The sequence below is a fragment of the Aegilops tauschii genome, chromosome 3 (genome assembly GCF_002575655.3).
Source record: "Aegilops tauschii subsp. strangulata cultivar AL8/78 chromosome 3, Aet v6.0, whole genome shotgun sequence".
Classification (NCBI taxonomy): domain Eukaryota; kingdom Viridiplantae; phylum Streptophyta; class Magnoliopsida; order Poales; family Poaceae; genus Aegilops; species Aegilops tauschii.
This window is the reverse complement of record NC_053037.3, coordinates 552,329,111-552,401,199: the sequence shown is the minus strand read 5'-3', so window position 1 is coordinate 552,401,199 and position 72,089 is coordinate 552,329,111. Positions and strand designations below refer to the sequence as shown.

The 72,089-nt window shown below is 44.1% G+C and overlaps 1 protein-coding gene across 9 annotated transcripts; it reads left to right on the top strand.

Annotated features, from left to right (window-relative positions):
- The first annotated feature begins 15,708 nt into the window (after positions 1 to 15,708).
- LOC109747189 (pre-mRNA-processing-splicing factor 8A-like) lies at positions 15,709 to 39,499 on the top strand. 9 transcript variants are annotated; one of them, XR_012205590.1, is made up of 7 exons: positions 15,709 to 16,324; positions 17,548 to 34,119; positions 34,230 to 34,488; positions 34,601 to 34,652; positions 34,751 to 34,832; positions 35,320 to 35,446; positions 35,613 to 36,509. XR_012205590.1 is itself a non-coding variant. In XM_073511055.1 (7 exons), the coding sequence occupies exons 2-5, from the start codon at positions 34,102 to 34,104 to the stop codon at positions 34,739 to 34,741; spliced, it is 318 nt and encodes a 105-aa protein (XP_073367156.1). In that variant the 5' UTR covers positions 15,878 to 16,324; positions 17,548 to 34,101; the 3' UTR covers positions 34,742 to 34,832; positions 35,320 to 35,446; positions 35,613 to 36,509. The 9 variants fall into 9 exon arrangements, 2 of the variants coding, with proteins under 2 accessions (XP_073367156.1, XP_073367155.1); XR_006672522.2 differs by lacking the exon at positions 35,613 to 36,509 and adding exons at positions 36,708 to 37,391; positions 38,471 to 39,499 and having other exon boundaries at positions 15,711 to 16,324; positions 34,601 to 34,832; XM_073511055.1 differs by having other exon boundaries at positions 15,878 to 16,324; positions 34,601 to 34,615; positions 34,716 to 34,832.
- Positions 39,500 to 72,089: the final 32,590 nt, after the last annotated feature.

The window sequence follows — 72,089 nt, the reverse complement described above, 5'->3', positions numbered from 1 at the left end:
AAATGCAGTTCGTCCAAGCAGCGCGTGATAGCCACTGCGGAAAGGGACGATGTCGAAGATCAAGTCTTCGCTTCGGAAGTTATCCGGTGAGCCGAAGACTACTTCCAGCGTTATGGACCCTGTGCAGCATGCCTCTACGCCGGGTATTACTCCTTTAAAGGTAGTTTTAGTGGGCTTGATTCTTGATGGATCAATACCCATTTTACGGACAGTGTCCTGATAGAGCAGGTTAAGACTGCTACTGCCGTCCATAAGGACTCGCGTGAGATGGAATCCATCGATAATTGGATCGAGGACCAATGCTGCCGAACCTCCGTGACGGATACTGGTCGGATGGTCTCTGCGATCAAAAGTGATCGGGCAAGCCGGCCATGGGTTGAATTTTGGGGTGACTAGCTCTATGGCTTAAACGTCCCTTAGTGCGCGCTTGCGCTCCCACTTGGGGATATGAGTGGCGTAGATCATATTCACTGGTTTTACCTCGGGGAGGAACTTCTTTTGCCCCTCTGTGTTTGATGGGCGAGGCTCATCATCATCCTCGCTAGGTGGCCCTTTCCCCTTATGTTAGGTGTTTATCTTACCGGCCTGTTTAAAGACCCAACAATTTCTGTTGGTATGATTGGCAGGCTTGTCCGGGGTGCCATGGATCTGACAAGGCCGATCTAGTATTCAGTCCAAACTAGATGGACCATCTTTGTTTCCTTTGAATGGCTTCTTCCGCTGACCGGGTTTGGAGCCAGTGAATCCGGCGTTGACCGCCGTGTCTTCGGTATCGTCATTGTTGTTTTGACGCTTATGTTTGTTGCGTCGTGGCCTGCCGTTGCCATCTCTGGCTTCGGAGGTGCCAGGGTCGCTGGTACTGTTGCTTCTACGAGCTAAGCAGCTATCCTCTCCCACGCAAAAGTGGGTCATGAGTGCGGTGAGGGCTGCCATGGACTTCGGCTTTTCTTGGCCGAGGTGTCGGGCGAGCCACTCGTCGTGGACGTTGTGTTTAAAGGCCACGAGGGCTTCGGCATCCGGACAATCCACAATTTGGTTCTTTTTAATTAAGAACCTGGTCTAGAGCTTCCGGCTGAATCTCCGGGTTGCTGGACTATGTGACTAAGGTCATCGGTGTCTGGAGGCCGGACATAGGTGCCTTGGAAGTTGTCTCTAAAGGCATCCTCCAAATCTTCCCAGCTACCAATAGAGTTTTCTGGGAAGCTGTTTAACCAGTGCCGTGCTGGTCCCTTGAGTTTTAGGGGGAGGTACTTGATGGCATGGAGATCGTCACCACGAGCCATGTGGATGTGGAGAAGAAAATCTTCGATCCAAACTGCGGGATCTGTCATTCCATCGTATGATTCAATGTTCACAGGTTTAAACCCTTCTGGGAACTGGTGCTCCATTACCTCATCTGTGAAGCATAAGGGGTGTGCAGCGCCTCTGTATCGGGCGACGTCACGACGTAGTTCAGATGACGTCCATATGTGGTTTTCAGCCTGGGTGATATTATGCTTGTCGCGCCGGGCCTGGGGGCCGTCCTCTCGCGTTGGAGCACGCCCCCTTGATCTAGTCTGACCGGCTCTATTATCCAGGTCCTTGTGTATGTCGTAGGTGTAGCCCGGAGCCGCTACCTCCTTGCCTCTACGTCGGGGTGGTGCGAGCTGGTGTTTGGCGTGGGTAGCCGCCCTGTCCCGCCCACGTGGTGGTCGGTCAGGTTCGTCAGCAACTTTGTACTTTGGCGGTACTGGCTCAAGGGCCTCGTTGTCAAATTGTGGTAATAGCTTGCGCTACGGGCAGCTCTTTGTTGAGCGTTCAAGGTCGTACTCTTCGGCTGCCAAGACTTTAGCCATCTATCGTTGAGCGTATCCTGTTCGGCTTGAAGTTGTTGCTGCTTCTTTTTTAGGCTTCTCACTGTTGCGATTAGCTGGCGCTTAAAGCGCTCTTGCTCGAGGGGTTCCTCTGGCATGATAAAGTCTTCATCGCCGAGGCTAACGTCATCCTCGGAGATTGGTAGATAGTTACTATCCTTCGAGTCCTCGTTCCCGACAGGATCGTCGGGGTTAACCTGCCCCTCCTCCCAGTCATCCTATTCGGATGTTGGCTCGACGGGGGCTTCGGGGTCTTCGGCGTTCTCTGAAGTGTTATTGTCTCCGGTGCCAGTATTGCTGTCTTTTTCGCGATGTGATTTTGAGCGGCGCCGCTGGCGTCGATGCTTCGGTGGTGCCTCAGCAGGCTTGTCCTCAACCGGATCCTTCCTGCCTTCGTCGTCATCCTCTTTGGGTGTATCTATCATATACACGTCGTATGTGGAGGTGGCCGTCCAACATCCGGTAAACGGCGGGTCTTGGCCTTGTTCGTCTCCAGCATCGTCATCCATGCGTCGATGTCTTCGGAGGCGTAATCCAGCATGTCGGTTAAGTCTTCGACAGTGGCTATGAAGTGGGTGGTGGGTGGGACGTAAAATTCCCCGCTCTCAGCCCCTAGTCCGGGCTGGGCGTAGTTCGGCAGTGATTCCTCTGTAATGGCGAGGGGTCACATTAAGTCCAGAGCCTTGTTTAAGAGCGAGGTTTGGACGGGAAAACGAGAGTCCGCGGGGCTGGCCGGGGCGAAGGCCTCCTAGCCATACTTGCTTGGCGCAGACTTCGAGAATTCGGGTCTGGAGTCCGGGGGCGAGTCCGACCTTTCAATGATAGGGGGAACCCGGTCTGGTTCCGAGTTTGCCGTGGACACAATCGCCTCCGGACCCTCGATAATGCGGTCTGCAGCGGAGAGTCCGGAGGGCTTCAAACTCCCATCTTCGGACCTGATGGTTTGCTCTGGATCTAAGGCCATAGCGGTGGTCGGGGCTGCGAACCCTTCGAAGATCAAGTCTCCTCGGATATCGGCGACATAGTTTAGGTTCCCGAAACTGATCTGATGACCAGGGGCATAGCTGTCGATCTGTTCGAGGTGGCCAATTGAGTTGGTACGCAGAACGAAGCCACCAAACACAAAAATCTGATCGGGGAGGAAAGTTTCCCCGGAAACGGCATCATTGTTGATCGAACGAGCCATCGATCCTTCTATCGATGGCACAGCGGAACTCTCAACAAAAGCACCAATGTCGGTGTCAAAACCGGCCGATCTCGGGTAGGGGGTCCCGAACTGTGCGTTTGAGGATCGAAGGTAACAGGAGACAAGGGACACAATGTTTACCCAGGTTCGGGCCCTCTTAATGGAGGTAATACCCTACTTCCTGCTTGATTGACTTTGATGAGTATAGGGGTTACAAGAGTCGATCTTCCCCGAGATCGTAATGGATAAACCCTAGATGTCTAGCCTACGTGATTTGTGATAGCCTCTACGGACTAAACCCTCCTGTTTATATAGACACCGGAGGGGCCTAGGGTTGTACAGAGTCGGTTTACAGAGAAAGGAGATTACACATCCGGCCGCCAAACTTGCCATCCACGCAAAGGAGAGTCCCATCCGGACACGGGGGAAGGCCTTCTATCTTGTATCTTCACGGCCCATCAGTCCGGCCCATGTCACATAGCACGGACGCCCGGGGACCCCATAATCCAGGACTCCCTCACCGGGAGTTGCATAATCTCATAGTCAAAGGAATATGTATAAGTCGTGAAGAAAGCAATAGCAATAGAACTTAACGATCATTATGCTAAGCTAACGGATGGGTCTTGTCCATCACATCATTCTCCTAATGATGTGATCCCGTTTATCAAATGACAACACATGTCTATGGCTAGGAAACTTAACCATCTTTGATTAACGAGCTAGTCTAGTAGAGGCTTACTAGGGACACTGTATTTTGTCTATGTATCCACACATGTATTAAGTTTCTGGTTAATACAATTCTAGCATGAATAATAAACATTTATAATGATATAAGGAAATATAAATAACAACTTTATTATTGCCTCTAGGGCATATTTCCTTCAGTTAATTAGACCAGGCTGTGGTGCACGCACTAGAATTTTATTGCCAGCTTTCAGTTCATAACACTTCAACATTTTTCTCCAAAAGTCCGCATTAAAATAGGAGTGACCATCTTTATCAAGTTTTACGCTAACCGTCATTGTAAATCCATGTTGTGTTGTCAATATGACATCCTGGGAGTCATCAACAAAGTAAAGCCCAACATTTCATTCTACTCCTGTTCTTGCAAAGCAAGGGATGTACTGCTTGAAATGAAAATTATGATCGTAAATTAGATATATTGAAATAATAGAGCAAGATGCAAATATGGGAGTAACTGATAGAACAGATCAATATATAGATGAAAGCAAAGTACAAAAATATATAATTAAACATAGATAATGTAACAAAGATTTGATGCAAATATATAGATAATGTAGCAGCAAACGGTATATGTTCACAAATTTAGGCCATGCCGACCGTGGTAGGTTGAGATTGAACATATCGAGCGCTCCCTGAAGTCATCCGGAATGGTGAGATAGAACTTCGTTTCCGACTGGCCGTGACCACACTTGCCCGATTTGTTCTCGCACTGTGGACACATGAATGAACACCCACGAATCAACTAGAACAAAAATGATTCCACGGCAATTTCCGCCGGTTGATTAACAGCGACGGACGGACTGCGACAAGAGATGAGTGAATATTTTGCTAAGTTGATTACCTTCTCCATGAGAAAAATCCTCGGCCCAATCCCGCAGAAAACCCAAGTCGACCAGAGTCTAGAATGTCGGTGCAGATAGGCGGCAGAAAGCGGTTGGTGCGAAATCCCGTGCCGTTTGGAGTGCGACCTCCGCCCGCTGACAACAACTGTCGAGCTTAGGGTGGCTGCGGCGATTGAAGTTGATGAGGTGCAGAGTTGCAGAGGAGTCCGCGGCGAGTGGGTGGGGACGAAGTGGGTGAGGGTTTTCTTTTTTTCCTTTTACATGTGTGAGTGAACACACACGATTCACAGAGGTGACGGAGATGAATCGTGTGCGATAGTAAATCACCGAGATTGAATGGGAATCCAAATTTCCTTCGTCCTTTGTCCATGAGTTTTTTTCTACGATGAACATAAACCCTGCTAATCACTGTGTTCAAATTTGACACTTTTCCGGGTTCATTTACAATATTTAGGGGATTATGTGCATTTTCTAGGCATTAATGCACATAATTCAAATTCAAACAATTGATGCTTGAAAAGGTGCACGAGAACGGTCTGGAAAACCATGATCGTGCTATTTAGTAAATTCTCATGCCTTTTACAAGGAATGGGTAGATATTTCAAGGAAATGTGTTTACTGGGTACTATACAAAAATGAAATACATGCTTGGAAAACATGACGCCTGGCGTGGTGCCATGGTATGGCCTCACCATGCCCTGGTAAAATTTGAGAATGTTTGTCTTACTAGCACATATGTCCATGTGTTGCAACGGGAAAATTGATGTTTTGTGCAAGCATAATGTCCGACAGCACCGGATTCACTATGAAGAACATGCTACAACGAAGCATCCTTCTACAAAATGTACACACACAAAAATGATGCAATTTAGCCGTGTTCATATTTTCTTTGCCGGGCATAATCTCCCACTGGATCCATTTAAGTATAATCCTTCCTTTGATTGACATGACGTCCTCACCCGTTTTAGCCGGGAATTAAATCCTTCCTTTTCTAGTTTAGTAGCCCCAACACATTGAAGCCTACAGATCCTTCCTTTTAATTATTCAAAGTTTTTACCTCAAATCCTGCCTTTAATTAGCCTCATCTATTTGAATGTTCTATTTATTAAGACCACAATCTTTCTTTTAATTATTCCATCGATTTACCCATAATCCTTTCTTTAATTAGTCACGCCCGTTTAAATATTTAATTTAAGCCCACAATCCTTCCTTTAATTAGCTCATTTGCTTAATTAGCTCGCCCTAAACATGAGGACTGCCATATTTAGAGCTAGTTGGGATTAGTAAATGTGAAAGGCGCATAGGTCCTGTGTATAATTCCCACAATGTTGATTTATTTTGACCCAATTATTTTTCGCACAGCTAGACAGGAGGTCATGTGTACAATTCCCACAATGTTAATTTATTATGACCCAATTAGTACGAGCCAACAGTGCGAAACTTTAGCGTGCACTCAAAGCAAACGAAAATGACCAAACCAAACCAAGAATACCTATTCCCTTTAATAGTTGGTATAGATGTCATCATGCACGCCATTCATAAATCAAACCATCCCCGAGGAAATTTCATGGTTTCGAGGGGGAAATCGGCAAGCTTGAAGGGGCCGGGAATCCAAATTTCCTTCCTAGCTTGTCATTCAGTTTTTTCTACAATCAACATACCCCCTCGAATGCAACGTGTTCAAATTTGGCATTTTTTCGGGCTCATTTACCATATTAGGGGATTATGTGCATTTTCTAGGCATTAATCCACATAATTCAAATTTGAACAATCGGTGCATGAAAAGGTGCACAAGAACGGTCTGGAAAAACCATACTCATGGTATTTAGTAAATTCTTGAGCCTTTTACAAGGAATGGGCAGAGATTTCAAGGGAATGCATGGCAATAGTCAACCACAAACGCGTCATTTACTGGGTTATCAACTATAGAAAAATGAAATACGTGCTTGAAAAACATGACGCCTGGCATGGTGCCATGGTATGGCCTCACCGTGCCCTGGTTAAAAGCTGAGAAGGTTTGATTTATGTCGTCATGCACGCCCTTCATAAATCGAACCATCACCGAGGAAGTGCCATGCTTTCGAGAGGGAAATCATCAAGATTGAAGGGGAATCCAAATTTCCGTCCTAGTTTGTCACTCAATTTTTTTTCCAACGATCAACATATCGCCTCAAATGCAACGTGTTCAAATTGACATTTTTCCAGGCTCATTTACCATATTTAGGGGATTATTTGCATTTTATAGGCATTAATGCACATGATTCAAATTCGAACAATCGGTGCATGAAAAGGTGCACAAGAACGGTCTGGAAAACCATGCTCGTGCTATTTAGTACATTCTCATGCCTTTTACAAGGAATGGGCAGATATTTCAAGGAAATGTGTGGCAATAGTCAACCATAAACGCGTCGTTTACTGGGTTAACAACTATACAAAAATGAAATACATGCTTGGAAAACATGATGCCTAGTGTGGTGCCATGGTATGGCCTCACCGTGCCCTGGTAAAAATTTGAGAATTTTTTCCTTATGTCATCATGCACGCCTTTCATAAATCGGACCATCACCAAGGAAGTTTCATGGTTTCGAGGGGGAAATCACCAAGATTGAAGGGGGATCCAAATTTCTTTGTCCTTTGTCCATGAGTTTTTTCTACAATGAACATACACGCTGCAAATCACCGTGTTCAAATTTGGCACTTTTCCGGGTTCATTTACCATATTTAGGGGATTATGTGCATTTTCTAGGCATTAATGCACATAATTCAAGTTCAAACAACCGGTGCATGAAAGGGTGCATAAGAACGGCCTGGAAAACCATGCTCGTGCCATTTAGTAAATTCTCATGCCTTTTACAAGGAATGGACAGATATTTCGATGAAATGTGTGGCAATAGTCAACCACAAACGTTTGTTTATTGGGTTTTCAACTATAGAAAAAATGAAATAAATGCTTGAAAAGCATGACGCCTGGCATGGTGTCATGGTATGACCTCACCATGCGCTGGTAAAAATTTGAGAAGGTTTGGCTTATGTCGTCATGCACGCCCTTCATAAATCGAACCATCACCGAGGAAGTTCCATGCTTTCGAGAGGAAAATCACCAAGATTGAAGGGGAATCCAAATTTTCTTCGTTCTTTGCCCTGGAGTTTTTTTCTACGACGAACATACACCCTGCAAATCACCATGTTCAAATTTGGCATTTTTTTCGGGCTCATTTACCATATTTAGGGGATTGTGTGCATTTTCTAGGCATTTAGCACATATAAATCCAATCCAGCTACAGCTGAACGGGTGTGATGTGAGGGATGTGGATTGTCGTTCGATCGCGGCGCATCCTACGGTGCACAAGCGCGATCCGCGTGGTTGGGGTTCCGGCCAATCATAACGCAACACACAATAAGCTCAGCGCACACTGTTTTCGGAAGCAACGAAGATGAACTGTGTGCGATAATGAACGAGCAAAACTGTAAGGGAAGCCAAATTTCCTTTGTCGTTTGTCGTTGAGCTCTTAAAAACCACCAAACCGTACGGCTACCCGGCCCCTTCGTCCCAAAGCTCTCTCCAAGCGTCGTTCATGGCACCGCGGCGCACAGTAACTGGTAAGGAAGCGATGGCATCCCGCCGCGCCGCGTTCCTCGCCACCCGCGACCGCACACATGTTAAGGAAGCGATGGCATCTCGCCGCGCCGAGTTCATCGCCGCAGGCGGCCACACAGTTACGTGGGCGGACTTTGAGGCTGCCATGGCCGAATGGGCAGTGGATCTAGAGGCGGCCAAAGCCACACAGAAGGAGCGGAAAAGGCAGAAAGCAGTCAAGAAAAGAGAGTCCCGCCGCCGCAAGAAAGAAGAGGCCGCACGCCATGGTGAGGAGAGCTTGGCGGAGATCGAAGCACGGTGGGCTGCCGCCTACAAGACCGGGAAGGAGAACGCCAGCGTCTGGCCAGCATGCCCCAATGGCAGCATGTGAGAAGTAGTTTAAGTTTGTAGTATTAGAGCAAATTACCAGTAGTACTTTAAGTTTGTAGTATTAACGTACAATGTCGGTAAGAGCATCCTTTGAGGGCTTTGAGCGTAGCATGTGTGCCCGTGTGCGTTTTTTGCGTTAATCATTAGAAGATCACAAAACACACGGTTTCTATGTTGTACCCGTATGCGTTTTTTTGCGTTAATGATCCATAAGTCAGTTACCTGTGCGATGTTTCCTAACAAACCAGGCGTACCATTGACCAAAAAATCAACTACACGTGTGCATTACAGGATCTGCCAATTTTCTGTTTTCTCGCACACGAGTATTTTACGCGCTTCGTCTGCGTTGTGTGTTTCCCCCGCCCAAGTTTCAAGTTTGGCAGCGAAATTTTCATTAGGCGCGCGATTTCAGAATTTATACCTCCAACCACATCCCCACCCATCAATTTTCCTCAGTACCTCCCCCCCCCCCCCGCGCGCCTCCCCCTACCGGCAGCTCAAACCGCCGCCACCACAACCAGAGCTTCAACCACATCTACGTTCTGCTCGGATCCAGTCAAGTAACCCACCGATCTCTATCATGGCCCCGGCCTGATTGCTTAAATGGCGCATGCGAAACATCCTCATGCCTCCAAATCCCCACTGCCCCTACCTCCAGAGCATCGCCGCGCAAGCCCAACCACATATCACGTGGAGGTCGACGAGCTGATGGCGGTCCATGGCGCGATGGCCGCTGTGTGTGTTGACCCGGAGGAACACCTCGCCTCCGACGCCGCCGACATGGTGCAGGCTCTGGCCCAGATGAAGTGCCCCAGCGACTATCCCCCAGGACTTAACAGGTATGATCTGACCAACTAAATCTTACCAATACCACTTGCAATGGCTATGTTTTGTACGGTTGATGTATTAAGCATGTCTGTGCCTTGTTTATTTTAGTACTGCACACTATGTGATGTTCAAGTATTAACTGTCTAGCTCAATTTCACTAAGACACTAACACCAGCAACAAACTTACAATACATGACTCAGGATATCACTAGAGATGTTGCCCATTTTCTATTTTTGGTGGATGCTAACCCTGTTGTACTTAACATGCCTGTCCATGTACTTACGCGGGGTCATAACGGCCGATGCTATTGTTTGCCGTCGAGGTTAGCTGCATCCCATGTCTTACAGTATTTCACATCATTTGTGCAATTGCAGTTTAACTTCTACCATTTACTGGTTGCCTGTAGGTACACATGTCAGTGGCACTGATCCACACTTCGACCCGGAGGAACAGCTCGCCTCCGCCGCCGCTGACTTTGGGCAGGCTCTGTCCAAGATGAAGTGCCCCAGCAACTACCTCTCAGGACTTACCAAGTATGTACTCACCAGTTCAATCTTACCAATACCAGTTGCAATTAATGGCTATGTTCTGTACGGTCGATGTATTAAGCATGTTCTAGTAAACATGCCTAACACGTTTTAGCTACTTTCCCTACCTTTTTATAGACAACTGGGTCATTCTCTACTCTGGCAGCACCTGCCTTGTGATGTTTAACTCTGATAATTGCATTTTTATCAGTACCGGTTTCAATGGCTATTAAGCCTGTTGCAATTAACAGTCGAATCCATTTTTAAACAGTTGTATTTCAATGGCTACAAACTTACAAAACATGGCTTAGGATGCTGTTAAGCCTGTTGCAATTAATAGTTGTATCCATTTTTTAATCTGTCCCTTTGCTACCATGCTACTCCCCGCAATGAAGATATACTAGAGATGCTGTCCATCTGCTATTTTTGGTGGATGCTAACCCTGTTGTACTTAACATGCATGTCCATGTACTTACGCGGGGTCATAAGGGCCGACGCTGTTGTTTGCCGTCAAGGTTAGCTGCATCCCATGTCTTTCAATATTTCACATCATTTGTGAGATTGCAGTTTAACTTCTACTATTTACTAGTTGCCTGCAGGTACACATGTCAGTGGCACTGATCCACGCTTCGACCCGGAGGAACAGCTCGCCTCCGCCGCCCCTGACTTTGGGCGGGCTCTGTCCAAGATGAAGTGCCCCAGCAACTACCTCTCAGGACTTACCAAGTATGTACTCACCAGTTCAATCTTACCAATACCAGTTGCAATTAATGGCTATGTTTTGTACGGTCGATGTATTAAGCATGTTGTAGTAAACATGCCTAACACGTTTTAGCTATTTTCCCTACCTTTTTATAGACAACTGGGCCATTATCTGCTCTGGTAGCACCTGCCTTGTGATGTTTAACTCTGTCAATTGCATTTTTATCAGTACCGATTTCAATGGCCATTAAGCCTGTTGCAATTAACAGTTGTATCTATTTTTAAACAGTTGTATTTCAATGGCTACAAATTACAAAACATGAATTAGGATGTTGTTAAGCCTATTGCAATTAACAGTTGTATCCATTTTTTAATCCGTCCCTTTGCTTCCGTGCTACTCTTTCGCAATGAAGATATCACTACAGATGCTGCCGTTTTATTACCATATGCTATTTTTGGTGGATGTTAACCCTGTTGTAATTAACATTGGCTTTCCATGTACTTACACAGGGTTACAATGGGCGATGCTGTTGTTTGCCGTCGAGGTTAGCTGCATCCCATGTCTTATACACCATATATTCCTAAATATAAGTATTTTTTAGAGATTCCAATATAGACTACATAAGGAGCAAAATGAGTGAATCTAGATTCTAATCTAAACTATATCTATAATTCTATATACATCCGTATATAGTTCATATTGAAATCTCTAAAAATACTTGTACTTAGGAACGTAAGTAGTTGTATTTTACATCATTTGTGCAATCTCAGTTTAGCTTTTAACATTTACTGGTTGCTTGTAGGTACATATATGAGCGGTACTGATCCATGCTTCGATCCCTTTTGCGTATGGGGCAATGATATATTCATGAACAAGCGTCAAGTGAGGAAAATAAGAAAGATTGTTAGGCGAAAGAAAAGGGTGATGGGAATTAAGCTCTTTATTAACACTTTGTCCAAGACAATAGTGAACTTTAGGATGGTAAGTAATGTGTTGCTTTTCCCCCCTGCCCACAACAAGTTACTCTATTAGACCTCAGTATCTGATATTTTTCTCTTTTCAGTGGTTTTTGAAGCTATTTACTAATGATTACCTTGCAAACTACATGACCGGAGTGGAGGCAACTAAGGTTAAAGTATATAATTCATGCTACCATGATAATGCTTTAGAAGTCTTCCTGAAGGCGGTGAAGGATGGACGGGCGATCATCACAAGGGGTTGGACAAAAGTTGTTCGTGCCTATGGCATGCAGGAAGGCACATTATGGGCATTCCACTTCTTCAACACCATCGACAGTCAAAATGATTTACACTTGTCTCTTCACCTTTACCGCCTGTAAATATTGTGGTTCATCATAGTTAATTGATGTCTAATCCTGTAATTACTAAACATATTGTACTGACAAGTTTATTTATGGATTTGTTGTTGAACCAGTGTGCTGAGAATTTGAATTGCATGTTTCATATTTCAAAATTTCCAATTCAAATAATATATTATAGGCAAAAATAAAAATATACAGGAGCGAATAAAATAATGTGCACACGGTTAGAAAGAAAACAGCGTGTGCGATGAAAAAAAGAGAACAGACGGTTCTTTGACGTGAAACGTTTGTGATGCCCGACGGACGCACACACGGTTTCGCCTCATATGCGTGTGCGATTCATGGTAATACGGCAAACGTTTCAAACCAGTGTGCGTGTGTGATAGGAATACCAATCGCACACAGTTATGAAAATGGACACGTTGGCGTTAGTAGAGGCACCGCACACATTTTACATTCTTGAACCGTGTGCGATAACGTACCTATCACAAACATATCGGGAAATTAAATGTTGATGTCCACCTTTTTCCCACGACTATAGTGGCATAATCGTTTGTGATGTCTCTCTGATCAGAAACGTAACGTCGAGATGTAACGCGTCGGACTGGGGCGGCTTCTCATATGTTTATTCTATGGCGATCGTCGGTAGCCGCTCGCCCATCCCCGACGGTTTCTGCGTCGTGTGGGAAGGACCCCCTATCGCCCATACTCACTTGGTGACGGTTCCAAATGCCGTCGCGGAAAGGGGTTAAAACCCATTTGTATAGCACCTTACGGTACTAGTGTCCCGGTTTGCTTAGCGAAGCGCTGCGGGTGCTCCACCACGCCATCGTGCTGGTTTTGATCCCATCTACTTCTTCCCATTCGCTTGCTGGATTAAGGAGGAGGAGATGTCACCGAGCCTCACGTGTGCTAAACTCGAAGATGTTGTCCGTTCAACACTAGATTAGTAGGATCGTGATTGGATCGCGAAGAGTACGTCTACATCAACCGTGTTTTATATGCTTCCGCTTTCGGTCTACAAGGGTTCGTAGACCCACTCCCCCCTCGTTGCTATGCATCTCCTAGATTAGATCTTGAATGTTTTGTAGGAATTTTTTTGGTTTTCATGCAACGCTCCCCATCAGTTCAATGGATATATACAAGCATGTCAGGGTTAAAAATAAAAGAATGTCCTATTTCACACTATCAATCCTTGACATCACACTCTCCTTGATACTAGTGTTAGCAGTTGTGAGGTGAAAAGTGTTCTTGAAATCCTGCTTGCATGCATCAATGGACATTGCTTATTCTCAAATATTCTGCTATTTCTCTGCTTCCATATGGACCAACATCCAATAATTAGGATTTCCATGAAGAATTCCCATTGATATAAGTGTCTAGCATCAATGATGACGGAATATATGTTCCATTAGTGTTCCATTCCATATCAATACTTCGCCAGAAGCCTTGACTGAAGCTGAAGAATAAATGTATTATATCTTCCACATTCTAGTCATAGCAAAGGGCACATTCCACTAAAAAAGCAAAGGGCACATTGTGTGCTACCAAGTTCAGAAATGTTAATCATGCATTTAGAAAATGTTAAATGTGTATTAAAAAATGTTTTTGACGTATACAAAAAATGTACAATGTGTATGGAAAAAAGTAGAAATAAAAGATACAAGTTTTCAATTTTTTGAAAAATGATAACCATTCATTTAAAAAAGTTAAATGTGCATCGAAAAAAATGCTTTTTATGTATACAAAAAATTTATAGTGTGTATGGAAAGAAATAGACATAAAAAATATAAGTTTTAAATAGTTTTAATCATGTATCTGGACAATGTTAAATGTGTATATAAAAACGTTCCCGATGTATAAAAAAATGTAGAATGCGTATGGCAAAAGCATACATAAAACATATATGTTTATGAAAAATGTTAATCATGTATTTGGAAAAATTTAAACGTGTATATATAAAATGTTCCTGATGTATATAAAAAATATTCAATGTTTATGGAAAAAGCAGACATGAAAAAATATATGTTTAGAAAAAAGGTTAATCCTGCATTTCCAAAATAATAATGTGTATATATAAAATGTTCCTGGTGTATACTAATGTGTATAGAAAATGTATACATCAAAAATATAAGTTGTAAAAAATGTTAGTCAAGTATTAAAAAATATTAATATCTATATAAAATGTTTTTGGTGTGTACGAAAAATGTACAAATGTGTATAAAAAAGACATAAAAATGTTGAAATATTTTTAGTCATGTATTTAATTTGTTTACGTAGTTTACAAAAATGCTTATTAAAATAAAGTTGTGTTCAGTGTGTATTAGAAAAATTGTTCACCACTTATTTTAAGAAGTGTTCATAACATGTTTTTTAACAAAAAAAATACACATCAGGTATTTGAGAAATGTAGAATGCGTATCCAGAAAATGTGCCACATGTACACCAGAAATGTACACTGTGTTAGATATGTGTTGAAGAGAGAGCAAAAATGACGAAAAGTGGCGAAGAAACATAAGAAAGCAAAGAAAACAGAGAAAAAACCAGAGGAAATAGAAGTATAATAAAAAAAACCCGAGAAAGAAACAAAAGAAAATCAAAGAAAACCCACTGCAAAAAAGAAAAAAGAAGCAAACAAAAGGGAGAATAAGGAAAAATGAAGAAAAAAGGAAAAGAAAGAAAAAACCAGGAAAGAAACTAAGAAAACTAAAGAAAACAAAGGAAAGAGAAAAACCAGGGTAATGAATAAAGAAATGAAAAAATTGTTGAAATCAATAAACAGGAGAAACACAGATAACCGAAAACAATAAAAGAAATAGAGAAAACTGAAAGAAAAAGAAAAAAAAGGGAAAAACCCGAAGTGAACGCATCAAACTTAGCGGGCGGAGGAACAGGCTTCAGACGAGATCGTTGATACTCTTGCCATAAGCGAGATATAGTTGTCGCGGTTCAGACCAATGCCCTCACACCTTCGCATTGTGCTCACTATATTTCGGCGAATCCTATTTGGCGCTGCAAGCACTGGTTAGTAGAAAGAGTAATAACCGCTCTATATTTCGGCGAATCCTATTTGGCGCTGCAGGCACCGGTTAGCAGAAAGAGAAATGTAAAAAGGCGCAGGCACACGTGTTCGAACCCGTGACGCCTTCGTTGCGAGGGCTACTCTCGAACCATCAGGCTATCTCCTCACTCGTGCAAACGTACTTCGCTTCTTTCTTTTATTTAGTTCTTCAGTTTTTGTTTTTGTATCCTTTTCTGTTCATTCTTTTTGTTTTCTTTAATGCATGGTTTTTTCAATTTTCGTGAATCTTTTCTCTAAATTTCTAAAATTTTAAATTAGATTATTTTATAAAAAATTGATGATTTTTTTTCAAATTTTATGATTTTTTCCAAATTTGATGAACTTTTTTTCAAAAACAATGAACTTTTTTTAAGTTTGATGATTTTTTTTCCAAATTTGATGATTTTTTTTCCAAATTTGATGATCTTTTTCAAATTGGATGAACTTTTTTTCTAATTGGATGATCTTTTTTTCAAATTGGATGAACTTTTTAAAAGTTCGATGACCTTTTTCCTGATTCATGATTTCTATAAATTTTGTTCGATTTTTTCTCCAAAAAAATCACTTTTTATTCTGAAATGTATGTGCAAGAAATAGCATGGCTATGTTTTGAACATTTCGCGCGGTAATCATTCAATAGTTCCTTGTAGCTCGAGTTGTAAGGCATTGTGCACTGTAACTAATCGGTGCGATCTCGAATCCTTATCGGAGCAAAAAATTTGGAGGTTTGTCGCGCTACAATTCCCCTGCGTGTGCCTGGGAAAATATGAGATGGATGTACGTGGATTAGGCCACAGAAAATATGACCTAGTCCCTCTCGTGGACGGCCCAGGTTATATGAGTTTCGGCCCGCTCCATGTGTACCCATCGCGCTCCGGTGAACGAGACGGACCCGGCGAAACGCGACGGCTGCCAAGATCCGCGCCGCGCCGCCTCGCCGCCGCGTTCGACGAGGGAGCTCGGGCACGCAAGATCCGGGCCGCGCAGCCTCGCCGCCTCGCCGCCTATCGTGAGTCTGATTCAGAGATGTGCGGGATGCGGGCCAGCGGCGCGGCAGCGTCGTGGGCAGTGGGGCGGACGCGCACCTGACGCGCACCTCTAGGACGACCCGGACGGCGCCGCCATCCCGGCGCTCCTCGACTCCCGCTTCGACGGCGACAAGCTCGACGCGCTCAAGCACGCTCTCATCTCTCGGGGCGTCGACGTCGCCCACATCGTGGATTCAGGCGACGGAATTGCGTATGTGCTTGTTGCGCAGGCGGCCACGAACTTGTCGGCTTAGTCGCTTGAGGTGAAAAAGAAGCTCGTCTACCTGCTCCATTAGGCCGCCCTCATCTTCACTTCTCCCTGCAATGCGACAAATCAGAGCCAAATCCTAAGTAGATTTGTTTGCAATTTTGTTTTCCTGCCTGTGATTAGTTGAGACAGATCGGAGCAGTTGTATACTCCGCATATGCCCCTCTGCCTCCCCTCTTGTTCCAAGTCCCTCTCCTTACAGTTTTTTCCGGCCCCTCCCGTAGCGTAGCTTAGATTTAGTATAGTTTGTTTGCGTCCTTCATGGCCTGGTTTGGGTGTTCCTCGTCGGGGTGGAGAGGCCGACGGGCCCTGGTGCCTTTCTTTCTCAGGTGGCCAGCAAATAAACTCTCTATGGTGTACTCTGGATCGGATCCTAGTTTCTTGTTTTCTTTGAGTCCAATAAATTCCTGCTTTCTTGCTCTTTTCTTGCCGGATCAGTGCACCAATATTTGTTCTCTTTGGCAGATATCCTCTTTAGGCGCTTCACTTTCCTCCACTAGCCAATCTGAGCGAGATGGTGTTGAGATGACGCATGCCTTTTCTCCTTCCTCTTGACATATTCTCTCTTTTTCTCCAGTGCTGTCCTCCCTTTCAATCACAAGCACCAGCTTTCAAGCTGTCCCAAGTCATGGATGATCTTGTGTGGTTGCTTTTCGCTCTCTTCAACCTCCCATGTGGAGGCCTGCTGTGCGGTCTTAGGTCTTGATTCTAGCTGTGAGTAATCCTAGTCGAACATGATCTTGATTCTAGCTGTGAGTAATCCTAGCTGAACAGACATGACACGTTTGCGTTCAGGCAAACTATTTTGTGAGGAAGTCTGAAACCTGTACAATGCTTCTCTAGTGAAAAACTTCTGTCTGCGTCCAGCATAGTGCACGGAGTGAAAAAAATCCACAAAATTAAAACATGTCTGTGGGTAATACTAGTCATATTCCAACCTCTACAGACTTGATGTTTTGCACTCGGGAGGTCAGAAATTAGAATGTGATGTTGCAATTTAGCTGTCTGAAAAAGTCTGAACCATATGCATTGTTTCTCTAGTGAAGAAACTGCACCTGTCCTAGTATAGTGCAGCGAGTGAAAGCGTCGAGCTTTGCTTTGTGTGTGTGGTCGCATGGATGCTGATGGTATTTTTCCATTAATACTACTTTTCTAAATTTTGGAGCCATTTGCATGTACTGTCTATTGATTGTGTGCTATTTTTTTTTATTTTTTCAGCGAGTAGAAAATGTTATTTTTTGGAAGATTCAAGGATGTTCGAGGAGTGACCAAAAGCATTGAAGACTTTGCCGAGCGAGGCAAGCAACCTACTCTAATCATGTTGAACCCATATTTGCATTGCACACTTCGAATTATTTTTCATGCATAAAGTATTGTTTTACTAGTATTGCTATGCTAAGTAAGTTAGCTAGGGTTAAACTATGCCTTATCTGCTCGATATTGACACCCCCTTTGACATTCTTAATACCCCTCCTTTCTAGCCCTCTTGGGAAATAAAGAAGCCATCAGAGGTAGAATAAACCTCAATCCCAAGGAAGTAGGAAATAAGACCAAGACGAGACATAGAAACTATTCACTAAGACGAGTATTCACAAAGGCAATCTACTCAGCGTCATCGCCGGTGATGATCATGTATCGACATATAGCATAAGAGTTGGACCACGAGATAAAGGTGGACATAAAGTGCAGGATCATGAGCACTCGCCAAGACTAGCCGTGGTCACCACTAAGACAAAACAGTCAGACCAGACACGAGGGGCTTTCTCAAGCAACTCACCATTAAGAAATGCATTCTTAGCATCAAGCTTAGAGACAGACCAGTGGCGAACAAATATCACATTGAGAAGTGTGCGAAGAGTGGTCAGGCGTGCCATACGAGCAAATGTCTCATCGTAGTCACATCCATGTTCCTGTTGAAAGCCGCATGTCACAAGACGAGCTTTGTAACGCTCAAGAGAACCATCAGAGTCTAAACCTTTGTAGATCCACTTACAAGTTACACGTGATGGGATAAGCACGGGGAGGGGGAGGGGGAGGGAAATGTGATCCCACATGTCGGTGCGCTCAAGAGCAACAATCTCCTATGCCATCACATGTCGTCGTTCGGGAAGAACATGACGACTTGGTAAGAAGTTGTCTTTAGAAGAGTAGCGTCAGAACACCCATAGCGGACAATAGGCGGAAGCGGGCGAGCACGGAAGCCATAAGCAGGTTGAGCTCGAGGAGGTGTGTTGCCAACAGAAGGAGACATAATAGTCGAGGATGGCGCATCTAAAGAATCCACGACATGCTGGCGACCAATGTAGTAAAGAAGAGTACGAGGGAGAATCACCGGGAAAGCCGCAGGTGACGGTGACGTGCGGTCTATAACGTATGGGAAGACACGGTGGGTTGGGTAGATGAGGGCAATACATGGGTGATAGCTATGTTTTTAAGGCGGTAAGGCGAGGCAATGCGCTGGGGGGGCGCCTCACTGCCTAAGCGCTAAGGCATAAGGCAAGGCGACGCCTTAGAGAGTTCTAAGAAGTAGAATTGAGCAGAATTTGGTAGGCAACTGCAGGAGAGGTCATGGTTGCTTTGCTGCTGCCTGCTGTCCTGGAGAGGAGGAACTGCAGGAGAGGAGGGGGAGGAGGATCTGCTGGAGAGGAGGGGGAGAAGCAGCCGGAGAGGAGGGGAGAAGCAGCCGGAGAGGAGGGGGAGAAGTTGCTGGAGAGGAGGGGGAGAAGCTCAAATCCAGCCGCCAGAGGTGGGGTTGGGGGAAAACTGAAACTGGTTAGGGCTCTCTCTCACCCTGCTAGTAACTGTTGGCGCCCAGACTCTGTTTCCCGCCCTTCTCTTCCCGCCCAGAGCTCTGTTTCCCGCCTGAACTCCCTGCCCTGTCTAAGGCGTCTTCATTTGCCTAAGGCGGGAAGAATGGCGCCTAGGCGGACGCCTTGGACGCCCTATGGACTAAGGCGGACGCCTTAGGCATGCACGTAAGGCAAGGCCGACGCCTTGTAACCTGGGGGCGCCTTGACGCCTAGGCGTCGCTTAGGCGACGCCTTAGGGACGCCTTAAAAACAGAGGGTGATAGGTTTATTAGGAAAAAGTTAGGAAATAAATATCCTTGATGGGGGAGGCCGAACGAGAGGATAATCATGGATAGAAAGAACGAGACTCATCAAAAGTCACATCCCGAGAAATGCGCATCCATTGACCGACAGGATCCCAACACCGATAGCCCTTGTGCTCATCACTATAACCCATAGTTCAAAAAAGTGCTAGGCGTTAATTGTGTGTTTTGCCACCGCCTTGCGCTTTTCTGATCAAAGCGCATGCTTATGCACAATTATGCGCAGATTAAGTGCAGTTATGCGCTAGGCGTTTTGCTATCGCGTAGAGCCTAGGCGAACTTAAGCGCTCGCTTAGGCACACCTTTTTTAACTATGTTGTAACCCAGGAGACACATTCAACAGACCGAGTAGTTAGTTGGGTGTGTTCACGGGGGTGGAGGGGAGCAACAAGAGTGTAGCAAACACAACCAAACAAACGAAGCGATGACTAGTCACGGGAACGACCAGAAATACGCTCGAGATGAATGTCATCCTACAAAGCAAGGAAGGCTGAATGTTGATGAGGTAGGTGGAAGTAGAAACAACCTCAACCCAAAAGTGTGGTGGAAGAGAGGCAACGATCTTCAACGTATGAGCCGCCTCAAGAAGGTGACGATGCTTGCTCTCAACAACAACATTCTGAGCATCATGTCCACGCTAAGAGAACCGAGCAAGTGTGCCCTGCTCAGCAAGGAATCCGCGCAACAAACGGTAGATAAAATCACGAGTAAAATCTGCATGAAAGACACAGATAGGAGTGGAAAACAGGGTATGAGGCATTGCTGCAAACTTCTTCCAAATAGACAAGACCTCACTACAAGAAGGCATAAAATATATCCACATGTGTCGAGAGATAATATAGTAGCAATAGCCTCCTTTCGAGGCAAAGGGAGCTGGACCCCAAACATCAAGTGAACAAGATCAAAAGGATTTTGAAGTAACACAACTTGTGTTTCCTTTAGGCTAGAATGAGACTTAGCAACATCAATCATGATTAGGGAAATGGTGGATTATTGGAGCATCTGGGATTGGATTAGTAGTAAGGAAACAAGGAACTTGGAGTAGCACAACTTGTGTTTCCTTTAGGTTAAAAGATATAGCTACTTGGATTCTAGGATGGAGATAACTTTGGCACTCGGATTTATGATGTTTGGATCTAAGCTTAGTAGCTTGCATGTGCCCCATATGAATATAATCATTAATACGATACATGTGGATCTGAGTTCATTTTGGTGTCCCTCCCCAAGAATGTTATGAGTACAAGATAATCATGGGAGGATGGTTTGGATTAATTCGAAGGAAAGGTAAACAAACCTAACAGTCTAAAGACACACCTTTAGAGACATATCCAAGAAGGCCACATCGAACTAAGGATGACAAACGAGAGCCACATGAGTGACCAAGACGATGATGCCACAAAGAGTCGGTAGACGAGGAGAGGCGGAGAGACTAGGGACGGTGTCATCAGAGGTAAGGTGAAGCCAGTCAAGCTCCTAGAGGGCTTGGGAGGTATAGCGTCGAGGGCCAACAACAAGTAGAGCATTTGTGTGAGGATCCTAATCAGAACAAGAGTAAAGTCAAGAAAGACCCTAGAACCAGAATCAACAATCTAACCACCTGAAATGAGCTGCATGGCTTGAGGAACATGAGCAAAACTAGGAACATGAAAAGATGAAGTGCTAAGAGTGCCTCGACTATCGATTGTGAGGGCAGTTCCTAAGAACATGAACATGAGAATTTGGAGGTCGAATGATCGACAAACTAGAAGAATCAGACGAAGAAGCACCAGGCGGTGAAGAAGTCGGTGTCGAAGTCGTGCAATTTTTGTTCCTCGTCAATCTGGCTTGGCGTCCTTCCCTTGTATGAGGGTTATGTGTCACGGACTTGACGTCGCATCCTATGTTGCCTTGTTGCGGGCCCTTGGCCCCGGCGACAGGTAGCGTCGTGCACACATCCTGTGGGTTAGACATTGCGGTGCCGATTGCCCCTGCTCCTGCTCCGCCGATAGGTGGTGCTCGAGCGTTTGGCTATGGCGGTTCCTAGCAGGGGAAGACATGTTGTGGGATCAAGGCAGCACACAAAGCAACCTATAGCCAAGCAAATAATGCCCAACCGGACTGGCATGAAGCGGAGAGTGCACGAGGGTTGTAGGGTAAGCAGTGAAAATGTCGTCAGGAGCAGACTTCTGCCGCCGTGAGATTTTGAACCTGGAGTCGAGGGTTGAGGGGATGATGATAGGGGAAGCGAGGAAGGTAGGAAGAGGGCACTTGGACGAGAAAGGCATCATCCACCCTATGCCTGTGCGTCAGCCGCGATGGTGGACGGTTGTTGGCAGATTCGATGTCTACACGTGGATCTACTACTCGGGATGGCATGACATGGTTTTTGTGGAGTGAGGTGCCACAACTATTGTGTTGTGTGGGTGAGTTTGGAGAGATAGAAGTCGTGTTGCACTCTAGTCTAGGCATTCAATTGTACAAAGTGCAACTTATTTAGAGTTTCTGTTCTCTCAAGCTTAAGGCTTTTTCTGAACCAAACCTAGCCCAAGCAACCCAACCTAGCTATAAAAGTTCTAATAGCATGAACTTATATCGATGTGGTTAACTTATGGAATTGTAAGAGCGCCGCTTAAGCACCAACAAATTTTTCCTGGAATAAAGCCCAACATGAGATTGGGTGAGTTAATCATTTTACATCCTTAAGCCCCAACATGCGCCAAGTTGGGTGGTGCCATACGGAAGTTTTTTTAGGAGTTATGATTGGAGTCTGGTGGCGATGTAGAACTGATACTCAGGAGATAGTCAGTTTTTTGGTGGATTATGAGATTTTAGGTCTAGTTGAGCATGGTGATTATTATACTGGTGGATAAATAGATCATTAATTAATCTTGGAACAATTTGGATTTAGTTAGGTGATTGTGAGCTTGAACCAAATTTCACGATGGATAAATAACTTCAATAGTACATATAAAGATCCATAGTCCGTCAATAGAACTTGGTGGTTTATATTGGATTTAGATAACCATGAATTTGGAGTTTATCTAAACCATGGTTATGATGTTGGTGGATTGCTTTGTATTAAATTCACACTTTTGGAGATTGATGAAGTTGGAGAACTTTCGGGTGTAGTATGATCAACCTTGGATATATATCAGATATATATAGGTTAGATGAGAGTTTGCAGCATCAATCATGATTATGATAATTGGTGGATTATTGGAGCATCTGGGATTGGATTAGTAGTAAGGAAACAAGGATTTTGATGTAACACGATTTGTGTTTCCTTTATGCTAGATGGGACTTAGCAACATCAATCATGAGTATGGAAATGGTGGATTATTGGAGCATCTGGGATTGGATTAGTACTAAGGAAACAAGGATCTTGGAGTAGCACAACTTGTGTTTCTTTTAGGTTAAATGATATAGCTACTTGGATTCTAGGATGGAGATAACTTTGGCACTCGGATTTGTGATGTTTTGATCTTAGATTAGTAGCTTGCATGTGCCCCATATGGATATGATCATGAATACGATACATGTGGATCAGAGTTGTTAGATGTAGGTGATTTTGGTGTCCCTCCCCAAGAATGTTATGAGTACAAGATCGTCATGGGAGGATGGTTTGGATTAATTCGGAGGAAAGGTAACTGAACCTGTTTGCGAAGCCGACAAACCTAACAGTCTAAAGAGACACCTCTAGAGACATATCCAAGAAGGCCACATCGATTTAAGTATGACAAACGAGAGCCACATGGGTGACCAAGACGATGATGCCACAAAGAGTCGGTAGACAAGGAGAGTAGAGAGACTGGCGACGGTGTCATCAGAGGGAAGGTGAAGCCAGTCAAGCTCCTAGAGGGCCTGGTTGTTATAGCGTCGAGGGCCCACAACAAGTAGAGCATCCGTGTGAGGATCCTAATCAAAACAAGAGTTAAAGTCAAGAATGACCCAACAACCAGAGTCAACAATCTAACCACATGAAATAAGCTGCATGGGTCGAGGAACATGAGCAAAACTAGGAACATGAAAATACGAAGTGCTAAGAGTGCCTCGACTATTGACTGGGAGGGAAGTTCCTAAGAACATGAACATGAGAATTTGGGGGTCGAATGGCCGAAAATCTGGAAGAATCCCCAAGTGGTGAAACTAGAAGTGTGTGTCGAAGTCGTGCAATTTTTGTTCCTCGTCGATCTGGCTTGGCGTCCTTCCCTTGTATGCGGGTTATGTGTCACGGACTTGATGTCGCATCCTACGTTCCCTTGTTGGGGGCCCTTGGCCCCGGCGACAGGTAGCGTTGTGCACACATTCTGTGGGTTAGACATTGCAGTGCCGACTGCCCCTGCTCCTGCTCCACCGATAGGTGGTGCTGAGCATTCGGCCATGGAGGCACCCAGCAGGGGAAGACGGGTTGTGGGATCGAGGCAGCACACAAAGCAACCCATAGCCAAGCAGAAGATGCCCAAGCGGACTGGCATGGAGCGGAGAGTGCACGAAGGGTGTGGGGGATGCGATGAAAATGTCGTCGGGAGCGGACTACTGTCGTCATCAGATTTTGAACCTGGAGTCGAGCGGTGAGGGGATGATGATAGGGGATGCGTGGAAGGCAGGAAGAGGGCACTTGGAGGAGAAAGTCATCATCCACCCTATGCCTGTGCGTCAGGCGCGATGGTGGACGGTTGTTAGCAAATCCGATGTATGCATGTGGATCTACTACTTGGGATGGCATGACATGGTTGTGGTGTAGTGAGGTGCCACAACTATTATGTTGTGTGGGCGAGTTTGGAAAGATAGAAGTCGTGTTGCACTCTAGTCTAGGCCTTCAACTGTACCAAGTGCAACTTATTTAGACTTTCTGCTCTCTCAAGCTTAAGCCTTTCTCTGAACCAAATCTAGCCCAAGAAACCCAACCTAGCTATAAAAGTTCTGACAGCATGGACTTATATTGATGTGCTTAACTTATGGAATTGTAAGAGCACCGCTTAAGCACGAACAACTTTTGCCTGGATTAAAGCCCAACATGAGACTGTGTGAGTTAATCATTTGACATCCTTAAGCCCCAGCATGCACCAAGTTGGGTGGGTGCCATACGGAAGTTTCTTTGAGGAGTTATGATTAGAGTTTGGTGGTGATGTAGAAGTGATATTCAGGAGATAGTCAAAGTTTTTTGGTGGATTATGACATTTTAGGTCTAGTTGAGCATAGTGATTATTATATTGGTGGATAAACAGATCTTTAATTAATCTTGGAACAATTTGGATTTAGTTAGGTGATTGTGATCTTGAACCAAATTTCACGATGGATAAATAACTTCAATAGTACATATAAAGATCCATAGTCCGTCAATAGAAGTTGGTGGTTTATATTGGATTTAGATAACAATGAATTTGGAGTTTCTTTAAATCATTGTTATGATATTGGTGGATTGCTTTGTGTTAAATTCACACTTTTGGAGATTGATGAAGTTGGAGAACTTTAGGGTGTAGTATGATCAACCTTGGATTGGATTAGGTTAGATGAGAGTTTGCAGCATCAATCATGATTATGATAATTGGTTGATTATTGGAGCATCTGGAATTGGATTAATAATAAGGAAACAAGGATTTTGAAGTAACACAACTTGTGTTTCCTTTAGGCTAGATGAGACTTAGCAACATCAATCATGATTATGAAAATGGTAGATTATTGGAGCTTTTGGGATTGGATTAGTAGTGAGGAAACAAGAATCTTGGAGTAGCACAACTTGTGTTTCCTTTAGGTTAAATGATATAGGTACTTGGATTCTAGGATGGAGATAACTTTGGCACTCGGATTTGTGATGTTTTAATCTGAGCTTAGTAGCTTGCATGTGCCCCATATGGATATGATCATGAATATGATACATGTGGATCAGAGTTGTTAGACGTAGGTCATTTGGTGTCCCTCCCCAAGAATGTTATGAGTACAAGATCATCATGGGAGGATGGTTTGGATTAATTCGGAGGAAAGGTAACTGAATCTATTTGCAAAGTCGACAAACCTAACAGGCTAAAGACACACCTCTAGAGACATATCCAAAAAGACCACATCGAACTAAGGATGACATACGAGAGCCACATGAGTGACCAAGACGATGATGCCACAAAGAGTCGGTAGACGAGGAGAGCGGAGAGACTGGCGACGGTGTCATCAGAGGGAAGGTGAAGCCAGTCAAGCTCCAAGAGGGTCTGGTTGTTATAGCGCCGAGGGCCCACAACAAGTAGAGCATCCGTGTGAGGATCCTAATTAGAACAAGGGTTAGTCAAGAATGACCCTACAACCAGAGTCAACAATCTAACCATCTGAAATGGGCTGCATGGGTCGAAGAACATGAGCAAAACTAGGAACATGAAAAGACGAAGTGCTAAGAGTGCCTCGACTATTGACTGGGAGGGAAGTTCCTAAGAACATGAACATGAGAATTTGGGGGTCGAATGGCCGACAAACTAGAAGAATCCCCAAGTGGTGAAACTAGAAGTGTGTGTCGAAGTCGTGCAATTTTTGTTCCTCGTTGATCTGGCTTGGCGTCCTTCCCTTGTATGCGGGTTATGTGTCACGGACTTGATGTCGCATCCTACGTTCCCTTGTTGGGGGCCGTTGGCCCCGGCGACAGGTAGCGTCGTGCACACATCCTGTGGGTTAGACATTGCGGTGCCGACTACCCATGCTCCTGCTCCGCCGATAGGTGGTGCTCGAGCATTCGGCCATGGAGGCACCCAGCAGGGGAAGACGGGTTGTGGGATCGAGGCAGCACACAAAGCAACCCGTAGCCAAGCAAAAGATGCCCAAGCGGACTGGCATGGAACGGAGAGTGCACGACGGGTGTGTGGGATGGAGATGAAAATGTCGTCGAGAGCGGACTACCGCCGTCGTCAGATTTTGAACCTGCAGTCGAGCGGTGAGGGGATGATGATAGGGGATGCGAGGAAGGCAGGAAGAGGGCACTTGGAGGAGAAAGTCATCATCCACCCTATGCCTGTGCGTCAGGCGCGATGGTGGACGGTTGTTAGCAAATCCGATGTATGCACGTGGATCTACTACTTGGGATGGCATGACATGGTTGTGGTGGAGTGAGGTGCCACAACTATTATGTTGTGTGGGTGAGTTTGGAGAGATAGAAGTCGTGTTGCACTCTAGTCTAGGCCTTCAACTGTACCAAATGCAACTTACTTAGAGTTTCTGCTCTCTCAAGCTTAAGCCTTTCTCTGAACCAAATCTAGCCCAAGAAACCCAACCTAGCTATAAAAGTTCTGATAGCATGTACTTATATCAATGTGCTTAACTTATGGAATTGTAAGAACACCGCTTAAGCACGAACAACTTTTGCCTGGATTAAAGCCCAACATGAGACTGTGTGAGTTAATCATTTTACATACTTAAGCCCCAACATGCACCAAGTCGGGTGGTGCCATACGGAAGTTTTATTGAGGAGTTATGATTGGAGTCTGGTGGTGATGTAGAAGTGATATTCAGGAGATAGTCAAAGTTTTTTGGTGGATTATGAGATTTTAGGTCTAGTTGAGCATGGTGATTATTATATTGGTGGATAAACAGATCTTTAATTAATCTTGGAACAATTTGGATTTAGTTAGGTGATTGTGATCTTGAACCAAATTTCACGATGGATAAAAAACTTCAATAGTACATATAAAGATCCATAGTCCGGCAATAGAAGTTGGTGGTTTATATTGGATTTAGATAACAATGAATTTGGAGTTTCTTTAAATCATTGTTATGATATTGGTGGATTGCTTTGTGTTAAATTCACACTTTTGGAGATTGATGAAGTTGGAGAACTTTAGGGTGTAGTATGATCAACCTTGGATTTGATTAGGTTAGATGAGAGTTTGCAGCATCAATCATGATTATGATAATTGGTTGATTATTGGAGCATCTGGAATTGGATTAATAATAAGGAAACGAGGATTTTGAAGTAACACAACTTGTGTTTCCTTTAGGCTAGATGAGACTTAGCAACATCAATCATGATTATGGAAATGGTAGATTATTGGAGCTTTTGGGATTGGATTAGTAGTGAGGAAACAAGAATCTTGGAGTAGCACAACTTGTGTTTCCTTTAGGTTAAATGATATAGGTACTTAGATTCTAGGATGGAGATAACTTTGGCACTCGGATTTGTGATGTTTTAATCTAAGCTTAGTAGCTTGCATGTGCCTTATATGGATATGATCATGAATACGATATATGTGGATCAGAGTTGTTAGACGTAGGTCATTTTGGTGTCCCTCCCCAAGAATGTTATGAGTACAAGATCATCGATGGTTTGGATTAATTCGGAGGAAAAGTAACTGAATCTATTTGCAAAGTTGACAAACCTGACAGTCTAAAGACACACCTCTAGAGACATATCCCAAAAGGCCACATCGAACTAAGGATGACATACGAGAGCCACATGAGTGACCAAGACGATGATGCCACAAAGAATCGGTAGACGAGGAGAGCGGAGAGACTGGCGACGGTGTCATCAGAGGGAAGGTGAAGCCAGTCAAGCTCCTAGAGGGCCTGGGAGTTATAGTGTCGAGGGCCCACAACAAGTAAAGCATCCGTGTGAGGATCCTAATCAGAACAAGAGTTAGTCAAGAATGACCCTACAACCAGAGTCAACAATCTAACCATCTGAAATGAGCTGCATGGGTCGAGGAACATGAGCAAAACTAGGAACATGAAAAGACGAAGTGCTAAGTGTGCCTCGACTATTGACTGGGAGGGAAGTTCCTAAGAACATGAACATGAGAATTTGGGGGTCGAATGGCCGACAAACTGGAAGAATCCCCAAGTGGTGAAACTAGAAGTGTGTGTCGAGTCGTGCAATTTTTGTTCCTCGTCGATCTGGCTTGGCGTCCTTCCCTTGTATGCGGGTTATGTGTCACGGACTTGATGTCGCATCCTACGTTCCCTTGTTGGGGGCCCTTGGCCCTAGTGACAGGTAGCGTCGTGCACACATCCTGTGGGTTAGACATTGCGGTGCCGACTGCCCCTACTCCTGCTCCGCCGATAGGTGGTGCTCGAGCATTCGGCCATGGAGGCACCCAACAGGGGAAGACGGGTTGTGGGATCGAGGCAGCACACAAAGCAACCCGTAGCCAAGCAAAAGATGCCCAAGCGGACTGGCATGGAGCGGAGAGTGCACGAAGGGTGTGTGGGATGCGATGAAAATGTCGTCGGGAGCGGACTACCGCCGTCGTCTGATTTTGAACCTGGAGTCGAGCGGTGAGGGGATGATGATAGGGGATGCGAGGAAGGCAGGAAGAGGGCACTTGGAGGAGAAAGTCATCATCCACCCTATGCCTGTGCGTCAGGCGCGATGGTGGACGGTTGTTAGCAAATCCGATGTATGCACATGGATCTACTACTTGGGATGGCATGACATGGTTGTGGTGGAGTGAGGTGCCACAACTATTATGTTGTGTGGGTGAGTTTGGAGAGATAGAAGTCGTGTTGCACTCTAGTCTAGGCCTTCAACTGTACCAAATGCAACTTATTTAGAGTTTCTGCTCTCTCAAGCTTAAGCCTTTCTCTGAACCAAATCTAGCCCAAGAAACCCAACCTAGCTATAAAAGTTCTGATAGCATGTACTTGTATCAATGTGCTTAACTTATGGAATTGTAAGAGCATCGCTTAAGCACCAACAACTTTTGCCTAGAATAAAGCCCAACATGAGATTGTGTGAGTTAATCATTTTACATACTTAAGCCCCAACATGCGCCAAGTTGGGTGGTGCCATACGAAAGTTGTTTTGAGGAGTTATGATTGGAGTCTGGTGGTGATGTAAACAGATCTTTAATTAATCTTGAAACAATTTGGATTTAGTTAGGTTATTGTGATCTTGAACCAAATTTCACGATGGATAAATAACTTCAATAGTACATATAAAGATCCATAGTCCGTCAATAGAACTTGGTGGTTCATATTGGATTTAGATAACAATGAATTTGGAGCTTATTTAAATCATGGTTATGACGTTGGTGGATTGCTTTATGTTAAATTCACACTTGTGGAGATTGATGAAGTTGGAGAACTTTAGGGTGTAGTATGATCAACCTTGGATATATCAGATTTATATAGGTTAGATTAGAGTTTGCAGCATCAATCATGATTATGATAATTGGTGGATTATTGGAGCATCTGGGATTGGATTAGTAGCAAGGAAACAAGGCTTTTGAAGTAACACAAGTTGGGTTTCCTTTAGGCTAGATGAGACTTAGCAACATCAATCATGATTTTGAAATGTTGGATTATTGGAGCATCTGGGATTGGATTAGTAGTAAGGAAACAAGGATCTTGGAGTAGCACAACTTGTGTTTCCTTTAGGTCAAATGATATAGCTACTTGGATTCTCGGATGGAGATAACTTTGGCACTCGGATTTGTCATGTTTTGATCTATGCTTAGTAGCTAGCATGTGCCCCATATGGATATAATCATGAATACGATACATGTGGGACAGAGTTGTTAGACGTAGGTGATTTTGGTGTCCCTCCCCAAGAATGTTACGAGTACAAAATCATCATGGGAGGATGGTTTGGATTAATTCGAAGAGATGGCAATTTTGGTGGTATATGATAACCTTGTGGGAGTTGGTCTATGTGAGCCTCATAATAGTTGGTATCAGAGAAATGGTGTTTAAGTGTTATATGGCAACCTTAATTCTCGCCAAGCAACACCTGAGCTGGATATGAAGTAAGGATATGGCCCTTGGACTAACCCTTATACTCCACCTATTTGATGAACATCATGACCATGTTTATGAGTTCTTGGACAAGTTTGTGGTTATCATCATTGATGACCTCTTGGTCTATTCTCCCTCTGAGGAAGATCATAAGCAACACCTGAGAATGATTTTGGATAACTTCAAGAACCCCAGTTATATGCCAAGTTCAAGAAGTATGATATTTGGCTAAAAGAAGTAGGGTTCCGATGACATGTTTTGTCCATAGAAGGTTTGTCAATAGACCCGTCAAGGATAGAATCCGTAACCAACTGGAAGTCCAAACAAATGTGAAGTCGGAAGTTTCATCGGACTTATGAGTTATTATCGCAAATTTGTGAAGACTTTCAAGCATCACCGATGACCTAACTCTTGAAGAAAGATAAGAAGTTTGAATGAAGGCCCAAGTGTGAAGTGAGCTTTCGAGAGTTTAAGAAAAGGTTAGCCACCCTAGATATTTATACGAGTTTTGAAGTTATTGTGATGCATCTAAGCATGGACTTCGTTCCGTCTTGATGCAATAAGGAATCTTCCTAGCCTATCTATCAAGGCAACTACGTCCTCATGAAGAGACTTGCCCTACCCATGATTTGAAAATAGCAACAGTAGTGCATGCTTTAAGTATGTCTTCTTCTAGATGGGTGGATTTGATGAACCACTATGACTATGATATCTATTACCATCCTGATAAGGCCAATGTCGCAGTGGATACCCTCAGCGGGAAGTCGTGTCCCTGTTCTGCCTTGACCAAGCAGAGCAATAGTGCTACATGAAGGCTTCGAGAAGTTTGGTGTAGAGCTAGTCAATAGTGTCTATCTCACTAACTTCGAGATTAGACCCACTCTTAGGATGAATCAAGAAGTATAGAAGAAATCAATGAAATGATCAAGCATGGGAAAGCCTTGCATTCTCAGAAGACAAGCAATGTGTTCTTTGGTTTGGAGGTCGCATCTGCATACCTAACCAAGAAGGTTTGAAGAAGTGGAATCTACAAGCAGCTCGGGACACCCCTTTATTCCATCCACCTAGGGAGTACCAAGTTATACCAAGACCTCAAGAAGTTGATGGTGGAATGGAATGGAGTTAGATATAGCCGCCCTTTTGTTACCAACATCTCAGGATGCAAGCGCGGCGGGTTGCAGCTAGCCCGTACTTGCTTAAGCGGGCTCACCTGGTTTATGCGGGTTGATGCGGTGGTTTGCATAATCCCACGCTAGTTATTGCGGGTTAATGTGGCGTCCTGCATACGCCGCATGCAGCCAGCTCGTGTAATTTGGTGGAATGACTTCAGACGCAACTGAACTAACGCATGTAGCTCTTGATATTTGAGGTTCTCTCTACTCCAGATGTTCTGGTTGAGCGCCACTACTGTGAAGACCGTCAACCAAACGACAACATGGATGAAGGTTCAGGAACCGCAACTTATGTTGCGACATGCGAGTTGAGCGACACGCCGTCATCGATGAACCAGAGACCCCGGCGCATGGCGGGGCCTTACCATGTGGCGCTCTTGCTGTCTCGAAAGATGTCGGAAGCTAAGTGTGAAGCATGGTTGCATGAGTTTTTTGTAGAACAAGACAGAACGAGGAGGTTTCGCATCTTTTGCGGGATATGCGACAACCCGTCGGGCAACGCGGTCACACTCGCGTGAACTCGCATGCACAAAGTTAGCGAGATCTTTTTGCGGGGTGGACTAGCGGTTTAACTGGCAGTATTGTCCCACTTGCACCCTTACCATTGTCGAATTAAGGCCATGACTCTATCAGGGTCATAATTGACCATTGCCTAAGCTTGCCATCCTCAACCCATTACTTAACACCAAAAACATTTGCGAGCCAACTAGCAGATAACTACCTCTTCCAGATTTGAAGTCCCCACAAAGTTCCCAAGAAGGTTGTTGTATATAAAGGTACAAAGTTGACCTCCAAACCTGGAAGAGATTCCAAGAAGCTTTTAAAATCAAGTCATCCATCAAACGGGGCCTCTGCAAAGAAAACCACACATCGACCCCCACCCCTAACCAACTTACTGCGAGATCTCAATTCTTGTCGTTGCTAAAGCTATATGTCAGAAGTTATGCCATCGAGTGCCTCGGTTCAGTGAAGCAATCTGATTGAAGAGCAAGCAACTTGAAGTGAAGACTGTCGCTGAGCAATTTTTGTAAGCAACCTCACCCAGTGTTTTGTATCACATCACTTAAGATAATATAGATCAAAATTTTGGACCCAACTTTTAAAATATCGACACGGGGGAGTATATACCATCCAGTGGATTCTATACTAGCATCGTTCTTAAGGAAAGTTCTGCCCGATTGTTCAAACTGTATATGCCTAACACCAAAATACATCAAGATGCAAAGGCCGGCATCTTTAACTGTACCAAGTGCAATTTAGTCAGAGTTTCTCCTCTCTCAAGCTTAAGCCTTTCTCTAAACCAAACCTAGCCCAAGAAAACCCAGCCTAGCTATCAAGGTTGTGATAGGACAGACTTATATCAATGTGCTTAACTTACGGAATTGCAAGAGCACCGCTTAAGCACCAACAACTATTGCCTGAAATAAAGCCCAACATGAGATAGTGATTGTATGAATCAATCATGTTACATCCTTAAGCCCGCAACACACACCTAGTTGGGTGGTGTCATTCTTAAGTTGTTTTGAGGAGTTATGATTGGAAAATGAGATAGTTTGATGGTAATGTAGATGTGATCTTCAGAAGATAGTCAAAGATGTTCGGTGGATTATGAGATTTTAGGTATAGTAGGTGAGCATGGTGATTATTATATTTGTGAATAACAATATCTTTAATTAATCTTGAAACAATTTGGATTTAGTTAGGTGATTGTGAATTTGTGATTTTGAACCAAATTTCATGGTGGATTACGAGATTTTAGTTGGATTTAGTTAGGTGATTGTGATCTCGAGAAGATAGTCAAACTTGTTCGGTGGATTATGAGATATTAGGTCTAATAGGTGAGCATGATGATTATTACATCGGTGGATAAAAAGATCTTGAACTAATCTTTGAAAAATTTGAATTTAGTTTGTGAGATTGTGATCTTGGACCAAATTTCATGGAGAATTATGAGATTTTAGGTGGATTTAATTTGGTGATTGTGATCTTCAGAAGATAGTCAAAGATGTTTAGTGGATTATAAGATTTTAGGTCTGGTAGGCGAGGATGATGATTATTATATTAGTGGATAAATAGATTTTCAATTAATCTTGGACAATTTGGATTTAGCTAGGTAATTGTGATTTTGACCCAAATTTCACGGTAGATTATGAGATTTCAGGTGGACTTTAGTTGATATGACTTTTGAGGAGGTAGTCAAAGATGTTCGGTCGATTATGAGATTTTAGGTCTAGTAGGTGAACATGATGATTATTGCATTGGTGCATAAATAGATCTTCAATTAATCTTGAAGCGGCAGGAAGCACAATCCCACAATAGGCGCTTAACACAAAGATTCATGGGATAGAAACATACCCCGTATCAACACTATTCCAAAAAGACCGCCACACTTTGGCCTATGACTTTTAAGCAGTATGAAGTGCTGAAACAGAACCCATTCTGGTGTGACATGATGGAAAGCTATGGAGTCTGAACAACTACAGAACTGACGTCATCCAAGCACTTGGTGGTGTGGAAGGTATCCTGGAACATGCCTTATTTAAGGGAACATACTACTGTATTTCCCTACTTGGGAGGGTTTGTTTTGGGAGAAGGCTTCAGGTTTGAGGAATCAATCAAGTACAAAAAGCTGACAAATGCACAGCGTTCTCAGCTTAATCAAATCCCCAACAAAAGATTTACCCTCTGGTGGTCGCCAACCATGCATTAATCGTGCACACGTATATGTTAGTTTCCACTTTTCAGGTTCAGCTAGAATATTAACTGGTTCCCCGGCCCGGGTCAAAGCCCCTCCTCCAGCAAGCAATGAACAAGATCATGAAGGTAATAATCATGCTAACTGTAGAAAATCTAGCATTATGGCAATATCTCTGTTGTAGTAAAAGAATCTTTATTTAATAAATGACATGCTTGTTTATTTTCTCTTTTGACAGTCAAATCCTGCTCTGTATGTGCTGAGGGAGAGAATCAGAAAGGGTCTAAAGTTGTATTCATCTGAACCCACCGAGCCATATCTGTCTTCACAGAACTACGGAGAGATATTCAGTAATCAAATCATACGGTTTGTGGATGACATAAATGTCTATCGAGTTACCATTCACAAAACCTTCGAGGGTAACCTGACGACCAAACCAATCAATGGTGCCATCTTTATTTTCAATCCAAGAACTGGTCAACCAACTATTTCTGAAGGTTTGTTCCCTTTCTTTTGCTTTTAGCTCTAGTTTTCTTGCAATTATGGCATAACTGCGAAGCATCACAACTTGGAAGACTGGCCTAAATTAAAATGGTTTATAATCTGCAGGTCATCCACACAAGTGTATGGGCTGGACAAAAGCGTCTAGTTTCTCAGCATAGTAATCGCACCAGTTTTCCTCATTCTTAGATTTAACTGAATTTGCATATGCATTCCGCCACAGCATGGAACTCACCGGCCAGATGGTGACTTTGCCAGCGAATCTCCCAGAGCATGAGTTCCTTGCTGACTTGGATCCATTGGGACCTAGTCGAATGAAGCTCCTCAGCTATCACCTCAGGTTTGTCTCACTACCATTTTCTATCTTCAAACCCAACCTTGTGATTCTTATCCAAAATAAAAATTATACAAGTAGCTGAATTTCAGTGCACAATTCTGTAACGCCTGATCAAGCAGATTTATGTCTTTCCATGAGCGGCTAACTGTATCTCCTGGGACATTTGAATTCTGAATGTGAATATTGAAATGCATTCTATACAAAATTCAGTCTTTCCAACTCACACTGCACTGTACATACAAATTTATTACTGTTGCTTCTTTTGTTAATTGCACATTTTACAAGTGATTTTTTTCCTGGGTAGTTTCAGTGTCGAAATTGTTGATTCTGTTGTTTTTGGGAAATTCTGGTAGTATATCCTTTTTTGCCTGTGAGCCATTGTCTCTACTGATGTTGTTTCTTTCTTGCCACATTCTGTTACGGAGTGCTTTTTTTGGGTATGATCCAGAGTCTCATATACTGAACTGTTCGTTCTGTTGTTCCTTTGCAGGATTTGACATGACATGCTAATATTTTGGAGAAAAACAAGCAGTGGGATGGTAAGAAGTGCATCATTTTGACCTGTCGGCGAACATCTTGGGTCAGTGGTTATGTTCGGGAGAAGAAAACCTATCGTGGTTAGTGGTCATTACTTGTCAAACTGTATCATTAGCGTCAAGTTGATGTTTCGCTTGGTGTTATCATCCTCGTCTAGTTGATGCTTTGTGATTTGAGCTTTTTTAATGAAGCTTAATGTGTTATTTCATCTGGTTGCTCTTCTTCTTAAGATTGGATTACTTGCAGATTTCTTTTTAGCTGGATTAAGTTTACTATGTCAGTCAGTGTTTTGTTACATATTTCCGTCAGTCAGTTCTGTGCCTGAGACCAAATCAGTTGTTCTGGGCCTGGTCAAACCGCTATTGCTTCAGCCAGTTCTGGGATGGTGACGCCTTGAAGAGTGTGGTCAAAGCAAGCCAGGACATCACCCTCATGGCCACGTAATCACCACCCCCACGCCCATCATTTGATCATCAATGAAGCACTGCGGCATCAGCATTAATTTTAACCATCTTGGCACTGACGATGATGCCTCACACCTAGAGAAACTGTGAAATAAGAATAATATCAGTAAGTGTAACTGTCCCTTGAGAACTTGGAATAAGTGATCATACTAAGAATTATATCAGTAAGTGTAACTGTCCTGAAGATGATAAGTGTTGCACTGCCCCTCAGTTATTGTTTCTGTTTCCGTGGAGCAACGGTCATATAATATTTGGAGACCTGACGTCACCGGCACGTCTCATATGATCGGATATTCTTATGGCCGTGCACCAAGCCTGTGTGTGAACAGAACATTTGTCTGACCATCTCGCTTCGCTTGCTCAGAGACACGGATATTCTCATGTTCATGCAGTCAGGCCACAGAGACACGATATTCTCATGTTCATGCAGTCAGGCCACCAACGGCAGCGAGTGTGTACATTTGTCTTTAGACCAGTATGAACTACTCGGGTAGATGGCTGCATGGCAGCGCTGGACACTCTGGGTACTCTATTGTTCTTGTTCATCTTTAAGAATGCACTGATATATTCAATGTTCTCTAATTACTGTCAGAAATATCTATTGTTAGCGTGGCAAGAAACAGAAGAAAACGAATAAGTAGGAATGTATGATACAAATTTCTGAGCATACATTCTATGATAGGAATTTTATGATGTGGTCTCTATAGGTATCGACTTTGTGTTTCGCCGTTTCTAGGTTAAGATATTTGTGTGACATACTGACATCAAGCCTTAGCAGTACATTTCTAATGCTGTTTTGGCCTGAATCATCAATTCTGTTGACGTACTTACAGTATTTGTGTGGGATTATAATATCTGAAGCTCTGGACATGTGCAGAAAAAGGAGGCACCTGCTTGGCAAGAAAGTCTAAATTCAGAATATATGGCTGGACTACTTGAACCTTTTGCATAATTTTTTACTGGCAGTAGTTCAACAATTTACAGTTAGCATTTTAAGAAAGAGTATTTGCATGTGTGCATCTTCAGCCCTGTTTCTTCTCTTTTATGTCAATGCAATATGTTACAATTTTAAATGAGGCAATTGACGCATGCTTTCGGGAGCGACTAGTATAGAAAATGGCCCTCCGGTACAAGAATAGAAAAATCGAAGCTGGGCCATTGGATTGAGGATGGATGGCACAGATTCTGCTGGAGGATGTGTACAGACAAATCCATGCTTCTGTGCAAAAAGGACCTTCGTCTCCGTTGAATTTGCTTCCTACATTCTGTGCCATCAAACGAGAGCCACACCCCTATTTCATCTCCCAACTGCTTCCCGACGGTGGAGGCACTCCAGCTCCGGCGTCACAGCGGCATGATCTCGGCGGTGACCATGGGTGGCGACTGCGACGACCCGTCGACCCCGTCCCTAGGGTTCTTGGTCTTGGCCTTGATAATTTCTAGGGTTCATGGTCTGGTGGGAAGATTGAATTATTGGCCTTAATTGTGAATATAAATGAGCTCACATGGCGGTCAGATCCCTATTCTAGGATCCGATCTCTCCTCTCTGAAATCAACAAAGGTATGACGAACAAGGGGGAAACTAGCTGTCAGATCCCTGTCTTAGTAGTTGTAAACAATTGTGTGGATTAATTTATCAAATGCTTTTACCCTGAGCTTGAACTACAGGGTTGCAATGTTTTGGCATCAACACTTGTTAAAATATTAGCAGGGCAATAGCATCAAATTAAGCATATATTCTGAGATGGTCTTCATATACATGCCATATTGCTGTAAATTAGTTAGGTCTGTTGGTGGATGATAGAAGTAGGGAAAATGACTGAGTTTGGTACTTTGATATGATGGAGTGACCACAACTTACATTTGGCATTTTGGCTGACTAATGACGAAATGGTAGTGACCCGAACGATTTCTGTGCAAATTAGTGATAGAAGAGATGAAACTTATAGGCCCAGAAACAATTAATCATACAGCATCGATGTTCTGAACAGAAATATGTGTACTTGGTCTCAAGATGAATATTCTGAACAGAAATGTTGTGTGTTGAACACCTTTCTTATTTGGTCACTCCATTTTTGTTCTACAAACAAAATTAAGCTGAATGTATATCATAATAGCATTGTCCTGAGATGGGATAACTAGAGCTTGGGGTTACGGGTTTCCTGATAAGTAATGCTGCATGTGTACTAGTTAATCAGTTATCAGTCACTCCATTTTGTTAACAAATCTCATTCTTAGATGGGGATATCCGAAGTCTAATTTGTGTTCTCTTTTGGTCACGGCGAAATGCGAGTCTGCATATTGTACATTAAGAATAAATAGAATGTAGCAAGAAGTCAATCCAGTCCTTTAATTTTCTCTCAAAAGAACAGTAAAAAACATTTGCCAATATGCGGTCTTCTGTTGTTTCTTATGCATTATGTGCTTTGTAGATACTAGCTGCCCTATAGGCATCAAATATACTGGTTGTACTACAGTCAGAACTAAAATGTTTGGGAGAAATGTCAAGTTGTATATTTTGTAAACCTAAACTTTTGGTCTAGCTTTTCTGTTCTGAAACCTAAATAACAGGCTGATTTGGCATTGTTGCCGCTTGCATGCACATGGTCGTGTTTCCTAATTCTCCTATTTCCTGTCCAGAGGGTTTCAGAATAATTGATCCATCCATGACGTACGCAACATTGGCGAGATGAGAGAGCCGTTTGTTCAGCACGGGAGAAGCTCGACCAAGGTGAATAATATAAGTTGTACAACAATAATGGCTGCAGTCTCTTTTCCTGAAATTTGACTAATAAGAAGTTCATGCCGTGGTGTTTGATTTGGATATTATTTTTCTGAATGACGAACAACTGTATTTGATAGTTCTGAATTTGGAATTTTTTAGTTGATTGTGCTTCAGTACATAGATTGAGTACATATATATATATCATATGTGAGATTATATACGTGGAGATTAAATCCTCCTCTAGCAAGGATTAACTGAATGGTTCAAAGCTGACAAGGATTTGCTCCCATAGATGAACTAATCCCTGCAGCCTGTTGTGGGTGATCACCCAAACCCAGCAGAGACCTGCAACTGAACAGAGCCGTAGGAAGTGATATCTTTCTTGACAAGATTTTCTTGATTACATGTACAAAGAGGGGGGAAGGAAGATTGTCTTTGAATGATTTGAGGGCCATGTGAGGAAGAAATTTTTGATAGGTGTTAGCTCTCTGTTGTATAACTGAATGGTCACCAGTGGACAGTACCATGTATGCATTCGACCTCAAGGTGCAATCCTGGTCTGCTCTCGACTCGGCGGGCTAGGTTCCCCTGCCGCTCTACGATCGGCATCGGCGGCACGGTGTTTGTGTTCGGCGTCCGCGTCAAGGATCACAAAGCTCTATGAGCTCTGCTTCGACACGACCACCAACATGACCTGTTCTTGTACCAAAAACGACCCATCTTATGTATCAATTGATATTTATGTATGTCTGTTGTGTTGTGTTCTGGTAGGGGTGTTCCAGATGTTTAGTTCTTTTTTTTTTTGAAATGTCCAGATGTTTAGTTCTGATTGAAGAGGCTGGCTTAATTTTGTCATGTACTAAAATATTTGTGATGAGGATTTGTTGTCGTTGATGTTGTGTACTCAAATTTTGTGATAAGTATTAACATACCTCTTTGCCCAACTTTCTTGCATAATTAGTGGTGTCCAATAGTGTATTTAAATATGTGCGGCTTTTATGAGATTAGGCATTACTGTTGTGTAGAATTGAAATCTTGAAGGACGTAACGAATGGAAAGAAATAGATATGGTGGTTATTGTAGACGTGTGGGACATATCTAACTTTACCAGGGGGTTTTCTTGAAATGTACGTTTAAGTAGACTGAGATCCCTCGAGGGAAATCTGTGCCATCCACCTTCAATCCAATGGCCCAGCTTTGATTTTTCTATTTTTGCACCAAAGGGACATTTTCTATACTAGTCGCTCCCATGCTTTCCGATTTCCTTAAGGAGGTTGAGGTATGCAATATTTGTCATGTCCGAGTTGAAATGAAACAATGCCTTTCACTAGCTGTATTTGTTTGTCAGTATGCTACGTGCTCATTCAGATTCTTGCTCATCAAAGAATAATTCTAACCAAATGCCTTTCAATTCTACGATTGCTTGTTCCAAGATTTGTTCATTTACTTGTTGCAGCCAACAACTCTCTGATATCTTGTATTCTTGTATTAGGATCCATTGATTACTTGTTTCAGGGCCTGGTCTTCAATATGCCTAGTGTTATACACAGCAAAAATCTTGTCGTGGCTGTAACTTGTTCTTATGCATTACTGTTTTTTTTTTTTGCTATCAACTACTCCCTCCGTCAAAATATAAGAACGTTTTTGACACTAGTGTAGTGTCAAAAACGTTCTTATATTACGGGACGGAGGGAGTAGCTGTTGCCTGCAGTGCATATTTTCTTTCCTGTTGGTGACTTGGAACGTTTCCTCAGGCGAGTTTGTCAAGAGTCATGAGCTCAAGTACCCTGTAGGCGACTTGCAACTCTGGAGTAGTAAACTAAATTCTTTCTGAGTAACATATATGCTGATAATAGTTAGTGTAAACTGAAGACAGTTAAAACACTTCATGTACAAAAAGTTGCCGTTTTCAAATTTTGTAGTATTGTAGTACTAGGATGTTTGTTGAACTGGTGGACACATGTGGCAGGATATGGACACCCGCAGGTTATCGCACCTACAGGCTGAAGGTTGTGTGCTGTGGAAAAGCTGGAGGTTATTTGGTTAAAATGATTGTGGAACTGTAGATTTGACTGTGAATATGTTTATATTCCAATTGACTGTAAAGCAGCGATATGTACATTTGTAGGCAACCGAAAGATCATTTTGCAAAGGAAAAATATGACAATGTAAGCGAATCATAGCTAACACATACACAATTTAACGACTATACTTTGTTGTTACATACATTTAAACAGATAGTGATCCCAATAATATTATTACAAAACACATAAATGTTGCACTATACACATAAATGACTACTATGCCCGGGATAGTTAATCTAAATGTAAAGAGTGTATACATGTATGTGAAAACAGGAGAGCACTATACATCTTTGATTTCACAAGACATGCATAAACAGGAGAGCAGTGCGTGGGAGGCAGCGGTTCCCTTCCTTTCCTGTCGCTCGTGTGAGCCTAGTTCGATCCTTTGGTGCGAAAGGGAAGAAACAAAGCTAAGGGGTATGACTTGCCAGTGGCATTGGTGGGTAAATACCTCTCAATTTTAAGGGGACGACCAAAAATGGTTGGTTTAGAATATGAGAAGTTGGGGTACCTAGCTGCGAAATTTGAAGTACGTAAAGGTTACAGATTGTCAAAAACCTCTTCGAAAATTTACCCCTTTGGTTGGCTTTTAGCTTCTTCAAAGCAGAAGTTGGGTAAAACAACCCAACCATTCACAGCCTGATTCCGAGTGTCTGAGCAAGCGAAGCGAGATGGTAACAAGTCAGGCAGGGGACGTTGACTTGCTTTGCTGACTGCTACTGCTGCACAGGTGTTGTCTATGATCACTGCTTTGGTCCAGCGAGCACGTAAAGGCCCCGCTGTGGACCAAGCGGAGAGCCCCTATACAGTGCCTTAACCGCCGGCTGGCGCACCAGCACCAGCACGCCATGTTATAGAGCTGCGGCTTAAAAGTTAGCGTCCCACTCTAGAGGAAAATCAGCAATTGTTGGTTCAGGAAAAAAAACTAACCATAGTTTTCAAATCTGAGGAAAAAATGTTCACAAATTTAAGAAAAGCTCATAGTTTTTTAAAATGTTAATGAATTTGAAAAATGTTCCAAATTTGACAAAAGGTTCATGAATTCAAAAGACCACAAACTCAAAAACCGTGAATTTCAAAAAATACTGTGAATTTAAACAATGTTCATTGACTCACAAAAGTTCATAACTTGAAAAACTTGAATCAATTTTGAAAAAGTTAACAAATTTGAAAGAAGTCAGCGAATTTGGAAACTAGTGAAAAAAGGAAAGATAAAAGAAAACCAAAGAAACCTGACAAAAAAAAACAAAAAAAAGCCGAACACGAACACAATAGTGCCACGCGTGATTTCTCTGTGATTTTTTATCCGTTTTCACTACTATGTACGATTTTCTTTTGGTTTTCTTTGGTCTTTTATATTTTTTTTTCTGTCTTTCTTCGGTTTTTTTCCTTTTTCCTTTTTTAACACATGTCTACATTTTTCATGCACAATTTAAATTTTTGTATACATCAAAACATATTCTTATACAAATTTAACACTTTTTGAATACATGATTAACTTTTAGTTTAAATACAAGTCTTAATGTCTAACATGTCATACACGCTGTACATTTTTTTATACATCGAAACTTTATTTTTATGCATGATTTTATTGATTTTAAATATATTATTAACACTTTTTTAAATACATGCTTTGATGTTTAATTTTTTCATACACATTGTAAATTTTTTGTAAACATCTAAAACATTACTTTTATACACATACAACATTTTTAAATTACACTATTAATAAAATTTTTCAAGTATAGGCCTTGATGTATTTTTTCATATATATTGTATATTTTCTTATAAGTCTAAAATATATTTTTATAGTTATGCAAAAAATGAATTTCACAAAAAAATACAATGTATAACATTTTTCAATATTGTCACATCTAGTTTTTGAAACACATGATGATTTGTTAAATGTCATGAACAATTTTTTAATGTTATCAATTGTTTGTACAGTTATGCTTGCAAAAAGTTACACTATGTTTTTACAGATTGGCGCTGGATATTATCAATTTTGGAGGAATATATGTATTTATAAATTTTCTATATTTGAAAAAAATGAAAAAAAAAAGTTGAAAGAGAGGAAAATTAACACTTACATGTGATTTGCCCATGGCAGGTAAGAGAGTGACGTGACACCTCGCGCGACGGATCACCTTGCCCATTTTTTTTAGGGGAACCTTGTCCATATATGGAATGGCTGTAAGCGATCCGCCCTACCAGCTCACCATAAGCGAGCTATCGCTGCAATCCCTATTTCCTGCTCCTTGTGGCAAATTGCTGACCAATAACACAGGAAGAGTGAGTGAATGAGAGTAAATAGGCCGGCCCAATAAGGAGGAGTGATGTAGTCTACAGGAATTCTGTTTCAGAATCTTCTAGAAGGTTCTGGTTCGGTCTTTTCCCGTTTTCTATTTTTCTATTGTTGTCTTCACAGGTTTTTAATTTTTTAAATCCTTTTATTTAGAAAATTTTAAAATATGGCTGTTTTAAAAAAAATGTTCCCATTTTCCGAAAAATGTACGAAATTTCAGATTTTTTTTCAAAAGTTCTTAAAAACATATGAATAATAGTTATAATTTTCAAAGATATTTACCTTTTCCAAAAATATTCACAATTTGAAACGGGAAATGTTCGAAATTCCAAAAATATTTAGTTTAAAAAACGTGTTTCATAAAATTTAAGAAACTATTTGTGTTTCCAAAATTTCTTCAAATTTTAAATAATTGTACACAATTTTCAAGAAAATTGTTTTTGTTTTCGGAAATTCTTCAAAATTTAAAAAAATGGTCATGTTTCAGAAAATGTGTTCCAAAAAATGTTTGTATTCTTCAAAAGTTGTTCAAAAACATTTTTAAAAAATCATAATTTTCGAAATAATCACAACATTTTTATAAAATATTCACATTTTTCAAAAAATGTTCTCACAATTTTAAACTATGTTTCATAATTTGTAAAATAAGTTTTTCCATGGACATATATTAGGAAAAACCTGCCGCTAGAGTAATTGATTCACTACTACTACTGCTACATGGTCCGGCCTAGTCGGGGGTCCACCTGTGCTTTTGCCCACCAATTTGCCACACGGAGCGGCAAGTAGGAGCTCCCATTGGACATGTTTGGTTGCTTGCATCCCCGTGGAGGCTGTGGGGGACCAAATTGACCAGTTTGGTTAGCTAGGTAGCATCGAAATTCTGGCCCGCACGAATTTGAAAGCAACGCTCAGCCAACCGTGGAGGAACACCTTAATCAACAGTTTCCAGTGAGCCAGGCTCATGTCGTGCAGGGAGAGGAACGCGACGCCGAGCTCGTGCGAGCAGGAAGACGACACAAGCTCGCGCACATCCATGAAAAATCGGTAGGAGTAAATTTTTCACCTCTCGCCGATTACGCTCACCACCCTAACCCACCACCATGCCGGTTGCTCGTTACAAATTACCTTGCTATCAAACTATCTGTTACCGATAATTTCAGTGCTTGTAGTAAATACCTTGTTGAAAATTGCTTGTCATTTCCTTCTGCTCCTCATTGGGTTCGACGCTCTTATTTATTGAAAGGACTACGATTGATCCCCTATACTTGTGAGTCATCATACACACATTGAAATAGAGAAATATTATGATTGTTGTGAATACATAGCGATCAACGTCGAAACGACTCCAGAAAATAAAACGTATCCATGACCACCAGCCTTGCCTATGGTAGCTCTTGGCTCTGCCTGTACTCGTGCAGGCGTTCGTCCAAATGGTTGACACGCTTGCGGTACATCTGGAGCGCGATCTCGAGCTCCAAGTTGGCTATTTCATCGGAGATCACTAGCTCGAGCATGCGACGACCATGTTCCTCTATTATGCCCAGGTGGACACCTGGGCCAAGGAGACGCTCGAGCCTAGCAACCAGCCCGTTGGCATCGAGCCGGCCACAGCCAGGGCGAACAGCGCGGCCGGCATCCGGTGCAAGTACGGCATGGCCGGGCTCTGGTGCAAGTACGGCGCAGACGGCCTCTGCCCTCTCTGGGCGAGGAATGGAGCTACTAACGGGCCATGTACCCAGCTGCAATGCTCGATCGACAGCAGGTAAGCCCTTATGGATCTGCTCTTGCTGTGCGGGGCACCGCGCCTCTCGCTCTGCGGCGCTTCATCGGTCTCGTTGTGCGGCGAACCGCAGGCTATCGGCACGGACACGCCTAGCTTGCTCTATGGCACACCACTGATGATGTGGTGTGGTGAGCTGCAGCCTCTCGGCTCTGACATGCGTATCTTGATCCACGGCGTTGAAGCGTCGTGCGCCAAGGGTTTGCTCAACCCTAGCGATGACGCACAGCACAGCGTCGTCCATTTTGTTGCGGGGGGCGCCCTCGACCTTGACAGGTCGTGGCGCTTGCTCATTTTCCTCGTCGAGGAGGTTGATGGCAGAGGCGGCGTTTCGGTGGGTTGGCATGCTTGGAAAAGGTAGAGGGGCTATAAGCTGCGCTTGTGCCTTGCTGTGTCGCGCTCTGCGCCGGCTTATGTACAGTATCGCTGGGTGGCGGTGGGAAACCGATGAGGAAGTGGCGGGAAATGGTGGCGTGTTCATAAAACACCATCAATTAATAGAAACTTAGCATAGAAGGAAGCGCAAGCTAGTAAGACGCTTGCGCACACATTGCTCGCCCACGGGTGTGATCCATATACTTGAGTGCCCAACAAAGCACACTATTCACACTAAAAAATATTGTTATGTACACAAAGATCGTAGATATTGTGCAGACTGAGCAAATCTCATGGCTTGCAAGAAGCTTGTCGACATCCATGGTCACTATAAGGTCTAGGGCAGCACGAAGGACAAGGACTCCCTTGTTGGCCTCGCCTCAGCCATCATCGACCCCTACTACGAAAACATGAAGGAGGATGCCAAGAAAAATCCCGCAGCCTGGCACGGGACCTGGATGCGGAGACTGGACGAAGACCACCTCAAGTTCGCGGCCAAGAACATGTACACATGTTACGAGATGCACAGGAGGATCGTTGACATGAGGGAGTACCTCCTTCGTGTAATCGACGAGGGATCGAGCCACCAGCAAAGCAATGGAGGCAAGCGTATAAGAAGAAGTAGATGATGATTAGATGATCGTTTGTCCTAGTTAATTACGCATGTAATTGTTGGAAATATGCCCTAGAGGCAATAATGTTGTATTATTATATTTCCATTATTCATATTTAAGAGTTTATATTTCATGCTATTGAAGGAAATATGCCCTAGAGGCAATAATAAAGTTGTTATTTATATTTGCTTAATCATGATAAATGTTTATTATTCATGCTAGAATTGTATTAACCTGAAACTTAGTACATGGTTGAATACATAGACAAAAACAGAGTGTCCCTAGTATGCCTCTACTTGACTAGCTCGTTAATCAAAGATGGTTAAGTTTCTTGACCATAGACATGTGTTGTCATTTGATCAACGAGATCACATCATTAGAGAATGATGTGATGGACAAGACCCATCCGTTAGCTTAGCATAATGATCGTTTAGTTTTATTGCTATTGCTTTCTTCATGACTTATACATATTCCTCTGACTATGAGATTATGCAACTCCAGAATACCGGAGGAACACTTTGTGTGCTATCAAACGTCACAACATTACTGGGTGATTATAAAGATGCTCTACAGGTGTCCCTGAAGGTGTTTGTTGAGTTGGCATAGATCGAGATTAGGACTTGTCACTCCGTATATCGGAGAGGTATCTCTGGGCCCTCTCGGTAATGCACATCACTATAAGCCTTGCAAGCAATGTGACTAATGAGTTAGTTGCGGGATGATGCATTACGGAACGAGTAAAGATACTTGCCGGTAACGAGATTGAACTAGGTATGATGATACCGACGATCGAATCTTGGGCAAGTAACATACCGATGACAAAGGCAATAACGTATGTTGTTATGCGGTTTGACCGATAAAGATCTTCGTAGAATATGTAGGAGCCAATATGAGCATCCAGGTTCCGCTATTGGCTATTGACCGGAGATGTGTCTCGGTCATGTCTACATAATTCTCGAACCCGTAGGGTCCGCACGCTTAACGTTCGATGACGATTTGTATTATGAGTTCTGTGTTTTGATGACCGAAGTTTGTTCGGAGTCTCGGATGAGATCATGGACATGACGAGGATTCTCAAATTGGTCGAGAGATAAAGATTCATATATTGGAAGGTAGTATTCGAACATCGGAATGGTTCCGAGTGATTCGGGTATTTTTCCGAAGTACCGAGGGGTTACTGGAACCCCCCGGGGAAGTGTTGGGCCAACATGGGCCTAAGGGAGAGAGGGGGAAGCCCGCGAGGGGTGGCCGTGCGCCCCCTCCTTGGGAGTCCGAATAGGGCAAGGAGGAGGGGGCGGCGCCCCCCCTTTCCTTTCTCTCTCCCTCTCCTTCCTATTCCCTCCGGTGGAAGAAAGGAAAAGGGAGGGGAGTCCAAGTAGGACTCCCCCCATGGCGTGCCCCTCCTGGCTGCCGGCCTCTCTCCCCCTCTTTTATATACGTGGCCAGGGGGCACCTAAAAGGGACAACAGTTGTTTCTTAGCCTTGTGCGGTGCCCCCCTCCATAGTTTACCACCTCGGTCATATTGTCGTAGTGCTTAGGCGAAGCCCTGCACGGATCACATCACCAACACCGTCGCCATGCCGTCGTGCTGACCGAACTCTGCCTCGACCCTCTACTGGATCAAGAGCTCGAGGGACGTCATCGTGCTGAACGTGTGCTGAACATGGAGGTGCCGTATGTTCGGTACTTGGATCGGTTGGATCATGAAGACGTTCGACTACATCGACCGCGTTACTAAACGCTTCCGCTTTCGGTCTACGAGGGTACGTGGACACACTCTCCCGTCTCGTTGCTATGCATCTCCTAGATAGATCTTGCGTGATCGTAGGAAAATTTTGAATTACTACGTTCCTGAACAGTGGCATCCGAGCCAGGTCTATGCGTAGATGATATATGCACGAGTAGAACACAATGAGTTGTGGGCGATAATAGTCATACTACTTACCACCAACGTCTTACTTTGATTCGGCGGTATTGTTGGATGAAGCGGCCCGGACCGACATTACATGACCGCGTTCATGAGACTGGTTCTACCGACGTGCTTCGCACACAGGTGGCTGGCAGGTGTCTGTTTCTCCAACTTTAGTTGAATCGAGTTTGACTACGGCCGGTCCTTGTTGAAGGTTAAAACAACACACTTGACGAAAAATCGTTGTGGTTTTGATGGGTAGGTAAGAGCGGTTCTTGCTAGAAGCCCGTAGCAGCCACGTAAAATTTGCAACAACAAAGTAGAGGACGTCTAACTTGTTTTTGCAGGGCATGTTGTGATGTGACGTGGTCAAGACATGATGAGGTATAATTTTTTGTATGAGATGATCATGTTTTGTAGAAGTTATTGGCAACTGGCAGGAGCCTTATGGTTGTTGCTTTATTGTATGAAATGCAATCGCCATGTAATTGCTTTACTTTATCACTAAGCGGTAGCGATAGTCGTAGAAGCAATAGCTGGCGAGACGCAACGATGCTACGATGGTGATCAAGGTGTCAAGCCGGTGATGCTGGAGATCATGACGGTGCTTTGGAGATGGAGATCAAAGGCACAAGATGATGATGGCCATATCATGTCACATATTTTGATTGCATGTGATGTTTATCCTTTATGCATCTTATTTTGCTTAGTATGGCGGTAGCATTATAAGATGATTGAGGGAGTCCTGGACTAAGGGGTCCTCGGGCGTCCGGCCTGTTATTCATTGGGCCGGACTGATGGGCTGTGAAGATATGAAGGCCAAAGACTATACCCGTGTCCGGATTGGACTTTCCTTGGCGTGGAAGGCAAGCTAGGCGACCAACTACGAATATTCCTTCTTATGTAACCGACTCCATGTAACCCTAGATCTCTCCGGTGTCTATATAAACCGGAGAGCGTAGTCCGGATAGGGAGAGACTCATTACCATATTCACATAGGCTAGTGATACGTCTCCGTCGTATCTACTTTTCCAAACACTTTTGCCCTTGTTTTGGACTCTAACTTGCATGATTTGAATGGAACTAACCTGGACTGACGTTGTTTTCAGCAGAATTGCCATGGTGTTATTTATGTGCAGAAACAAAAGTTCTCGGAATGACCTGAAACTCCACGGAACTTATTTTTGGAAAATAATAAAAATACTGGAAGAAGAATCCACGTCAGGGGGGCCTCCACCTGTCCACGAGGGTGGGGGGCGCGCCTGCCCCCCTGGGCGCCCCCCTGCCTCGTGGGCCCCCTGTTGCTCCACCGACCTCAACTCCAACTCCATATATTCGTGTTCGGGGAGAAAAAAATCAGAGAGAAAGATTCACTGCGTTTTACGATACGGAGCCGCCGCCAAGCCCTAAAACCTCTCGGGAGGGCTGATCTGGAGTCCGTTCGGGGCTCCGGAGAGGGGAATCTGTTGCCGTCGCCATCATCAACCATCCTCCATCACCAATTTCATGATGCTCACCGCCGTGCGTGAGTAATTCCATCGTAGGCTTGCTGGACGGTGATGGGTTGGATGAGATTTATCATGTAATCGAGTTAGTTTTGTTAGGGTTTGATCCCTAGTATCCACTATGTTCTGAGATTGATGTTGCTATGACTTTGCTATGCTTAATGCTTGTCACTAGGGCCCGAGTGCCATGATTTCAGATATGAACCTATTATGTTTTCATGAATATATGTGAGTTCTTGATCCTATCTTGCAAGTCTATAGTCACCTACTATGTGTTATGATCCGGCAACCCCGAAGTGACAATAATCGGGACCACTCTCGGTGATGACCGTAGTTTGAGGAGTTCATGTATTCACTATGTGTTAATGCTTTGGTCCGGTACTCTATTAAAAGGATGCCTTAATATCCCTTAGTTTCCGCTAGGACCCCGCTGCCACGGGAGGGTAGGACAAAAGATGTCATGCAAGTTCTTTTCCATAAGCACGTATGACTATATTCGGAATACATGCCTACATTACATTGATGAATTGGAGCTAGTTCTGTGTCACCCTATGTTATGACTGTTACATGACGAACCACATCCGGCATAATTCTCCATCACTGATCCAATGCCTACGAGCTTCTCATATATTGTTCTCCCCTTATTTACTTTTCTGTTGCTACTGTTACAATCACTACAAAACCCAAAAATATTACTTTTGCTACTGTTACCGTTACTTCCATATTACTTTGCTACAGATATTAAGTTTCCAGGTGTGGTTGAATTGACAACTCAGCTGCTAATACTTGAGAATATTCTTTGGCTCCCCTTGTGTCGAATCAATAAATTTGGGTTGAATACTCTACCCTCGAAAATTGTTGCGATCCCCTATACTTGTGGGTTATCAAGACTATTTTCTGGCGCCGTTGCCGGGGAGCATAGCTCTATTCTTTGAGTCACTTGGGATTTATATCTGCTGGTCACTATGAAGAACTTGAAAGACGCTAAAACAAAAATTTATCCCTCAACTACGAGGGGAGGTAAGGAACTGCCATCTAGATCTGCACTTGATTCACCTTCTGTTTGAGTAAGCTTGCGACACCTACACCTGCTTCTGCTATTAATTCTGATATGTCGCATGTAATTGATGATGCTACTTCTGTTATGCATGATACTTATGATGAAAATACTTCTATGCTTGATACTACTGTGCCACTTGGTGAATTTCTTGATGAACAACTTGCTAGGGCTAGAGAGAATGAAAATATTGAAACTGATAATATTGATGATAGTGATGATGAAGACTCTCCCCCTAATAAATATGAATTACCTGTTGTTCCTGAGGGTTATGTTATGGATGAAGAAGCTGCTACAGCTATTTTAGCTTGCAATGATAGATATGATCTTAAGAAGTTATTAGCTAAATGGAAGCAGCAATCTCTTAATGCTAGAATGAAACCTAGCCCTGCTTTTGCTACTTCACCTATCTGTGTTACTGATAAGGATTATGAATTCTCCATTGATCCTGATATAATTACTTTGGTTGAATCTGATCCTTTCTATGGCTATGAATCTGAAACTGTTGTGGCACATCTTACTAAATTAAATGATATAGCCACTCTATTCACTAATGATGAGAGAACTCGCTACTTTTATATCCTTAAAATATTTCCGTTCTCATTAAAGGGTGATGCTAAGATATGGTTTAATTCTCTTGACCCTGGTTGTGTGCGTAGTCCCCAGGATATGATTTATTACTTCTCTGCTAAATATTTCCCTGCTCATAAGAAACAAGCTGCTTTAAGGGAAATATATAATTTTGTGCAAATTGAAGAAGAGAGTCTCCCACAAGCTTGGGGGAGGCTTCTCCGATTACTTAATGCTTTGCCTGATCATCCTCTTAAGAAAAATGAAATACTTGATATCTTTTATAATGGACTAACCGATGCTTCCAGAGATTACCTGGATAGTTGTGATGGTTCTGTTTTCAGGGAAAGAACACCGGATGAAGCTGAAATTTTATTGAATAATATGTTGACAAATGAAAATAATTGGACACTTCCTGAGCCAATTCCTGAGCCTATTCCTAAACCAACTCCAAAGAAGAGGGGTGTTCTATTTCTCAGTCCTGAAGATATGCAAGAGGCAAAGAAATATATGAAAGAAAAGGGTATTAAAGCTGAAGATGTTAAGAATTTACCTCCTATTGAAGAAATACATGGTCTTAATTTACCGCCTATTGAAGAAACATATGATCTTAATCCTCCACCTATTGAAGAAATACATGGTCTTAATTTACCGCCTGTTGAAGAAACATATGATCTTAATCCTTCACCTATTGAAGAAACTCATGGTCTTGAAACCCGACACAGGTAGTAAAGGTAAATTCTCTCTATAGATTTGATGAAGGTGATATCCCTCGTTATAAGTCTGCTAGACAATGCTTAGATGAGTTTGACAATTTCATTGTTAAAAAAGAAAACTTTAATGCTTATATTGGTAGAAAATTGAAATATAATTCCGATACGCTTGAACACTTGGGTGATTATATGTCTAGAGTTAAAGGTGAACTTAAACTCATTAGTAAACATGCTTCTATGGTTACCACTCAAGTAGAACAAGTACTTAAAGCTCAGAATGATTTACTCAATGAATTAAATAGTAAGAATAATGATTATGCTGTTAGAGTGGCTACTAGAACTGGTAAAATGACTCAGGAACCTTTGTATCCTGAAGGCCATCCTAAGAGAATTGAGCAAGATTCTCAGAGAAATAATATAGATGCACCTAGTCCTTCTAAAAAGAAGAAAAAGAAAAATGATAGGACTTTGCATGCTTCTAGTGAACCTATTGCTGAACCACCTGAGAATCCAAATGATATTTCTATTTCTGATGCTGAAACACAATCTGGTAATGAACATGAACCTAGTGATAATATTAATGATAGTGTTCATGATGATGCTCAACCTAGCAATGATAATGATGTAGAAATTGAACCTGTTGTTGATCTTGATAACCCACAATCAAAGGATCAACGTTATGATGAGAGAGACTTTGTTGCTAGGAAGCACGGTAAAGAAAGAGAACCATGGGTTCAGAAACCCATGCCTTTTCCTCCCAAACCATCCAAGAAAAAGGATGATGAGGATTTTGAGCGCTTTGCTGAAATGATTACACCTATCTTTTTGCGTATGCGATTAACTGATATGCTCAAAATGAATCCTTATGCTAAGTATATGAAAGAAATTGTTACTAATAAGAGAAAGATTCCGGAAGCTAAAATTTCCACCATGCTTGCTAATTATACTTTTAAGGGTGGAATACCTAAGAAACTTGGAGATCCAGGAGTACCCACTATACCATGCTCCATTAAAAGAAATTATGTTAGAACTGCTTTATGTGATCTTGGAGCCGGTGTTAGTGTTATGCCTCTCTCTTTATATCGTAGACTTGACTTGAATAAGTTGACACCTACTGAAATATCTTTGCAAATGGCTGATAAATCAACTGCTATACCTGTCGGTATTTGTGAGGACGTGCCTGTTGTAGTTGCAAATGTTACTATTTTAACGGACTTTGTTATTCTTGATATTCCCGAGGACGATAGTATGTCTATTATTCTTGGAAGACCTTTTTTGAATACTGCAGGGGCTGTTATTGATTGCAACAAAGGCAATGTCACTTTTCATGTTAATGGTAATGAGCATACGGTCCATTTTCCGAGGAAACAACCTCAAGTTCATAGTATCAATTCTATTGGAAAAATTCCATCGATTATTTTTGGAGGTTTTGAATTTCCTCTTCCTACTGTCAAGAAGAAATATGATATTCTTATTATTGGGGATGTGCATATCCCCGTTGAGGTAACATAGTGTTATTCGAAATTTCTCCGGTTTCATGCGATTCGGAATAAGTTTGTTAACAAGACCTGATCAACCTTGTTAGTGGATTCCTTTTGATGAGCATGAGATGGATGAAACTAGAAGGCACAACCTTCTGTACCCTCCTTTTACCTTCTGTTATTTAGTTGAAATAAAGTAAAAATAGTATTTTTCTATCTGTTTCCTGAATTATCCCTGCAATATAAAAATACCCCGAAAATAAAAGTTCCCCAAATGCCCTGAAATTGGAATATGATTTTTTCTGGAATATTTGAGAATATCTGGCACTGAGAACACAGCAGGGGGAGCAACCACCTGGCCACGAGGGTCCAGGGCGCGCCCACCCCTACAGGGCGCGCCCCCCTGCCTCGTGGGCCCATGGTGGCTCCCCTCCACTTATTCCTGCACCCACACACTTCTTCTTCCTCCCAAAAAAAATCACCATCCAGCTCAAGCACGAGTTCTAGCTCATTTTGCTGCGATTTTCGATCTCCTTGCTCAAAGCACCTCTCACAAAACTGCTTTGGGAGATTGTTCCTTGGTATGTGACTCCTCCATTGGCCCAATTAGTTTTTGTTCTAGTGCTTTATTCATTACAAATTTGTGCTGCCTAGGTGACCATGTTCTTGAGCTTGCATGTCAAATTTATATGGTTCCAAGTAGTTCTAATGCATGATATAGGCTCTAGGCACTTGTAGGAGTAGTTGCTATCAATTTTGTTGAGCTTGGTTCACTTTTATTTGAAGTTACTAAAAATTTCAGAATTTTTCAGAAAATAATGAAGAGATTTTTGAGGGGCTCATCAAGCCGAAGCTCGAAGGAAAAGCAAAGTGAAGAAGCAGAGAGGCCCAAATATAATCTGCCTCGCACCGCGGAGGTTCGGCCGTGTGAATGGCTTTCCAATGATTTCTTGATAGCAGCCGGGATTTATGATGATTTTTATGAATTGACTGAGAATGTAGGTCTCACCGACTTCCTCCGCGACCAACGCGAACAGTATCTCTTACTCACCAATACTTTTGTGCAAAACTTCTACTATTATCCTAAGGAATCACCTCCTTCAGTAGAGTTTCATTTATATGATGTGGTTAAGAAGATGTCACTAGATGAATTTTGCAAGGTTTGCAAAATATCTTTCGAGGGTAGCTTAGAGGAACCACATCGTAAAGATGTGGACGGGTTTATTGACACTATTACTGTAGGGGAAACTAGGAAGGTTTCCGATGCAAGAATCACTAGCATACATTTTCCTGTTTTACGCTACTTTGCTATATTTGCTAGTCGTTGCTTAATTGGTCGCGGAAACTGTGGAAACCTTAGTGTTCCTGATATTATCATTTTGTTCCATGGTTTATTCTGTGATAATACGAAGGGCCCCATCTTTGGGGGTGTCTATGCTTCACGCCTTGCTGCATATTATAACATACCTATTAGGCACTATGAAAAAGAAGAAAAATTGCTGCCCACTGTTTATTTAGATTATAAGAGTATGGTAGCACATGACTTTATTGTTAAGAATAGGGAAGGGGCGCTTAAATACAAATTGTTCTTTGATAAACATCACCCGGAGACTATTACCTTGCCTGCTCCTTCCTTGTTTGATTTATCTGCAGGTCCGTGTCTCGTTCCCCTGGCGACCATTCATGCCTACCGGAACCCTACATCAGCCACAGAGCCAGAGCCGGAACCACAATTTGGACCTCCACGACAGTCTAATTACCAGTGGGATCCGGAGATGATTGCCAACCAGTGGCAATCAGAGTCTTCTTCATCTCATTACGTCCCCAACTACAACTTTGGATATCCGCCAGGCCATCCGTGGCAATAAACCAACTTAGGCCAAAAGCCTAAGCTTGGGGGAGTACGTATTTCTCACCGACATTACATTTATGTTCACACACTCGTTGCTAGATGTCGGTGCTCATACTCTTTCACTGTAATATCCATGCTAGTTAATTTTCCTTTTTCTTGCTTTCTTCTTGTGTGTTTAATAAACCTTAAGAAAAACCAAAAAAGTTAGTTGTAGCTTTAGCTAGTTTACTTTTCATGCTGTAGTAGTAATAATTAAAAGGAAAGCCCAAAAAGATTTCCCATTCTTCTTTTGCTTGTTGGGAGCTTTCCCGTGTAAATAGTTTTATTTCTTTTTCTTTGGGGGTCGATAGGAGAAGACCATGATTAAATTGTTGAAGTGGCTCTTATATGCATTATTGTTGATTTAACCAAGAGCCCATATTGCCTTGTCTTCTCCTGCTTATTGAATGCTTGCAGATTCCAGCTTAGTCCAATGCACGTGCACTCTTATTATTTTCACATCGTTCGGTCGTGCAAGTGAAAGGCAATTATGACGATATATGATGGACTGATTGAGATGAGAGAAGCTGGTATGAACTCGATCTCTCTTGTTTTTGTAAATATGATTAGTTCATCATTCCTGATTCAGCCTATTATGGATAAACATGTCTGCAATGACAATTAGAGATTATAGTTGCTCGTGCCATGCTTGATTAGCTATGAGTTATAATGGTTTACCTTGCGTGCCAACATGCTATTAAAATGGTTGTGATGTGGTATGATGGGGTGGTATCCTCCTTTGAATGATTTAAGTGACTCGACTTGACACATGTTCACACATGTAGTTGAAACAAATCAACATATCCTTCACGATATTTATGTTCATGGTGGATTATATCCTACTCATGCTTGCACTTAATGTTTATTAATTTTAATGCATGTTCATGACTGTTGTCGCTCTCTAGTTGGTCGCTTTCCAGTCTTTTGCTAGCCTTCACTTGTACTAAGCGGGAATACTGCTTGTGCATCCAATCCCTTAAACCCCAAAGTTATTCCATATGAGTCCACCAATACCTTCCTATATGCGGTATCTACCTGCCGTTCCAAGTAAATTTGTATGTGCCAAACTCTAAACCTTCAAATGAAATTCTGTTTTGTATGCTCGAATAGCTCATGTATCAACTAGGGCTGTCCGTATCTTCCATGCTAGGCGGGTTATTCTCAAGAGGAGTGGACTCCGCTCCTCACTCACGAGAAAATGGCTGGTCACCGGGATGCCCAGTCCCATGCTTTATGCAAATCAAATCAAAATAATTGCAAACAAAACTCCCCCGGGGCTGTTGCTAGTTGGAGGCACTCGTTGTTTCGAGCAAGCCATGGATTGATGCTTGTTGGTGGAGGAGGAGTATAAACTTTACCATTCTGTTTGGGAACCGCCTATAATGTGTGTAGCATGGAAGATATCGCCATCTCTTGGTTGTTATGTTGACAATGAAAGTATACCGCTCAAAATATTATTTATCTTTGCTTTAAAATCGAGCTCTGGCACCTCTACAAATCCCTGCTTCCCTCTGCGAAGGGCATATCTATTTACTTTTATGTTGAGTCATCACCCTCTTATTACAAGCACTAGCTGGAGAGCGCTTCTGTCATTTGCATCCATTACTATTAATTTATATTGGGTATGACTATGATTGGATCTCTTTTGCCATGAAGTACAATGTCTAGTCAGTCCTTGATCTTTAAAGGTGCTCTGCATTTATGTTTTGCGGTCTCAGAAAGGGCTAGCGAGATACCATCCTGTTATATCATATTATGATTGTTTTGAGAAAGTGTTGTCATCCGAGATTTATTATTATTGCTCGCTAGTTGATTATGCCATTGATATGAGTAAACATGAGACCTAAGAGTTATTGTGAATGTGGTTAGTCATAATCTTTGCTGAAAACTTGAATGCTGGCTTTACATATTTACAACAACAAGAGCAAACAGAGTTTGTAAAAAAATTTCTTTATCACTTTCAGTTTATCAATTGAATTGCTTGAGGACAAGCAAAGGTTTAAGCTTGGGGGAGTTGATACGTCTCCGTTGTATCTACTTTTCCAAACACTTTTGCCCTTGTTTTGGACTCTAACTTGCATGATTTGAATGGAACTAACCCGGACTGACGCTGTTTTCAGCAGAATTGCCATGGTGTTATTTATGTGCAGAAACAAAAGTTCTCGGAATGACCTGAAACTCCACGGAACTTATTTTTGGAAAATAATAAAAATACTGGAAGAAGAATCCACGTCAGGGGGGCCTCCACCTGTCCACGAGGGTGGGGGGCACGCCTGCCCCCTTGGGCACGCCCCCTGCCTCGTGGGCCCCCTGTTGCTCCACCGACCTCAACTCCAACTCCATATATTCGTGTTCGGGGAGAAAAAATCAGAGAGAAAGATTCATCGCGTTTTACGATACGGAGCCGCCGCCAAGCCCTAAAACCTCCCGGGAGGGCTGATTTGGAGTCCGTTCGGGGCTCCGGAGAGGGGAATCCGTCGCCGTCGTCATCATCAACCATCCTCCATCACCAATTTCATGATGCTCACTGCCGTGCGTGAGTAATTCCATCGTAGGCTTGCTGGACGGTGATGGGTTGGATGAGATTTATCATGTAATCGAGTTAGTTTTGTTAGGGTTTGATCCCTAGTATCCACTATGTTCTGAGATTGATGTTGCTATGACTTTGCTATGCTTAATGCTTGTCACTAGGGCCCGAGTGCCATGATTTCATATCTGATTCATGAATATATGTGAGTTCTTGATCCTATCTTGCAAGTCTATAGTCACCTACTATGTGTTATGATCCGACAACCCCGAAGTGACAATAATCGGGACCACTCCCGGTGATGACCGTAGTTTGAGGTGTTCATGTATTCACTATGTGTTAATGCTTTGGTCCGGTACTCTATTAAAAGGAGGCCCTAATATCCCTTAGTTTCCGCTAGGACCCCGCTGCCACGGGAGGGTAGGACAAAAGATGTCATGCAAGTTCTTTTCCATAAGCACGTATGACTATATTCGGAATACATGCCTACATTACATTGATGAATTGGAGCTAGTTCTGTGTCACCCTATGTTATGACTGTTACATGATGAACCACATCTGGCATAATTCTCCATCACCGATCCAATGCCTACGAGCTTCTCATGTATTGTTCTCCGCTTATTTACTTTTCCGTTGCTACTGTTACAATCACTACAAAACCCAAAAATATTACTTTTGCTACGGTTACCGTTACTTCCATATTACTTTGCTACTAAATACTTTGCTACAGATATTAAGTTTCCAGGTGTGGTTGAATTGACAACTCAGCTGCTAATACTTGAGAATATTCTTTGGCTCCCCTTGTGTCGAATCAATAAATTTAGGTTGAATACTCTACCCTCGAAAACTGTTGCGATCCCCTATACTTGTGGGTTATCAGCTAGACTTCTAGGGTTTAGCGATTACGATCTCGTGGTAGATTAACTCTTGTAACACTCATATTCATCAAGATCAATCAAGCAGGAAGTAGGGTATTACCTCCATAGAGAGGGCCTGAACCTGGGTAAACATCGTGTCCCCCGTCTCCTGTTACCATCGATCCTGGACGCACAGTTCGGGACCCCGTACCCGAGATCCGCCGGTTTTGACACCGACATTGGTGCTTTCATTGAGAGTTCCACTGTGCCGTCGGCAAAGGATTCGATGGCCCCTTCGATCGTCAGTAATGGCGTCGTCCAGGGAGAAACCTTCCTCCCCGGACAAATCTTTGTGTTCGGCGACTTCGTACTACGGGCCAACTCGCTTGGCCATCTGGAGTAGGTCGATAGCTACGCCCCTGGCCATCAGGTCAGATTTGGAAGCTTGAACTACGCCGCGGACGTCTGTGGAGACTTGATCTTCAATGGATTCGAGACCGTGGCAATCGCTCCCCCTCGCTCCGATGAACATGACTTAAAGCTGTCATCGGATCACATCCAGGAGATGGTTCCTGTCGCTGCGATGGCCTCAGAACCGAAGCAGATCGTGCCGTCCGAGGCCACAAAGTCCGCGGTGTTGGAGCCACACACAGACTCTACATCCTGCAATGTTTGCGTCAATGGAACTCCGGACTCGTCTCCGGCTATACGTTCCGGACCAGGTACGCCTGCGAGCACCAAGCTGGATCGGTTATCGATTTTTGAATTCAGTGCGCAGACATCTTCCAGCACTCACCTTTTGGTGATGTGCTAAACTCTTTAAAGAACTTGTCCTTGGAGGAAGACTCAGAGCCGAACTATGTTCTGTTCGAGCTAGAGGCGGATGACGAGGAACTTTGCTTCCCACCCACCACCCACTTCATAGCCACTGTCGATGACTTAACCGACGTGCTTGACTATGGCTCCGAAGACATCGACGGCATGGACGACGATGCCGACAAGGAGCAAGGCCAAGACCCGCCATTTACTGGACATTGGACGGCCACCTCTTCGTACGACGTGTACATGGTTGATACACCTAAAGGATCTGGCGACGACAAAGAAGAGCCAGATGCGAATAAAACCTCCGAGACGCAGTCCAAGCGCCGGCGGCCCAAACGCCGCTCTAAGCCCCATCGCTCAAAGGATGGCAACACTGGCACCGGGGAAAATAGTACTCCGGGCGACGCCGAAAACAATGAAGACCCTGTCGGAGCTGCATCCGAACAGGAGGAACACGACAACGGGCAAGATAACCCTGATGAACAGGCCATAGAAGATGACTCGGAGGATGATAGTTACCGTCCACCCTCCGAGGAGGAGACAAGCCTCGGCAACGAAGACTTCATCGTGCCTGAGGATCCTCTGGAGCAGGAGCGCTTTAAGCTTCAGCTCATAGCCACTGCAAGGAGCCTGAAAAAGAAACAACAACAGCTTCAAGCTGAACAAGATCTGCTCGTCGACAGATGGACTAACGTCCTGACAGCCGAAGAATACGGCCTCAAGCGCCCAGCCAAGAGCTACCCGAAACGCAGACTGCTACCTCAATTCGATGAGGAGGCACCGGAGCACACATCTCCCTTGCGTAACGCGGAACGACCACCACGTGGTCGAGACAGGGCGGCCGACCGGCCACCCCGCGGTCGGGATAAAGCGGCAACTCATGCCGAACAGCAGCCTGCCCCACCACTCCGTAAAAATAGAGACGGAAGAGTTCGGGGTCACACGTACGACCTCCGGCAGACCCTGGACAGTAGAGCAGGACATACAAGATCGATCTACGGATCACGAGGACGTGCCTCGAGGCACGACGACGGCTACCTATTCGGACGTGACAAACCCAACCACGCCCGGGCCGAATGCCGCAGACGGACTCCATCAGAGCTACGCCGCGATGTGGCCCGCTATAGAGGTGCCCCACACCCTCTCTGCTTCACAGACGAGGTGCTGGATCACGAATTCCCCAAGGGGTTCAAGCCTGTCAATATTGAATCATACGACGACACAACCGATCGTGCAGTATGGATCGAGGATTTTATTCTCCATATCCATATGGCTCGATGAGATGACCTCCACGCCATCAAATACCTCCCATTAAAGCTCAAAGGACCAGCTTGACACTGGTTAAATAGCCTGCCTGAGAATTCCATCGGCAGCTGGGAGGACTTGGAAGAGGCTTTCCTTGATAACTTCCAAGGAACTTATGTCCGGCCACCAGATGCCGATGACTTAAGCCACATAGTTCAACAACCTGGAGAATCAGCCAGAAAATTCTGGACTAGGTTCCTAACCAAAAAGAACCAGATTGTTGACTGTCCGGATGCCGAGGCCCTAGCAGCCTTCAAACACAGCATCCATGAAAAATGGCTAGCACGCCACCTCGGCCAAGAAAAGCCGAAGTCTATGGCAGCCCTTACGGCACTCATGACCCGCTTTTGCACGGGTGAGGACAGCTGGCTGGCTCGTAGCAAAAACACGGCCAGCGAGGCAGGCCCCACTGAGGCCAAGAACAGCACCGGCAAGCTCCGGCGCAATAGACACAAACGCCGAAGCAATGGCGACAACATCGATGACACCACAGTCAACACCGGATTCAGTGGCTCCAAGACCGGCCAACGGAAGAAGCCCTACAAAAGAAACAACGAAGGACCTTCCAGCCTGGACCGCATACTCGACCGTCCGTGCTAGATTCATGGCACCCTGATAAGCAAGCCAATCATACCAACAGGGATTGTTGGGTTTTCAAGCAGGCTGGCAAGTTAAATGCCGAAAACAAAGAAAAGGGGTCACAAAGTGAGGATGAGAACGAAGAGCCCCGGCAGCCGAACACTGGGGGGCAGAAGAAATTTCCCCCTCAAGTCAAAACGGTGAACATGATATACGCTACACACATCCCCAAAAGGGAGCGTAAGCGAGCACTTAGGGACGTCTACGCGGTAGAGCCAGTCGCCCCAAAATTCAACCCGTGGTCATCGTTCTCGATCACCTTCGATCGTCGAGATCACCCAACTAGTATCCGCCATGGCGGTTCAGCCGCACTAGTCCTTGACCCAATTATTGATGGGTTTCACCTAACACGAGTCCTGATGGACGGTGGTAGCAGCCTCAACCTGCTCTATCAGGACACAGTGCGGAAGATGGGCATTATCCCCTCACGAATCAAACCAACAAAGACTACCTTTAAAGGAGTCATACCAGGCGTAGAAGCCTGCTGCATGGGCTCAATCATGCTGGAGGTGGTCTTCGGTTCTCCGGACAACTTCCGAAGCGAAGAGTTAATCTTCGATATCGTCCCATTCCGCAGCGGCTACCACACACTACTCGGACGAACCGCGTTTGCTAGATTCAACGCAGTGCCACACTATGCTTATCTCAAGCTCAAGATGCCCAGTCCACGTGGCGTCATAACAGTCAATGGCAATAGGGAACGCTCCCTCCGAACAGAGGAGCACACCGTCGCCCTAGCAGCAGAGGTACAAAGCGGCCTTCTCAAGCAGCATCATGGTGCGGCTGTCGAGCCCCTGGACGTCATTAAGAGGTTCCGGACTACACTGCAGCAGGACAGCGTGGCTCGTCAAGAGCTCGATTAGCAATTCGGCCTCCGTCCCAGTCCTGATGAAGTAGTGACATTCGCACCACGCGTACATAATTACGCACTCAAAATCCCATGGACATCGACGGAGGCACAAGCTAACCCGGGATCTACAGTTCGGCTAGACCGACCCCGGACACACATACTTTCACCTTTTTCCCTTTTTGTTTCAGGTTCCTATTCTCACGGGCCTGATCACTAGTCCCTTTGAAGGTTCGGCATACAAAGGAGGCAAGCAGCATAGGTGTGTAGAGTAACCTCTAGACGTTCTTCTTGACGGTATTTCCACTTATTTCTCGGGACCCGCACGCTGCGCCCTCTTGATCCCGGCATGTCAAATAGCTCGGATGCTTATCGCACTATTTGTACAAGATACGCCTTGACGTATCCATCCAGTTATAATGAAAATGGTTTGCGGCCCAGTTTCTGTGGTTTTCGCTTCTTACTACATTTTATTTCGATCTGCTTATCGGCTGCATCGGTACTCTTTTGTACGTCTCATATTCGCCAGGGGCTACTTATCGCCCCACAATACGGCAGCAAAGTCCGAACACTTCTTATATATAAGTTCGACACCCCAAATTTAGCACTATATGCATTGGCTCCGAATCATGTCTTTGGTCAATAGTTGGGTTGCCCCGCTCCTGTGCTTGCTACCCTACGTTCTGCTCTATCGGCTAGGGTAGTAAAGGGAGAACTACTGCGATTGTGCCCTGGCCTTGACCGGATGAGCACCTCAGTAGAGAAAGCCGAAAACTGACTGTCATGATACGGCGAGAGCCGGTCGGCTGTTCGAGGGTTACAAAATCGTTGGAGATTTTTCCCGCGTCATGCGAAGGATCAGCACTTCCCGATCAGATGCTGACAGCACCCTGGCTTGGACCAGGGGCTGCGCACTTGCTTAATTATAAAACTCCTATGGCTAAGTGAGGGCGTTTAAGCCGTATAGTCTGATTGCTTTTTCGTTGCGCTAAACAACTCCTCCAAAGGACCATATAATTGGATCAAGATTGTTTAGATCCCATCCCGAACACCTCCGTACTACCTACGCGAGGGCACAAGCCGACGACTGGCCAACCCTCGGATTACAAACAACACGGCCGCACAGGAGGAAACAATTAAAGCATAACAAAATTACATTACAGGCTTTGTTTCCATAATACAATGCAAGGGAAACACGAATACATTTATTCAAATACAATGTCCTGCGAACATTGAGCTGCCATAAGTCGAGACCCTTCTATGACATCCGCAGAATATCTCTCGGGTGTGCGGTGCTCCTTGCCCTCCCGCGGCCCGCTGGCAACTTCAACGGCGTTCATCTTCGCCCACCACATATTGCAACGAGCAAAGGCCATACGGGCACCTTCAATACAGGCAGAGTGCTTGACGACGTCCAGCCGAGGACAGGCCTTCACCATCCGCCTCACGAGTCCGAAGTAGCTGCCAGGCATAGCTTCGGCTGGCCATAGCCGGATTATCAAATCCTTCATGGCTAGTTCGGCCACCCTATGCAGCTCCACCAGCTGTTTCAGCTGATCGGTGAAGGACACGGGAGGTTCTGGCGCCGCATATTGCAACCAGAATAGCTTTTCCGTTGAACCCCCTCCTTCGGCTTGATAGAACTCCACGACGTCCGATACACTGCGTGGTAAATCCGCAAAAGCCCCTGGGGAACTCCGAACCCGGGTTAGTAAAAGGTACTGCTTCGCCGCATACTTGCTTTGCATCTTAAAAGCCATACCCGCCATGATCTTCTTGGCCTCCTGGATCTCCTGGAGGGCGGCCTGGGCCTCATTCCGTGCGGTCTCCGCGCTCTGACGAGCCTTGGTGAGTTCGGGCCCTTGAGCCAACGCATCATGCTCCAAGGTCTCACATTTTTTCACCGCATCTTGGAGCTCCTGCTGGATTTCTTTGACCCGGGCCTTGAGCTTCTTACGTGCAGCTTGCAGCTGGACAACCTTCTCCTCGGCCTCGCCCAGGGCCTTCCTCAGGGCCTCGACCTCGGTCGCGGCTCCTGCACATATTACGACACTGCAGTCAATATACATCGCCTACGCTTTCCGAACACACAGCAAGTCGTTACTCACCTTGCTTCTCCTAGAGCCGAACCTTAACATTGCCGAGCTCGTTCTCGGTCCACTCCAGCCTCTGCCTCAATTCAGAGACTTCGGCAGCATGCGAGGTTGCGGCCAACAGCAACGCCTGCTTATGCATACATATTACTTTAGTCTCCTACAACAGAAGATCGATCCTCTGTCCGGTTCTCCTCGCCGAACACCGGACAGTGTCTCAGGGGCTACTGACTACATGGGGTTTTTCTCTTTCTATGTCCCTTACCTCGAAACCTGTCAACAGGTTGCTGTAGGCTTCATTCAGTCCACTCTTGGCGGACTGAACCTTCTCGATCGCCGCGCCCATAAGAACATGGTGCTCGTCCATAACGGAGGCACCTCGTAGCGCCTCCATCAGGATGTCCGGCGCCCCTGGATGGACGGGGGCCACCGATGGAAGTGGCGCACCCCCCCCTCCTTCAAAGGGGGCTGCTCGCCCGACTCCGGAGCCATATGGGTCTCCGGAATCGTATTCGCCTGAGGGCCGAACTGGATACGGCCCTCTTCGCCACTCTCCATGGGGATTGGCTCCCCCATGTGTCCGGCAGTGGAGGTCTCGCCTTGTGGCGCCTCCCGGACAGTGTCCTGGGCTCCTCCCTTCGGAGCGGTCCTCCGGGACAACACTTCGGCATCGTCCCTGCCCCCGGGGGAGTAAGCAGGCGGTGGCGACATGCTCGGCATCTCCGACGGAGCCAACGAACCTCCAGATGAGGATCGCTGGATAAGGTCACGGGCCGGACTGCAATAGTGTAGTTAACTATGTTAAAATAATAAAGAGAAATGGCTGGATGTGCGCATGAATGAGCCATGTCACTTACGATGCGGCCTGGGGCTTAGTGCGGGGGCGTCGTTCCGGACTACTGTCAACGCCCCACGCGGTATTGACCGCTGGGGCGCCCTTCCCCTTTTTGGACGCTTCCGCCTCCAGATGCGCCGAAGCCGCCCTCTTCTTCTCTCCTCGGGGGGAGGGTTGTTTTCCTCCTCCTCCTCCTCTTCCTCATCGTTGTCCTCCGGGACAGAGGAATGGGCTTCGTCGTCTTCAGACGTCACGTCCGAGGTGCCCTTGCGACGGGGACCACTCTTGGCCCCCTTGGCCTTCTTCTCCGGCGCCTTATACCGCACCGGCACCAGCATCTTCGCTAGACGCGGGATGACTGGTTCTTCAGGCAGCGGAGCCGGACACTGGATGCGCTTCGCCCTCTCCATCCCATCCTAAAAAAGCAATAATAAAAGCTCACACATCATCCTCGAAACAATTAAGTTGGGGGTACATAAAAAATAACATACCTCGCTGGCGGGGTGTTTACAATCGTGACCACGGTCTGAATTCATGGCCGGTGGCTTCTCGTTGCCCTTAAAAAGCAACTTCCAAGCGCCTTCATGAGTAGTCTCGAAGAGCCTTACCAAAGTCTAGTGCTTCTTCGAATTGAACTCCCATAGAGGGTGGCTTCGGCGCTGGCACGGAAGAATCCGGCGAACTAGCATCACCTGGATTACATCGACGAGCTTGACATTCTTGGTCACCATGCTTTGAACGTGCGTCTGCAGCGCTATCAGCTCGTCAGGTGAACACCAGTCCGGACTCTTCTCGACCCAGGAGGTGAGTCGCATGGGAGCGCCGGAGCGGAATTCGGTAGCTGTGGCCCAGGTGGTGCCGCGAGGTTCAGTGATATAGAACCATTGCTTCTGCCACTCCTTTACTGTGTCCACAAAAGTGCCCTTGGGCCAGGAGACGTTGGACAACTTACTCACCATGGCTCCTCCGTACTCCGCGTGCTGGCCATCCACCACCTTCGGCTTCACGTTGAAGACTTTGAGCCACAGCCCGAAGTGGGGTTGGATGCGGAGGAAGGCCTCACACATGACGATAAACGCCAAGATGTTGAGGAAGGAATTCGGGGACAGATCATGGAAATCTATCCCGTAATAATACATCAGCCCGCGGACGAAAGGGTGGAGTGGAAACCCTAGCCCACGGAAGAAATGAGCGATGAATACTACCCTCTCGGTGGGCTCCAGCGTGGGGACGACTTGTCCCTCGGCCGGCAGACGGTGGGCGATCTCCTTCGCCAAATATCCGGCCACCCGAAGCTCAGTAATGTCCTCCTCCTTGACGGAGGAGACCATCCACTTGCCCTGACCACCGGATCCAGACATGGTTGCTTGAGTGGAAAGGAGATGAGAACTTGGGCGCTGGAGCTCGATATTGGAAAGGCGGAGACAGGGAGAGAGCGTGAGAAGAGGAAGGGGGAATCCTTATCCCCTTATAAAGGCAGCAAATATTCAACGCCTCCTCACTCGCCTTAAGATTCGCCTATTCCCAAGGGTTGTATAAACAGCACGGTTGGGTTACCCATGCCCGCATTGATGAGAATCCCGCGATAAGGGGACACGATCTCTGCTTTGACAAGACGTGCCAATGGCAACTGCGTCTCGGGACGTGGGGGCGTCGAACATAAAAGCGGTCTGGAAATATGACCGGTCGGACGTAATGTCGTGCTGCAAAAAGTTGTCAGCGGATGGAACTCGTGTAAAAATATATATATTCTCTCTGCGGTTGTGTGTGGTATGCGTTACAGGTCCGGATACAGTCATCGCATCCGAAGACTATCGTGGAGTTCGGAAAAGGGGAACCCGCCTTGCAATGCCGAAGACAATCTGCGCGCCGGACTCCTCATCATTGAAGCCAGGTTCAGGGGCTACTGAGGGAGTCCTGGACTAAGGGGTCCTCGGGCGTCCGGCCTGTTATTCATTGGGCCGGACTGATGGGCTGTGAAGATATGAAGGCCAAAGACTATACCCGTGTCCGGATTGGACTTTCCTTGGCGTGGAAGGCAAGCTAGGCGACCAACTACGAATATTCCTTCTTATGTAACCGACTCCATGTAACCCTAGATCTCTCCGGTGTCTATATAAACCGGAGAGCGTAGTCCGAATAGGGAGAGACTCATTACCATATTCACATAGGCTAGACTTCTAGGGTTTAGCCATTACAATCTCATGGTAGATCAACTCTTGTAACACTCATATTCATCAAGATCAATCAAGCAGGAAGTAGGGTATTACCTCCATAGAGAGGGCCCGAACCTGCGTAAACATCGTGTCCCCCGTCTCCTGTTACCATCGATCCTAGACGCACAGTTCGGGACCCCCGACCCGAGATCCGCCGGTTTTGACACCGACAATGATCCCTCACTAAATTTGAAGGTATAAGTGTTCTCCCTGAGTATGCACCGTTGCTACAGTTCGTCGTGCCGAGACACCACATGATGATCGGGTGTGATAAGCTCTACGTTCACATACAATGGGTGCAAGCCAGTTTTGCACATGCAGAATACTCGGGTTAAACTTGACGAGCCTAGCATATGCAGATACGGCCTCAAAACACGGAGACCGAAAGGTCGAACGTGACTCATATAGTAGATATGATCAACATAGTAATGTTCGCCATTGAAAACTACTCCATCTCACGTGATGATCGGACATGGTTTAGTTGATATGGATCGCATGATCATTTAGATGTCTAGAGGGATGTCTATCTAAGTGGGAGTTCTTAAGTAATATGATTAATTGAACTTTAATTTATCATGAACTTAGTACCTAATAGTTTTTGCATATCTATGTTGTTGTAGATCAATGGCCGGTGCTACCGTTCCCTTGAATTTTAATGCGTTCCTAGAGAAAGCTAAGTTGAAAAATGATGGTAGCAATTACACGGACTGGGTCCGTAACTTGAGGATTATCCTCATTGCTACACAGAAGAATTACGTCCTGGAAGCACCGCTAGGTGCAAGACCCGCTGCAGGAGCAACTCCGGACGTTATGAACGTCTGGCAGAGCAAAGCTGATGACTACTCGATAGTTCAGTGTGCCATGCTTTACGGCTTAGAATCAGGACTTCAAAGACGTTTTGAACGTCATGGAGCATATGAGATGTTCCAGGAGTTGAAGTTAATATTTCAAGAAAATGCCCGAATTGAGAGATATGAAGTCTCCAATAAGTTCTATAGCTGCAAAATAGAGGAGAATAGTTTTGTCAGTGAACATATACTCAGAATGTCTGGGTACCACAACCACTTGACTCTACTGGGAGTTAATCTTCCTGATGATAGTGTCATTGACAGAGTTCTTCAATCACTACCACCAAGCTATAAAAGCTTCGTGATGAACTATAATATGTAAGGGATGGATAAGACAATTTCCGAGCTCTTCGCAAAGCTAAATGCTGCAGAGGTAGAAATCAAGAAGGAGCATCAAGTGTTGATGGTTAACAAGACCACTAGTTTCAAGAAAAAGGGCAAAGGGAAGAAGGGGAACTTCAAAAAGAATGGCAAGCAAGTTGCTGCTCAAGTGAAGAAGCCCAAGTCTGGACCTAAGCCTGAAACTGAGTGCTTCTACTGCAAAGGGACTTGTCACTGGAAGCGGAACTGCCCCAAGTATTTGGCGGATAAGAAGGATGGCAAAGTGAAAGGTATATTTGATATACATGTTATTGATGTGTACCTTACTAATGCTCGTAGTACCGCCTGGGTATTTGATACTGGTTCTGTTGCTCATATTTACAACTCGAAACAGGGGCTACGGATCAAACGAAGATTGGCTAAGGACGAGGTGACGATGCGCGTGGGAAATGGTTCCAAAGTCGATGTGATCGCCGTCGGCACGCTACCTCTACATCTACCTTCGGGATTAGTTTTAGACCTGAATAATTGTTATTTGGTGCCAGCGTTAAGCATGAACATTATATCTGGATCTTGTTTGATGCGAGACAGTTATTCATTTAAATCGGAGAATAATGGTTGTTCTATTTATATGAGTAATATCTTTTATGGTCATGCACCCTTGATGAGTGGTCTATTTTTGTTGAATCTCGATTGTAGTGATACACATATTCATAATATTGAAACCAAAAGATGCAAGGTTAATAATGATAGTGCAACTTATTTGTGGCACTGCCGCTTAGGTCATATTGGTGTAAAGCGCATGAAGAAACTCCATGTTGATGGGCTTTTGGAATCACTTGATGCTTGCGAACCATGCCTCATGAGCAAGATGACTAAGATTCTGTTCTCAGGAACAATGGAGCAAGCAACTGACTTGTTGGAAATAATACATACTGATGTATGCGGTCCGATGAGTGTTGAGGCTCGCGACGGGTATCATTATTTTCGGACCTTCATAGATGATTTGAGCAGATATGGGTATATCTACTTAATGAAACATAAGTCTGAAACATTTGAAAAGTTCAAAGGATTTCAGAGTGAAGTGGAAAATCATCGTAACAAGAAAATAAAGTTTCTATGATCTGATCGTGGAGGTGAATATTTGAGTTATGAGTTTGGTCTTCATTTGAAACAATGTGGAATATTTTCGCAACTCACGCCACCTGGAACACCACAGCGTAATGGTGTATCTGAATGTCGTAACCGTACTTTATTAGATATAGTGCGATCTATGATGTCTCTTACCGATTTACCACTATCATTTTGGGGTTATGCTTTAGAGACGGCTGCATTCACGTTAAATAGGGCACCATCTAAATCCGTTGAGACGACACCATATGAATTGTGGTTTGGCAAGAAACCTAAGCTGTCGTTTCTTAAAGTTTGGGGCTATGATGCTTATGTGAAAAAGCTTCAACCTGATAAGCTCGAACCCAAATCGAAGAAATGTGTCTTCATAGGATACCCGAAGGAGACTGTTGGGTACATGATACGTCTCCGTCGTATCTATAATTTTTGATTGTTCCATGCCAATATTCTATAACTTTCATATATTTTTGGCAACTTTTTATACTATTTTTGGAACTAACATATTGATCCAGTGCCCAGTGCCAGTTCCTGTTTGTTGCATGTTTTATGTTTCGCAGAAACCCCATATCAAACGGAGTCCAAACAGGATAAAAATGGACGGAGAATTATTTTGGAATATTTGTGATTTTTGGGAAGTAAAATCAACGCGAGACGGTGCCCGAGGTAGCCACGAGGGTGGGGCCCACGCCCACTCCAGGCAGGCGCGCCCCTGACCCTCGTGGGCCCCTCATAAGGCGGTTGATGCTCTACTTTGGCCGCAAGAAAGATAATTTTGGAAAAAGATCTGGGCGAAGGTTTCAATCCAATCGGAGTTACGGATCTCCAGATATAAAAGAAACGGTGCCAGGGCAGAATCCCAGAACGCAGAAACAGAGAGACAGATCCAATCTCGGAGGGGCTCTCGCCCCTCCCACGTCATGGAGGCCAAGGACCAGAGGGGAAACCCTTCTCCCATCTAGGGAGGAGGTCAAGGAAGAAGAAGACGAAGGGGCCCCCTCTCCCCTTCTCTTCCGGTGGCGCCGGAACGCTGCCATGGCCATCATCATCACCGCAATCTTCACCAACAACTTCACCGCCATCATCACCAAATCTTCCCCCCTCTATGCAGCGGTGTAACCTCTCTCTTACCCGCTGTAATCTCTACTTAAACATGGTGCTCAGCGCTATATATTATTTCCCAATGATGTATGGCTATCCTATGATGTTTGAGTAGATCCGTTTTGTCCTATGGGTTATTTGATGATCAAGATTGGTTTGAGTTGCATGTTTTATTATTGGTGCTGTCCTATGGTGCTCTCCGTGTCGCGCAAGCGTGAGGGATCCCCGCTGTAGGGTTTGTAATATGTTCATGATTTGCTTATGGTGGGTGGCGTGAGTGACAGAAGCACAGACCCGAGTAAGTAGGTTGTTCGCGTATGGGATAAAGGGGACTTGATACTTTAATGTTATGGTTGGGTTTTACCTTAATGAATCTTTAGTAGTTGCGGATGCTTGCTAGAGTTCCAATCATAAGTGCATATGATCCAAGTAAAGAAAGTATGTTATCTTATGCCTCTCCCTCAAATAAAATTGCAAAATAATGATTACCGGTCTAGTTATCGATTGCCTAGGGACAAATAACTTTCTCATGACAAAAAGCTCTCTACTAAAACTAATTTAGTTGTGTCTTCATCTAAACAGCCCCTAGCTTTTATTTACTCGCTCTTTATTATCTTGCAAACCTATCCAAAAACACCTACAAAGTACTTCTAGTTTCATACTTGTTCTAGGTAAAGCGAACGTCAAGCATGCGTAGAGTTGTATCGGTGGTCGATAGAACTTGAGGGAATATTTGTTCTACCTTTAGCTCCTCGTTGGGTTCGACACTCTTACTTATCGAAAGAGGCTACAATTGATCCCCTATACTTGTGGGTTATCAAGACCTTTTTCTGGCGCCGTTGCCGGGGAGCAATAGCGTGGGGTGAATATTCTTGTGTGTGCTTGTTTGCTTTATCACTAAGTAATTTTTATTTGCTGTTCTTAGTTGTTCTTTATCTTTAGTTATGGATATGGAACAGGAAATACCAAAAAAAATTAGGTGTACTTGCTGCTCATGGAGATGAGGAACCTCCTGAAACCCTCGATGCTCGTTATGTGACAGATATTATGTACTACTTTGATAATCCTGAGAAAACCCCATTCAACTTTATAATGGGAGTAACGTTGGATCAACGTGAATACTTTAGGGATTATCACTTGACTCAAAAAGGAAAACTATTATGGGATCAAATTTATATGTTATATTGGTATGCTAGGCAACTATGCTTGAGATATGATTATACTTGTTGCTCTAGGATGAAGGCTCCACACCTTCCCTTTTCATGCAAATTTAATGATAATAAAACCTTAGCTTCTTATGCTAATGGTATATATGATTACTATGATGTGGAACAAATAGAAGAATTTGTTGCTTTTATGGGTGCTTATGAAATTGAATCTATGTTTAAAGAGTTTGAAGACTTTGATGATTCGGTTTATAGACCTGAAAAATTAGCTATCCTTAAATATTGTTATGAGAATTATGAATACAATTACGATATTAATGCACTTATTGAGAAAGTCTCCGCTGTCCAAGAAGAGACTAATATTTTGCAGGAATCTATGGAAGAAGAAGTTGATGAAACTATGAGCTCATTGGATGAAAAAGATGAGGAGGAGAGCGAAGAACAAAAGGAGGAAGAGCGGATTGATCACCCGTGCCCACCTTCTAATGAGAGTAACTCTTCAACTCATACATTGTTTAATTTCCCTTCGTGCTTACCGAAGGAT